The following is a 72,089-nucleotide window of genomic DNA, read 5'->3' as shown; positions in this document are numbered from 1 at the left end:
CCTACATTTTGTCCCGGGTTTTAGTGGACAATTATGGCAACCCTATGCACAGTGTTCTTCTGACAGAGGGACTAGGCAGGCAGCTAATCTTCTCTGTTTTGGACTCTACTGCAGGACTTTTGTTTCAAATAAGCATTTCATGTCTAATGAATGACAGCCTCTGCTTGATATGAGTGTTTATTGACTTCTTTTTGCTTGCTCGGATCAATGTATACCGCTCTGAAATTTCTAGAAGAAAGCAAAAACAAACAAATAAATAAAGTTCCACTCTATATGTACATAGTTTGCTCCATTTGGGCAGACATTCCCTTCATGCACAGCAATTGAATGGGACCCACCAAATGCTTATAAAGAAGAACAGAAGTTATGCATCAACAGCTAAGCATGGTGGGTTTCTTCTCCCTCTGTAGCTTCCTTAATGCTACTGTCTTGCATCATGTTTACATCTCTGGCATTTCCAACTTGGGGGGGGGTCAAAATGTTCATTATAATTATCATTCGAACAGGGAAGGAACAGATAGATATTATAATGGAAGTTATAAACATGCAAAAAAATGGGGGGGGACTACTCTGATTATGACTGATTATTTTTACTAACAAGCTCCAGCATTAATCAGAACAAGCTGACAACTAGGAGAAAAGGAACAGTGGTGGAAATGTAATCTTTTGATCACCAAGAAGTGATCACTTGGGTTTTTCTTAAGGGAGAATCCACTCCCCCCCCCCCCCACATATACACTTTACATTAACAATATTGTGCATAACTACTGTCTCATTCAAATAACCTACTTCATAACAATCCTTAAAATAAATATATAGATTTTTTAAAATTTAATTTTCGGGGGAATCCTTCTCTGTCTTTGAAACATTCTATCCACTAACCTAGTTTTGCCCTCAAGCAAAAGAATTTGCATGCTTTCCCATTCCCATGTTGGAATTTAAATTTAATGATAAATTTTGTAAAACTGATAATGAAATTGAAAACAGTCGTAGTTTAAGTTCTGGAAAAAGAATCCAGTTCAGGACAAACATAGTCAGGGTTAGTTCCAACCTACTCTTTTCTGGCTTTACCTAAAGAGAAGAGGATGTCATGCATTCTGTTCCCGTTTCAACAGAGCATATTCATTGTTATGTACCTTCATCACCTCTGACTTATGGCAGCCTTATCATAGGTTTCCTTGGCCAGACTCATTCAGAAGAGGATTGTCATTACTTTCCTGTGAGGGCAAAGTGTTCTAATTGTAGCATGAAAGATGTAGAGGTCATCACCTCAGTATCACAACAGAAAACAAGACAGAGGCATATGATGCAGCACCCAATGAAATGCTATTCCTTAACCATGTGATAAGCTGAAATAATACTGTCATGTAATGTAGTTTTACCTTTGCTACTGAGAAAAAGAACTAACTGCAAATAACTAGTCATTTGTAACTAGTTACTTCCATGTCCTGAGAGATACTATATTTGATACTGCCAAGACCAGTACTGGCCCAAGGTCTACCTCTCCATGCAGTTCCTGCTGGCAGAAACAAATAGTTCTTATAGTGTTTTCCCCTACTTTCTAACTACTAAGGGGCTGTGCAGACTGGCAGTTTGGGCCAGCTTGGGGGCAAAATCAGGCTGCACACTCTGGCTCTGCCCCCAAGGTGGTGTGATGCTGCGCACTGCACCACATGGCGTGCGGCATCATGACGCTCCTCCAGCGTTGTGTACATACGCTGCAGCCTCAAATGAGTGCTGCCAAAGGAGTCACTCTGCAAAGGCCAGATTGGGGCCGTGGCATGCATTTGCCACAGCCCTGATCTGGCTGTAACAGGGGCAGCTGGAGGCTGTGTGTACAGTCCCTACGTTGAGAGACAAAGCTGTAGGAGAGGCCTATACACACCTATTTAAAATCAATGATGAACTTGTTTAAAGTTTCATCCCAGATATACATATGGGACAGTAACTTTAATTTCAGAGCTAGCATAGTCTAAAGGTTTGAGTGTTGGAATATGACTCTGGAAAACCAAGGTTCAGATTTCCATTTGGCTATAGAAACCCACTGAGTGATCTTGGGCAAGTCATGCTCTCTCAGCTTTAGCGGAAGGCAACAGCAAACTTTCCCTGAATAAATAATGCAAAGAAAGCCCTATGTCACCATAAGTTGATGTTGACTTGAAAGGTATATAACAATAACAAACTTGTATTACATTTGGAGAGATTTGCTTTTGACTAAACACATGCAATGGCTCCCATACAAGGTGGAGGAATAGTCTACTCTTATATACTCAATTTTTTTTATAATTCACTTAAATTTTTCATGTTCTGCGGAAGTGTTTTAGATTTACAAAGCCAGAGCACATACTCCAAATCTCAAAACAGGTATGAGTTATTAAGTTACATTCAATATTTCTGGTCATGTCCTCCAATTTCAAATCTGTAACTTCACCTAAGAAACCAAGTAGCCCCAATGAATTTTACAATGTTCACCAGGAGATGAAGTTGTACCTTCTGTCCTCTGCTAGTCCAAAGGAATCTGAGGACTGGGTTAGATGGAGAAGCTAGAGACCTAAAGCAAAAAATCTCTTAATATCTTCACAAAACTAAGATGTACCAATGGCCATATTGTTTTTCTGACCAGTTCCCTGATGAATCTCATAGCACACACTCTGTCTGCAAATTTGCATGGAATAATGACATGCCATAATGCTGTTGCTTCTCCTGAAAACGGCTTTGTCTTTTATTCCGTTGTGCTGCTTGTCACTGAAGTATAACTTCATTTCCTAAAATATGTTGAGTTTTGTTCTCTTAAAAGCATGGGACAATTTTCACTGTTGTACATTCCGTGCACATGTACCTGCCCATAGCAGTCAGACCAAAGGGAGAGATATTGATTTCTCCTCTTGTTTCTGTACAACTGTTGTGATGGATTACTCAGACTCTTAAACTCCCTGTTGGAAGTTGGGGTTCTCCCTCCCCTCTCTCTCCTTTTCTCTTTCTCTCTCTGTTTTAAATTCTGCTTGGACAGCTTTCTTTATCCTGACATTAGGGAAGAGTTGTGCCAGTCAATTCCTCAAATCAAACTCAGAGTAAGTTTTCAGCATGGATCCTTACTGTGGCACTGCAAAACCGTGAGTGAAGAAAACAGCTGAAACAGACAAGGGTTTGATCTGAAGCTTTCTGTAGAGGCAGCTGCTGCCACCTGCAGGCTCTGGTTTCAGTAACCCTCAATGATTCAGAAAAGTGATTTGCTTTGTTGCTTGTGTGCATGTTGCCTGTTGACTTACGGAGACCTGGTGAATTCCATAGGGTTTTCTTAGGCAAGAAATACTCAGGTGGGTTGTCCATGGCCTTCCTCTGAAATATAGCCTACCACACCTGATATTCATTTATGGTCTCCCATTTAAGTACTAATGAGAGATGAACCTGCTTAGATTCCAAGATCAGACAGGATCTGGTGCCTTTAGGGTACAAACATTTAATCACTAGAATCCATAGGCACAAAATCAGCTTAAACGTGAACACAGAAAGCAACAGAAAATCCAGTGGTGGTACTGGCCTGCATAGCCCAACTTGTGGTTTCTTGTCAAATTGAAGCTGACACATCTGGCAGAGCCCAAGATGTGCTCATTTGTGTGCGCGCCTCCAAGTTGCCTGTCAACTTACGGTGACTTCGTGAATTTCATAGGTTTTTCTTAGACAAGAAATACTCAGTGGGTTTGCCAGCTCTTTCCTCTGAAATATAGCCTACAGGACCTGATATTCCTTGTCTGTCTCCCAGCCAAGCACTATCCAGGGTTAACTCTGTCTAGCTTCCCAGATCAGACAGGATCTGGTACCTTTAGGGTATTTAACCCACTGTTTTTCTTGCCTGCCTGGGACTTTAAAATGGTGATGTGTTGATGTGATTATTGTTGAGATGTATTTTATGTCTTGTGTATCTGTCTGTTTGTCTCTTTTAATCAAATAAACATTTTTAAAAAATGGTGGGAGAGTTAAGCCAAAAGATGGGTTGCCTGGAAAAAGGCAACTGTGGGCTGCTCCACTTTGAAGAACCTCACCAAGAAGTTTACAAACTCCTTTTGTAAATAAAACAAATAATAAATTAAACAGCTAAAGCTTCCAGCCAGGAGTGCCTAGATGTCAATCATTTTTGTGAAAAACCTGCAATGAAAACACACTCTCCACTGTTGTGACATACTACCTTTTTTCTTTCACAGATGACACTTTAGGGAAATCTGTTTTAATGCTTTCAGGAGATGCATTTGCATAGTACTAATTGACCAGTCCTTGACTAATTGGTCCTTTTTTTCAGCAGTTAACTGGCCAGAACCCTGGTGTCTTACTTTGCATAAGTTCATCTACAGAAGCAGCCATACATTTTTCTCCACTGCAGAACATCTCCATTCTGTTCAAATTTAGAAATGTGGAATTGTAGATGCAGTGCCATTGTGTAGCACATAGAGGCAGTTGTACATGTACTTGCAGATGTGTGTGCAGTGTGTTTTGGACCATTATCTACTTCTAAGAAGTAATCTACACAGCTGGTCATGGAGTACAGCTATTTTTCCACACCAGGAGTGGGCAAAATGTGGTCTATGAGCCACATATGACCCTCAAGGCCTTTTGTTGTGGTCTGGAGCCTCTGAAACTGTCCCCTCAAAATTAGAAATGGAGAAGTATAGTGCCAGAGTGCATAGTGGTTTTAGAATTTGACTGGAACTCTAGGAGGTCAAGGTTTGAATTCACAGTTAGCTGGGGAAACTCATGGGATGGCTTTGGACAAGCCACACTCTCTCAGCTGAAGTGGAAGGTAATGGTAAACCTCCTCTCAATAAATCTTGCCAAGAAAACTCTCTAATAAAATCCACTGTATTATATTTATTATATCAGCAACAGTATCAGCAATTCCTCCTCCTCCTCCTCCTCCTCATTTGCTCCTTGAAGTCCCGAAACCAGCAGGTTGCCCATGCCTGCTGTGTATCTACAAGTGCAGTTGCATAGCTGGATGCCTAACCCCATGAGAATTATTTTTTTAAATCTGAAAACCATAATTCGCAAAGAGGGGTTTAGGATATTTTTAATAACAAAAGATTTATTGAACACCTATATATTTATACATAACACCACACTACCAATATACATACAAACACTCACAGACTAACATTAATCCACTAGCAATTTAAACAAAATCCTATCTATGTTCTTATCACATTATATTTATATTTTTAGAACATATATTCGTTTCTCTACTCTTTCAATGTTATCCCCATAGATCTTAAAACAGGCACACTTGTTCTTCTAATTAATTTATTAATTTCTAATTATTTTATTAATTGTTTCAAAGTGTCTATATATTCTTTCCCCTTTCTATCTCCTCTTTATCCTGCCTTCTCCGCTTCCCTCTCTTCCTCTTTTCCTTCTCTCCTTCCACTCTCTCTCTACCTCTCTCTTTAACTCTATTCTTCTTTCTCATCCCTTCCTATCACTCTATTTCCATTTTCTTTCCTCTCAATTCTTTCCCCCCACCCTCCTTGTTTCTACTCTTTTCTATTTTCTTTCATATAATCAAAATAAGGGTTTAGGATATTGATTTGATTTCACATGGAGATGCTTTTTAAACAAAAACAAAAACACAAGTGAATATGGAAATATAACCTCCCCTTATGCAATTTGCAACAGTGGAAGATATTGTATTCCTGCAATGCAGGGAGTTATACTGGATGGTCCTTGCAGTCCCTTCCAACACTATGATTCTAGGACCAATTTTACCAGAAAACCTGTGGTTAGTATATACTGGGCTGGGACTACAGGAGATAATCAGAACTTTTATAATGTAATGTGCTCCAATAAGCTTGAGAGGCACTGTGCGTTGAAGAGAAGAAATTATTTTTTCTTAAGTAACGCACCCAATTATCAGACGGGAGAAAATCAGATGGAAAAAGGCATACTCCCAGCAAAGTTGCATGATTGTGTTGAAGATTTTCAGACAACATTGCACTTATCCAAGACTTAATTCATGAAGATCCAGAAATGCTCCAGCAACAAACCATTCCCAGGACATGAAGTTGAAGGCTTTCATGGCCACTATCCATAGTTTTTTGTGATTTTTTGAGCTATGTGGCCATGTTCTAGAAGAGTTTATTCCTGACGTTTCGCCAGCATCTGTGGCTGGCATCTTCAGAGAATGCTGGCATGGAAGAGAGTGGGATAGACACACACACAGACACACAAACAGTGTGACCCTGGGTAGGGAGGAGTGATTTCCATGTTAATCTGTTTATTGTTCTGTTGTTGAATGGCAAGGCCTCAGGGTGGGAGGATATACAAAGAGGATTAGGCGCGTTACAGACCGCCCCTTTGGGGTGGCCTGTAGGCGCACCTTTCCCTGCCGGATCGGGGCCTCAGTGGCCAGAGCGGCAGCCGCTGAAGCCCCAATCCGCCGCTTTCCGGGCTGCGGGGAAGCGGCAAAAGGCCTCTTCCCCGCAGCCTGGAAAGGGGTGTCCTTGGGGCTTCAAGCCCCAAGGACACCCCGTGGCGGCGGGGAGAAGGAGAAAGGGGCCGTTTGGCCCCTTTCTCCTTTGGTCCGCTGGGCGCAGCCGTCTGAAGGCTGTGCCCAGCGGACCAAACCAAGAAGGAGCTCCGAAACGGAGCTCCTTCCGGGGTCGCAGAAAGGGCGCCCTAGGCGCCCTGCTGCAACCCCAATACGTCACAACTGCACCGCCTCATTTGGAGGCGGCGCGGTCGTCACGTATCGATGGCGGCGGCCGTGTGGAACGGCTGCCACCATTTTGTGCACGCACAGCGCGCACTAGGGTTAGGGCGGTGCAGAAGCACCGCCCCGTCTTAACCCTAGTATGAGCTCTGCACGTACTTTTTAGCCCATATGTAATGGGCCTTAGTGTCCGTTTAATTAGTGATCATTGTCTGCTGGGAAAACCCCTGAACCTGTGTCGGGAATAAACTCTCCTAGAACATGGCCACACAGTCTGAAATATCCACAAAAGACAATCCAGGGACTTCTATGCCTTTTACTCCTCCCCCCCCCCCCAATTTGATAATCTCCACAGAAAGTAACAGAGAAGCTGTGCAACTCAACCTGGTCCCTCATGAATCCACAAAAGCCATAGTCCAGCTGGAAAATTACCTATATGCTAAGAAAAACATCTATTTTAGAAACTACATTATTCTGCAGCAGATGGCATACTGTTTGTTTAATAATGTGATAGCAGCCTCAAGGCATGTTGCATTGTTCTATGTTCTGCATTCATTGTACCCACAATGTAGAAATATGGGTACATAGGGCAATGTACCCAAATCCATAATTAAACTCCTAAATATAACTACATCTCCGCTCAGCTTTAATCACATACATTATAAAATGTTGACCCCTGTATTTGCTCAGAAACACATAAAATACCATATGCTTCTTAAAACAAATAGTTCTCTGGCAGGCATGTTTGGGATGGATGTCCTGACTGTTTGTTACATGCACAACCTGTACTTTCTTGAGAAGACTTTTTACAAAGTCAGCATACATCTCCAGTACTTTGGCCTTACAAGAAAGCTGATCATGTACTGCTTGGAGAAAGTGTGGAAATTAACACAAGCCATATCTGTATCTCCTGAAATAGCCATGAAACAAAAGCATATTACAGTTGGCCCTCCATTTTCATGGGGGATCCATTCCAGACACCACCACCACCACCACCACCCCCTGCAAAAACTGAGGCTCGTGCATATTCAAGCATCATAGGTTTGAATGGGGCACACCCCTGGGTGCACACGCCATTGGAAATAGCAGAGGTCGCCCCCTCTGTGGATATTTGAAGGTGCCGGTTCCAGATCTGCAAGTTAGGAGAGGAGACTGTATATGTTCTTTTCCTGCATGAAGAATTAAAGCTTGTAATCTTACTGAGCTGATTATCACATTAGAACAATAAAAGAAATTGAAACCTGTTAGATCCTGTCTATAAAACTGGTGTGACAATCCTTTTCCAGCATCACTCTGTGGCTTTTGATATCACTGATCATGGTAGCTTGCTGGACTAGTTCTGCTGGATGTGAAGTCAAAGGCTTTCACGGCCGGCATCCATAGTTTTTTGTGGGTTTTTCGGGCTATGTGGCCATGTTGTAGAAGAGTTTATTCCTTACATTTCATCGGAATCTGTGGCTGACATCTTCAGAGGTAACCAGCCACAGATGCCGGCAAAACATCAGGGATAAACTCTTCTAGAACACAGCCTGAACCCCCCCCCACACACACACACACAAAATCTGCTGGATGTGTTTTAATGTAGTACAGTGCTCTGCTCCTGTTTACAAAGCCGATTCCAAAGAGGGGTACTGGCCTTTCGGTTTATCTCCCATGCTGCCCATTATATATATGAAGCCAATGGGTGGATAAGGTCATCAGGAATCTTGGGGTTTGGAGGCCATCAATATATTAATGATACTTTGCTCTACTTAGTTCTGCTTTTCCTTCTCACTGAGTTGTGTTTGCTAAGGTGGACTAGTGCTTCCATTCTCTGATGTGCTGGACAAAAGCCCATAAATTGAAGCTGATAAGACAGAGGCTCTGTGGAGTGGTCGTCCTCAGGTCTGGAAATGGGTAAGCATCCTTTTCTTGGCAAGATTCATTACTACTAGTACTACTACTATTTTATTTTTGGAACAACTTTTTAAGATAAGTGAAACTGAAAAATGGTAGCTTAATGTAAGAACATGGAGATTCATGCCAGAGTATTGATTTGAACACACCATACAGGCAAGGCTAGGGGTAGAAAAATGCTACCCTCCAGCCCCCATTTTTTTGTAGGGGTATTTTTAGAAAACAAATTGCTAAAGGACCCTCTGGAGGGTGAGCCAGCATGGTGTAGTGGTTTGAGTGTTGGACTAGGGCCCTTATCACACGTGAGACTGGAACTCAAATCCAGAGCCAATCTGAAGTGAAGGAGAAACAGAGTCAATTAGAATCCAAGGCAATTCACGTGATGAATTATCAGACGTGAAGAACGAAATTGTGGTCATTACTGAGGCAAAGCAGAGCCAGTGCACATTCAATTATCACACCGGTACATACCATGCAGATTCAACAATTCAAATTAGTATCCTTGCGCATGCTCAGTGGGGGGCTGAATGCATGGAGTGTCAGGGATGATGGGAGTGGTAGCTCTTCACCTCTGGCTCAAACTCACCACCTTGTTACGCACCGGCGCTGACCAGTTTTGGCCAGTGGTTAAAGCTTTGCTCTAAAGCAGCAGAGTTACAGAGAATAGGCTGAAGACCCTGACAAACTCTCCAAGCCTTCTCACTCTTGCTTCCACAGAAGTCTTCCCACTTCTTCAGGATCCAGCTGGCTCTTGTATCTTCACTCAAGACACCAGACAACTCAGTAGTCTTGTATAAAAGATCTACTTTATTCTACTATATACAGCTCCAAAACTATCCAATACAACTCCAATATTCCTCCAGTACTCCTCACTACTATCCACTACTACCCACACAATACATTGGGATTCATAGCCATTATTATAGTCCTTGGATCATACCACCCACTCTTGTCAGTTTCCACCCAGTGGGCGTGTACATCCACTCCCATTGGTTCTCTTGTTTCTTCCCAGAATTAATGATTTCATCATCTCAGCCTTGACCACTTAACAATTCTCAGGTGTGTTCAATTATCCACTTTGCATTTCTGTCCTTGGCATTTAGGACTTTTTAATTCCATTACCTTCTACACCTGTGTGGCTCTTAATTGCTTCTGCTGAGTCACCCTGACTCTCACATACATGTTTTATTTCATTCACTGTATATCCCATGTTGCTTTTTCCTTAACATGGAGAACCTTTGCACTTCCGGGGTGAAGAAGGGGGGTCACTTCCTGGTTCCAATTTCACGTGAATGCAAGCCTCATGTTTTCTCTTCCCTTCTATTTTATTCTCCCTGAAACATCTGAATGTGGCATCCTTGCCAACTCCCAAAAGCCTCCCAGCATTATCCAAACATGCCCTCCTTGACAGTCCTCCATTCCTCCCTGAAACATCCAGCACTCTTTCTATGGGCTTTGGAGTCCGTTTTTCATCCTAACCAGCAGCCTTTTCTATGGGCTTTGAAGTCCATTTTTTGCATTCAAACCAGCTGCCTTTTCTATGGGCTCTGGACTCCATTTTTTCATCCTAACTAGCAGCCTTTTCTGACCATTTTAAAACGTGAATACATTCATTCCCCAGTAGCTCTCTGCCCTTTCCCTAGTGGCATTTCCCCCTCGGCAGCAATGGAAGCAGAGTATGGAGTATGAAAAGCAAATGGAGCAAAATTGCAGTGCAGCATCATGAGAAATGTGGGACCTTGGAGGTTTGTGGGGGGGGGTACCAGGATGGAAGCAAAGTTGCATTCTACACCAGATCAATTTGGAGTGAAATCAAAGTGAGCTTGAAAGCAACCTCTGTGAATTCACTTGTTACCGAATTCACCAAAATGAGGAGTCACTTTGGATTGACTGTGGATCCACCTCGGAACAACCCCCCATAGAAAGCAATCACGTGTGATAATACATCACATTTTAATGTGAATTTGCATGGTTGGACCAGGAGTGACTCCGGATCTGAGCTGCAAAACCCCTCGTGTGATAAGAGTCTAGGTCTCTGGAGACTAGAGTTTGATTCCTCACTTGACCATGAAACCCACTGGGTGACTTTGGGCAAGTCACACTCTCTCGGTCTCAAAGAATGGCAATGGCAAACCCTCTCTGAAGAAACTTGCCAAGAAAACCTTATTATAGTTTCGGCGTAGGGTTGCCATGAGTGAAAAATGACCAGGGGACACACAACAACAACAACCCCCTCTAGAAGTTATGGGAAGGAATCTTACCACATTTTGATCTACGCTTGCCTATTGTAGGACACCTATGGCTTTCTCAGTTTAGATAAAAGTCTTCTCCTGGACATAAACAGGCCATACAGTATGTGTCTGAAAACATGCCAGAACCCCTTTCCCCACTGCCATTTTCACAGGCATTTCCACTTTTGAAGTAAAGTTTCCTTCCAGTTGTTTAGGATGGTGCACTGCAACTCTGTGACTTTTTAAAAGTTTGTCCATGCTTGAGCAACTCATTAATACCTTTTTTTTTCTTCATTTGAACATTCAGATTTCAACAGGGTGACCAGATGTCCTCACCACAAAGGAAGACAAGGCACCGCAAAATGTAGGAAATACAAGAAAAATGTAGGACGCTGCAAAAGAAGAGCCAAAAATGCTCACAGAAATGTAAATGCATGCTTCTTAGTCATGCTCAAAATGGAGGGCATTTTGAAATTCCTCCTGGGGAGAAGGTTGAAATGTAGGGCATGTCCTGGAAAACCTGGTCACCCTGGATTTAAAATACTTTAGTTCTCTGCTCACAGTTAATAATTAATTATTAAATTTACATGCTGTCTTTCTGCCAGAAAGGCATACCTCAGTTAACAAAGCCTCTGATAAGGAAGCTCCTTTTTTATTTATTACAAAGGAGTTTATCACATGGAAGCAAATTTATATCACATTACAAATAAATGTCATCGTTTATATGTTTTCAACCTGAACAACTGGGCTTCAAGAGAGCCGAAACTGATTTTTGATAAGGCTTATTATGCTTACAATTTATCTTATTGGCTAATGTGTGTTACTTTCAAGGGGAAAATGTAGTCTTAACACACGTTTGAAATAAAAATCAATCTTAACAAAGTAACAAAGTCAGTCTTAGCAAAATGACAATAAAATTATCAGTCTAAACAAAGTAAAATAATATTAAAAAAACTTATAGGCCTACCTTAAATTTAAATCACAATTATAACAATAATCACATACAAAAATGATGAGAAATCAAAAATCCCTTTGATTTTGTTGACCAAAGAAAGCTAAACCTATTTCCAAATCCTTGCTTTCAGCATGGCTGGTGAAGGTTCAAATTTCACGCATCCACCTTTATCAGTAATGCCCTCTTCGGTTGTCACCAAACATACTATTATAATGTTACAGTTTTCATGTTATTGAGTACACTGAATATACGCTCAACTGAGCCATTTGAAAAAGGCAGTACCATAAGGAGTCGGATAACTTTTTTTAGTTCCCCAAACAAAGGAGCACCAACAGGATTTTTAAGAGAAAATACTTTCTGCCAGTATTTTTCAGGGGGCAGAGAAGAGTCCAATCTGTGAGTTTCAAATTCTAATAATGCATGCTCTCGCCACTCTTGCTCTGCCTTTAATTTGTTGACATTCTCCTTTAAGCAGCTAAATCTGTTGAACACTTTCCCCAGTGATCTAACTTGAAAGGACTGTGCTATCACTGGATCTACAATCTCTAATACTGAAAAAATTTCATCCTCAAAAACAAATTTCTTCTTTATTTGGCTGACTGCTTCGATGTAGAAATTTTGGCAAGTTTCAAAGAAAAATGTAAATTCTTGTTCTGAAACCTCTGTGTCATCCTTTAGCTTTGATAAAGACTCATGAGCTTGAAGTCCCAAGTAAATATCTTCCTTGGCGATAAAATTATTTGGGTCCTTATGGTCAACGCTGAATATGTCTTTGGTTCTGACAACATGTAGTTTTAAGTAGTTACTAGTCAATGTCTTCAGGAGTCGTTGGATTTCAGGCTTTACTTTGTGTAACAGAGGGCTCTCAGACAGGAACATGGTATTAAAGTCAGTAAATAATCCAAGAACATATGACATAAATTCCAGATAGATCTCAGTAAACTTATTGTTCATGGTGTTCAACATTTCTTCAGTGGTTTTCGACGGATCATCAAAAACTGTTTGTCTTAAATAGGCATTCAGTGCTGTGTACTGTTCCAGTACTTTATCTACACATGCTTTTACAGAAAGCCACCGTGTTGTTGAAGGATTTAATATTTTGCGAACTTCAACCTTGAAAAATTCTTGAAATTCCACTAAATTCTGTTCGCTATGGTAACTTTGGCTAAAGTGCGACCCTAAATTTTGTAGGAGATCTTCCACACTTCTAGGTAGCTTCAAACAAGCTTCTGAAGCTACCAAATGAATAAGGTGACATGAACACTTTGTGAACACAACATCTGGAAGTTCTGTTTTCAAACGTGAGATAAGAGAGTGATGTTCACCAAACATTACGTTCGTCATGTCTGAGGAAAATCCTACAAGATTTCGTAATGGTACATTGTTATCGTTGAGGATATCTTTTAAACACCTTACCAAGTCATCAACAGTAGACAATTTTAACTCTTTCATATCAAACAATTTTGTTTTGATTTCATTCACTTGATCGTCATAATATATTACAACAAACGCACACTGCCTAGTGGAAGATATATAGGTTGTTTCGTCCATCACTATACTAAAATAATTACCTGGTGTGCCCAAGAGTATTTTTAACTCCTTCTTAAACTCAACACCAAGAGAGTTTCTTATCACAGCAGTGTTTTTTGTGCAGTGTTGGGTAAGGCTTTGAGCTATTTCTGAGTCAGGGAAAATCTTTGGAAGGAGTTCAACCAGAGCATCCATTGTTTGCAAAGGTAAATTCTGTTCGGCTATAAAAACAGCTAGGTCTACCTCTGCCCTTTTGTGTTGTGGGCTAATTGATTTGATAACCCTTTCTTCAGGATTGAGGCTTTCTTTCATTTCTTGCAAACGAAGAATATGTCTCTTAGACAAATTATGTCTGTCAATATCATTTTTGTGAGCTGTGATGTCTCTATCACACACTCTGCAATAAGCTAGTTCATGCTCTCCAGATTTCCTAGTGGATTTTTGTAGCCATCCTTGGAATTCTGGAACATTGAACCATTTTGATGAAAATTTATTAAAATACTTTTTACCTGTTTTTTGTGCATAAGTTCTCATAGCCTTTGGTTCTCTGGCAGAATCTTTTTCTTCTTCTGCCCTTTTTTGTTGCTGGCCAATTGATTCGGTAACTATTTCTTCAAGGTTGAGGCTTCCGTTAATTTCTCTCCAACGAAGAACATGTCTCTTATTCAAATTATGTCTGTGGATATAATTTTTGTAAGCTGTGAAGTGTGTATCACACACTCTGCAATAAGCTAGTTCATGCCCTCCTGATTTCTTAGTGGATTTTTCCAGCCATCCTTGGAATTCTGGAATATCGAGCCATTTTGATGAAAACTTATTAAAGAATTTTTTACCTTTTTTTTGTTCACAAGTACTCATAGCCTTTGGTTCTGTGGCAGAATCCTTTTCTTCTTCTGCCCTTTTTTGTTGTTGGCTAATTGATTCGGTAACCATTTCTTCAAGATTGAGGCTTCCTTTAATTTCTTGCAAACGAAGGACATGTCTCTTATTCAAATTATGTCTGTGGATATAATTTTTGTAAGCTGTGAAGTGTGTATCACACACTCTGCAATAAGCTAGTTCATGCCCTCCTGATTTCTTAGTGGATTTTTCCAGCCATCCTTGGAATTCTGGAATATCGAGCCATTTTGATGAAAACTTATTAAAATACTTTTTACCTTTTTTTTGTTCACAAGTACTCATAGCCTTTGATTCAGTGGCAGAATCCTTTTCCTCTTCTACCCCTTTTTGTTGTTGGCCAATTAATTCGGTAACCATTTCTTCAAGACTGAGGCTTCCTTTAATTTCTTGCAAACGAAGAACATGTCTCTTACACAAATTATGTTTGAAGATATCACGTTTGCGAGCTGTGATGTCTGTATCACACACTCTGCAATAAGCTAGTTCATGATCTCCTGATTTCTTAGTGGATTTTTCTAGCCATCCTTGGAATTCTGGAATATCGAGCCATTTTGATGAAAACATATTAAAATACTTTCTACGTTTTTTTTGTTCACAAGTACTAATTTGGTTAATGTCAACCGTGAAAAAATCTTGAAGTTCCACTAAACTCTTTGTGGCAGAATAAGTTTCCTCTGTAGAGATTTGTGGAGGCCAAACAACACTGCTGTCACTTGACTCCTCATTGAGCAATTTTCTTTGCTTTTTTGGAGTAACTCCTGATGGACAAGTTTTCGAAAGGTCTTCCTGTGGGGGGAAAATAATAAATGATCAGGGAGGTACCTACATCATCATAAATGATTTATTTATAGCCCGTCCAATCATTAAGAATCCGGGCGGGTTACAACAGTGAGAAAAATACATAGCGATCACAATAGGATAAAAATAACATAGCATTTCAAAACAACCATAAATAAGAAAAAGACTATATAGCAAACAGCAACAACAATATTAGCAATAAAAGCTACATAACAATTAACATAGCAAAGCAATACAACTTAAAAACTAATCCTCAGAATACATGGCAAAATAACAATAATCATGGCAAAATAACAATAGCAGAAAATAACACAGCAAATCGCAATAGCAGTAAATGGCCAAAAATAAATCCATAGCAGAAACATCAAAAATAACCAAAAAATTGCATAGCAACTAGCATAACAATTCAATAAAGTACAAATTTATCCCCTTCTCAACCTCCCCCATTCCAATCCTAAAATAAAATAAAATAACAAATAATAAATAAATTATATCTACACACACACACAAATAAATAAATAAATAAATAAATAAAACAATGTAAAGAGTATAAACATAGACTATAAGCTAAATCATGTTGAACGTCTTACAAAATTCTGATGATGATGATATTATTTCAGAATCTCACCTCAGGTTTAGATTTCCTTGACATAAAGCGGTCCATTCTTCCATTTTGGAAATAAAACAAGACAAAACAAAACAGCAAGGTTAGGCTAACTGCTAAGAGAACAGAAGTATACAAAACACAGTCGCAGAGTATAGCCAAACCCGCCACGGCCAACAATTGAAAGTGGATTTACCTGAAATTATTGAGCAAATACCCTGGAATTCCCTGTTAAAACTCCGAAGATTATCTCAAAATCCCATGGAAAATGAAAGCAAAATTTTGAATACCTGGAAAAGTAGTGGGAAAAAAAGACTAAATTATTCAAAATCCCTTATCTTGCACTTTGTTGTTGATATGAGAGAAGTGCTACAGAGGAGGAGCCAGAGGCACAGACTTCAAACCAAGCCCCGGACCATCTTCCCCTGAGTGCTGCAGATCAGATGGTGTTTTTTAGGTCAATTTGTCTGCAAATTCTGGGACTAATAAAACAGTCAATCAGATGGATTGCAATGGGGGAGAGTCAGTAGAGGAGGCTCTGGGAGCAGCGATCAAGGTTGTGCAGGGCAGTGGAAGATATGGTGACAACACCACCAACATGTAATTTTGTTACAAAGGAAGGTGGGCTCAATATCTGAAAGCGATCCCACCTTCAGTTCATTCTGTTACCCAAAATAGGCTAGGGAGATTACCAACCATGCCACAGAACCTCACTCTGCTCCTTTGTAATGCCAGGTCGGTTAAGAATAAGACTCATCTAATCCAGAGTCTCCTCATGGATGAGGAAGTCGACCTGGCCTGTTTTACAGAGACCTGGCTGGGAGATGATAGTGCCATCACTTGGAATCAAGCTCTCCCAGCCAGTTACTCTGTTAGTGAGCAGGTAAGGGGAAGTGGGTGAGGGGGCGGAGTGGCTCTAGTCTCACCTTGACCAGGATACCTGTCTGGAAAACAGACCACTTCGAGTGTATGTACCTAAGCCCTAAGCCCAGGGATAGTATAGGGATCCTGTTGGTTTACCGTCCACCCCATTGCCTTACAGACTCTCTGTCTGAGCTGACGCAGTTGGTCTCAGAGTTACTGCTGGAGTCACCCAGACTTCTAATTCTGGATGACTTCAACATCCCACTCGAGACCAGTTTAACAGGTGCAGCTCGGGAGTTCATGGATCCCATGACAGGCATGGGCCTATCTCAATTGTTTTCTGGGCCAACGCACTATGCGGGTCATACCTTCGATGCGGTCTTCAGCACGGAGCAGGAATATCCGTGGGCGGGGGTAATTAATACCACCGCACTGTCACAGACGGATCAGGGTTGGACCGAGAGCCACTTTTTGTCCCAACGGGGGTGGAGGACCCATTAGAATGGTGCACCCTCCAAGACTAATGGAGCCAATAGGATTCCAGAAAGCCTTGGAGGGTTCCTTGGTTGGTGATGCTGGTGATTCTGTCGAAGCCCTGGTCAACACCTGGAACGTCGACCTTACCAGAGCTATTGACATGATTGCTCCAAAGCATCCTTTCCAACCTGCTTGAAACCGCCAACCATGGTATACGGAAGAACTTAGGAAGTTGAAGCGGGTTGGACAATGACTTGAGTGTGCCCTGTGAAAATCTCGACTCTTATCTGACAGGATTCAGTGTAAGAAGTTTCTTTGTTCCTATAAAGAGGCAATAAATGCAGCACGTAATTCTTTCTCCTCTGCACCTATTGCATCTGCAGAGTCATGTCTGGCAGAGCTGTTTAGGGTGGTAAGGGAACTGACACAGACTCCACTTGTACTGAACCCTTTACTTAACCTGACAACGGCCTGCTGTGACACTTTTAACAACTACTTTGCAGATAAAAGCCAACTTGGATGCCGAGATTACAGCAGAATCGACTGATGAGGTGTCCAGTAAACCCGTTTTTGAGATTAAACTGGATCGGTTCGAGTCGGTGACTATTGATGACGTGGACAAGACCCTTGGAAAAGTGAAGAAGACGACGTGCCCCCTCGTTCCCTGCCCATCGTGGCTGTCTGTCTGGGGGTGGGAGTGACGCCTCGGTGGCATTTCTTAGACGTGTCATCAATGCATCCCTTAGGGAAGCTTGTGTACCATCTGCCTTAAAGGAAGTGGTTGTTAGACTGCTTCTGAAAAAAACCCTCCCTGGACACGAATGATTATAAGCCTGTTTCTCATCTGCCATTTCTGAGCAAGGTGATCGAGAGGGCGGTTGCTCTTCAGCTCCAAGCGGTCTTGGATGAAGCCAATTTTATTGATCCATTTCAAACGGGATTCAGGACCGGGGATGGGGTGGAGACTGCCATGGCCGCTTTAACTGAGGACCTTCATCTAGCCATCGGCAGAGGGAGCGTGACCCTGTTGGTGTTGCTTGACCTCTCAGCGGCATTTGATACAGTAGATCATGATATCCTTCTGGAACGCCTGAGAGAGCCAGGAATTGGAGGCACTGGGTTGCAGTGGTTCCGCTCCTTCCTCTCAGGTAGATTCCAGGGTGATGCTTGGGGACAGTCACTCTTCAACAACAGAGCTTCATTGTGGTGTCCCTCAGGGCGCCATACTGTCCCTGATGCTATTCAACATCTATATGAAGCCGCTGGGAGAAATCATCCATGGATATGGGGCCGGGTGATATCAATATGCTGATGGCACCCCAATATATTTCTCCATGTCCTGGTCATCAGTGACAATGAGAGATGGCCTCTCTCCCCTCAACCAGTGTCTTCAGGCAGTAATGGATCGGATGAGGGAAAACAAGCTCAAGTTGAATCCAGACATAATGGAGGTATTTACGGTAGGGGCCCCCAAACCAGGGACTGGGTGCAACCTCCAGTCCTAGAGGGCTATTGCCTGTAAAGCCCTACGTGGCCCAACCTATAGGGACCGCCTGCTTTGTAACAACCCTACTTTATGCAAGCACTGCCCCTGCTAGGAAACTGCCCTCATTTGAACAGGTTTAATCTTTTTAAAAGTGCGTTGTCTTTAATCCTGTTTTAAAGGGATGCATTTATTGAGAGTATGCATTATTCCAGTCGCGTAAGCCGCCTCGGTTGCCGCGGCAGAAAGGCCGGGTATAAGGATAAAGTGTATGTGTTTATTGTTTATTCTATGGTCGGTCGACTGATCTATGAACCTGTCGTTGATATTGGAAATATCCCCAAAGCCCCCGGAAAAGGAACAGAAAGGGATGCAATTCCCCTGATTCTGGGGAATCCCCTGGAAGGACTGCACTACTTCCCCTCCTCCCTATCTCTACTCTCTAAGGAGTCAAAGTGGATTTACCTGGAATGATTGAGCACATTCCCCGGAATTCCCCCGTTAAAACACCGAAGATTGCACCAAAATGCCCTGGAAAGTGGAGGCAAAATGTTGAACACCTGGGAAAGCAACGGAAAGAAAGGACTAAGCTACTCAAAATGCCTGGAAGTTTGGAAAACCCGGAAAAGGAACGGAAAGGGAGGAAATTCCCCTGATTCTGGGGAATTCCCCGGAAGGACCGCGCCGCTCCCGTTCCTTCGATTTCTAACAATCCTCTTCCAGGGCGACAGCCGCCTCACCGCGCATGCGCAGTTCCTCCAACACAGGGCGGATTAATAATAACGATAAAGGGAAGTTAAAAAAAGAAGTTCCGGCGCTTGCCTTTCCCGCGTGCGGACTTTTTTTCCCTCCGCCTTCCTTCCTCTCACCTGAAGGGAGGGGGGGGAAGAGGAGAGCCTCAGCGACGACGACGACGGCGGCGTGGTGTCACGAGACTCGATGTCGTCATCACGGCTGAGGCGGAGCCTGCAGCTATAGACGGTGCTGGTCGAGTCCCAGCGTGGGAAGTTTCAGTTAACGCCTCCTTTTTTTTTTGCCTTTCCCCGCCCCGCCCCCCCGCCTAGCGTAAGCGCCGTGCGCGCACGCGCGCGCGGGCATGGCACGTTCTAACTCCGCCCACCGACGCCTCTCCTCTTTGCCTACTGTGTGTGAGCGTGAGAGAGAACGCGCGCGCGCGCGCGCTCTGTACCTTCTAACCCCGCCCACCAATGCCTCCTTTTGCCTTCCTCTGTGCGCGAGGGCGCGCGTGCGTGTATGGCACGTTCTAACCCCGCCCACCATCTCCACCTCTTCCTCCCTCCCTCCCTCGGAGGAGCCCAGCTAGTAGGCTTGAGAGAGCGGAAGGCGCGCGCACAGGAGGCAGGAAGGGAGGAGGGGAGAGAGAGGGAGAGAAGGAGAGGGGGAAGACCCCAACTGCGGCCCAGCGTCCTCCGCGAGGCCCAAGGCGCCAGCAGCAGCAGCAGCAGGAGGAGGAGAGGGGGGCCTGCCCGAGGCCGAGCAGCCGCCGCCGCCGCCGCCATGCAGATCACGCTGAAGACGCTGCAGCAGCAGACCTTCAAGATAGACATCGACGCCGAGGAGACGGTGCGAACGCCCGAGAGGAAGGAAGGGAAGAAGGAGGGAAGGAGGCGGGTGGGCCTGGAATGGCGGCGGGGGCAGCAGCAGCAGTAGTATAGGAGGAGTAGGAGTAGTAGTGTTACAAGGAGGGGAGCACAGGCCCAGCTTCCCAGAGGCCTCTTCCGCTCCGAGTCTTATTATTACTACTAGTAGTAAAAGTTGGGGGGTGCGGAGGGAGGGAGGGAGAGGGGCGCCGCCGCCGCCCTTGCGTTGAACATTAGGCCTCCCCTGCTCCTCTCTGTCCGGGGGAGAAGCCTGGGCTCCTTGCAAAGGCCTTGGCGCAAGAGCTTCCCCCGGAGTTCATTTCGCGTCTCTCCCTCCCCTTCCGCCCTTTCCTCAGTCAATGCTCCTCCTTTGGCTAGAGTAATAATAATAATAATAAGGGGGGGGACATGTTGTAAGCCGCCCCGATGGCGCTGCGTAGAGGATTAAAAAACCCCACAATATCATTATTATTATTAATATAATAATAGTAATAAATATCGTTAGTATTAATATAACAATAAATTAATTATTATTAATAATAAATTATTATTAATATAATACAATAATAACTTATTATTATTAATATAATAAAATTTATCACTGTAATAATAATAATAATAAAATGTATTATTACCATTATTATTTTCTTTATAAACCGCCTTTCCGAAAGATCAAGGCGGTTTACAAAAAGACAACTGCCATTGGCCATTGAGTTTGCATGGTTTACGGTGTTTATCCCCGCGCCTTCAGCTCTCAGGGCGGCTTGCAGTAATTGTTAATTATTATTATTATTGTTGTTGTTGAGTATTGTTGTTGTGCTTTGCTCTTGACTAGAGCCAGGGGCGTGGGCCTTGCTCCCTCCGCCGAGGGAGAGGCGGGCAAGTGGCCCGAAAGGGGCTCCGGAGGCCGTGACTGTGCAGTATTTCGGGTTGCCTCTCTCTCTCTCTCTCTGTCTTCGTAGGTGTCTGTGTCTCCCAACGCGCATGCGCAGACTCCGACCAGACAACAGCCCCCTCCTTTTCCTTTTTAGCAAAGCGGGAACTCTCTCTCTCTCTCTCTCTCTCAAATCAGCCTCTTTCTTCCCTGCTTCCCGCCATTACTGCTGCTACTGGGAAACCTACGCGAAAGGATAGCAAAGTATGGGGCAGCACTACAAATACACAAAGCAGGGATGCCTTTATTGCACCGAGCAAAAAGTGGCACAAAGTACACCCAGGGTCCCAAACACACAGGAATGATCCAGTTTGAGACTGCTTTAATTTTAACCTTTGGCTCACTGCTATTAGAGAATCCTGGGATGTTTAGTTTAATGTGGCACCAGAGCTCTGATAGAAAAGGCTAAGTGTCTCGCAAAACTACCGTTCCCAGGATTCCCTAGCGTTGAGCCAGGGCAGTGAAAGCGGCCTCAGACTGGACTGTTTCTGGAGTGTGTGTTTTGGGCCTTAGTTGCAGGTTGTGGCTGTTGTGTGCCTTCAAGTCGTTCCCAACTTACGGCGACCCTAAAGGCGAGGCCTATCGTGGGGTTTTCTTGGCAGGTTTTGTTCGGAGAAGGCTTGCCATTGCCATCCTCTGAGGCTGAGAGAGCGTGACTTCTTGCTCCAGGTCACCCAGTGGGTTTCCATGGCCAAAACTGGATTTGAACACTGGTCTCCCAATGTCCTAGCCAAACACTCAAGCCACTAGGTTGGCTCTTAAGACCTTCAAGTTGTTTCGTGGCGACTCTGTTATTGGGGTTTCTTGGTTTTGTTCGGAGGATGTTTGCCATTGCCGTTCTCTTGGTCGGAGAGAGAAGCCTCCAATAGAAAAATAGTAACTCCCCAGTCCACTGGCTGCCTTTCTAGGATTCCCCTGAAGTGGCTATAATATCACACAGTTTGTGCATTATAGGTCCAAAACACACAGCAGGAACAACCCAGTTCAAGACCACTTTAACTGCCCTAGCTCACTGCTAGGGAATCCTGGGAATTGTAGTTTCTTGTGGCACCAGAGCTCCCTGACAGAGCAGGCTCAATGTCTCCCAAAACTACACTTCCCAGAGTTCCCTAGTATTGAGCCAGGGCAGTTAAAGCGGTCTCAAACTGGATTATTTCTGCAGTATGTTTTGTTTGAAGAAAAGGGTATCACTGTGTTGTGGTTTTGGGCTGTTATTGTACTTTGCTATGACTACTACTACTACGTTGTGTGTGTGTGTGTGTGTGTGTGTGTGTGAGATTAGAAGGGCCCTGCTGCCTTGTGAGGGGAGAGCCGGGCGAGGAAGCGGCCCAAAGGAGAGTGGCTGGCTGGCTGTGACTCTGCACTATTTCTGTTCTTGTGAGCAGTGTTGCCAACAAGCCTCAAGATGTTTTACCAAAATCCCCGGAATCCCCCAATATTTATTATTATTACTCAGTCAAAATCCCCGGAAAGAAATTAATTAAATTCTCTGGACTGGCAACACTGTGGGTGAGAAAGAGTGCCTTTCTGCATGTTCAGGAGGGATCAGGAAGCCCACTTTCTAGAATTGGGAGAAATAACCTGGTTTGGCACCGCTTTAACTCTTTCCGGCTCAAGGCTGTGGAATTCTGGAAGTAGAAATAGTTGTTCTCAGACTTTGTATGCTTGTGACTCCTTTTGCATCTACATCCATGGTGCACCCCACCCCCATCTAGTACATGGATAAAAACATTACTGTGATCACTGTGCATACTTTCATTCATACATTCAAGTATGTTCAGAAATGGCTCTCCTCCTCCCCGCTCAGGATTAAGTTCCAAGTGCCTTCTTTATCTTTCTCTTCCCCTCCAAGATAGAAGACGTTTGGGAAGCAGAGGAGGAGGAGGAGGGCGGAAAGGGATCATGGCCTCCCAGGCCTCATGCCCTCCATTGAGCCACTCTCATGTGCCCCTACTCTACTCTCATGAGAACTGCTGCCCTAAAGACACCAGATTCTGGCTGTTCATGGAAGTGAAACAGGGACAGCCCTGGTTAATCCTTGGGTGGGAGACAGCCAAGGAATACCAGGTTCTGTAGGCTCTGTTTCAGAGGAAGGGACTGGCAAAACCACTTCTGAGTATTCCCTTCCTAAGAAAACCCTGTGAATTTCATAGCGTCGCCACAGGTGACTTGAAGGCACATGCACCCAAGGGCATAGGTGTCTGTATGCATGTGTTTTCCTCTCCCTGGACAGAGTTGTATTGATTGTTTATTCAGAAGAAATGCTGGAAAGTAGGGACTTTCCCCAAATATTGGTAACAGTGATTTACTGTACCTGGTGAACTTAGGACCAGAACAGATAGGCCAAAATAAAGCTGTTTCAGGTCACTTTGGAGAAATGCTACTTAAATCACACACACATCTTAAAAGGCCCAAAGCTGTGCCAAAGCTGTGATCCAATCCTTAGGACTGGAGCATGGCTTTGGCGCAGCTTCTGGTCTCTTAGGATGCATGCTTTATTTAAACAGCACACTTCCAAAGTGACCCGAAGCAGTATTATTTTGGCCTGCCTGTTCAGGCCTTCAGTGCAGAATCTTTTTGCTTTTGCTTTATGTTTTAGATACTATTAACTTGTACAGTCATATTCTATATCCCAGTCAGATCAGTGATTGTGTGTTAGGTAAGTGATGCCTCTAGGATGAAAGCAGATTTGATTTGACCTTTCTGAATAGAACAGTGAAACTATCTCATGGTGTTGTGTGTTTTTTCTTCTTGGTGTTGCTTCCTTTACATTAGCATCTAAGAAAGATTGATTTGGTGTTACTGTTTGCCTTCATTTCAAACCTATGGTGACCCTAAGGCTATATCATAGGATTTTCTTGGCAAGATTTGTTTAGAGGGGTTTTTCCCTTTGCCTTCCTCTTGAGGCTGAGAGAGTGTGACCTGCTCAAGTGGGTTTCCATGGCTGAATGGGGATTTGAATGCTGATTTAAAGAGTCATTATACAACATTCAAACCATTGCACCACACTGGCTGTCAGAAAGATACAATGCCCTTAATTTTTGCACCCAGTTTCTGTGTCTTTCTCCTGTCTCACTTTTTCACAGCGTTAGTGTTCTTGACTGGAGGATGAATTTTGTGTACAGACAAGGCTGTATGCTTTCATTTTGCTTCAGAACCAGGTTTTGTTTGGTCTTTGATTTGGACAGGTATGCATTAACATCCTGAAGATGTCAGCAAAGAGTCCGTATGACTGATTATCACTGTTTTATTGTAATACGTTGCAAAATGACTCTTTGCTCACCATCTTAAATGTTTGGTCTTCAGAGACGCAACGGCAAAGAGTCTTTAGCAGCAGTGTTGCCAACAAGATATATCCCCAGCATGTTTTACCAAAATCCCCGGAATCCCCCAATATTACCCGGAATATTCAGCCAAAATCCCCGGAAATTGTTAATATTTGCAAATAAATGTAAACATAACTGAACAAAAAATAATTGTAACTTATTTCAACTCTCAAAATTATCATTGAACCAAACAAAGAATCTTTCAATCCTTCTAATATTATTAAGATGTTTATTTTGATATGAAATAGGTCCAGGAAGCTTTGTGCCAAATAGAAACACGTTAGGCTGCAACCACACTGCAGAAATAATCCAGTGTGACACCCCTTTAACTGCCCTGACTCAGTGCTATGGAATCCTGGGAATTCTAGTTTTGTGAGACATTTAACCTCTGCCAGAAAACTCTGGTGCAACAACAAACTATAATTCCCAGGATTTCATAGCACTGGGCCATGGCAGTTAAAGCAGTGTCAAACTGGTTCATTTTGACATTGAAAATACTGCCAAAGTGGCACCAAACAGCACAATTTCTACAATGCAGATGCACTCTTAGGCTGCATCCACACTGCAGAAATAATCCAGTGTGACACCACTTTAACAGCCATGGTCCCATGCTATGGAATCCTGGGGTTTCTAGTTTCTCGGGGTACCAGAGCTCCCTGACAGAGAAAGCTAAATGCCTCATAAAACTACAATTCCCAGGACACCTTAATCTGTGGCCGAGAAACTAACAAAATAATATTTGGCCCCTTCAAACATTTAAAGCTATTTCTTTTGACACAAAATTTCATGGGCGCTGCTTCGAAATGGCTACAAGCTACATATCCCAGGATCCCATAGCATGGAGCCATGACAGTTAAAACGGTATGAAACTGGATTGTCTCTGGAGTGAAGATGCAGCCTGAGTTGGGTCCAAGACACACTGCAGAAATAATCCAGTTTGAGACTGCTTTAACTGCCCTGGGCCAGTGCTAGGGAACCCTGGAAACTAGTTTTGTGAGACATTGGGCCTTCTCTGTCAGAAAGAGCTCTGGTGCCACAACAAACTACAATTCCCAGGATTCCCTAGCACTGAGCCAGGGCAGTTAAAGTGGTCTCAAAGTGGATTATTTATGCAGTGTGTTTTGGACCTTAGTTACTAAAAATGCTCAAGGTCCAATCCATACTGCAGAAATAATCCAGTTTGAGACTGCTTTAACTGCCTTCGCTCAGTGCTAGGGAATTCTGGGAATTGTAGTTTTGTGAGAAAGAGCTCTGGTGCCAGAATAAACTATAATTCCCATGCATCTAAGCAAGTACGCTTGAGTCTAGGAAAGTTCATTCTGCCAACTCCTTTCTTTCAGGGAGTCTCAAAGGGGCTGCGAGATTACTCTACAAAATTATTATTATTATTATTATATCCAAATGCATCTGAGGAAGCAGACTTAAGTCTAGGGAAGCTCATGCATCCAACTTATTTCTTTCATTGACTCTCAAAGGTGCTACAAGATCTGTCTACATCATCATCACCATTATTATTATTATTATATCCAAATGCACCTGAGGAAGTGGACTTAAGTCTAGGAAAGTTCATGCTGCCAACTTCTTTCTTTCATTGAGTCTCAAAGGTGTTACAAGATCTGTCTACATCATCATCACCATTATTATTATTATATCCAGATGCACCTGAGGAAGTGGACTTAAGTCTAGGAAATCTCATGCAGCCAGCTCCTTTCTTGCAGGGAGTCTCCTCCAAGGGGCTCCAAGGTCTCTCCACATTCAATGCCCAGGGTTCCCTAGAGCACTAAGCAGTGGGAAGCTGGGTTATTTCTGCAGGATGTTAATGTATCAGACAGAAAAAAGCCAACCAGAGTGGAGGTGGGTGGGACTACTGGGTGTGTGAGTGAGGAGTGGGCCTGACCTGGCTGGGGGATGTAGTTCTCTACTAGTAAGTTCTTCTACTGTTCAAATGGACAGACAGACAGGAATACAATTCCCATCAGCCTCTTGGGTGGGAAGGCGTTTTTGGGGCGGTAGCCGGGAAGGTGTGTTTGGGTGGGAACAACAGGTTGAATTCCCCAGAATTCCTCTGAAATATTTCGGAGACCAGAAAATAAACGGAAAGTGATTAAATTCCCCAGAAATTGGCAACACCAGTTAGGATGCAAAGCAGGGGTTCCCAATCTGAGGTGCCCACAGCCCTAGGGGGTGCGAGATTGAATTTTAGGGGGTGCGACAAAGAGTGGATTTTGTCTTTGAGTCACTAGTCTTCAATCATTTTTTTTTCTGAATAAGTTAGAATTTCATTGCTTGAGATTTATATTTTATGCACTGAGTTAAAATCTTATTTTTTAAAGTTCAGTTTGTTCATTGTAGTATTGTATGTTGTTCAATTTCTGGTTCAAAAATTAGAAATTAGACCTCTTCTTCTTCAAATGTGATATTATTCCTGTAGGACTAATAAGCAAACATTTCCTAGGTGGGGTGTAGAAAAGGTTGGGAACCACTGATGTCAAAGGAGCAGTTTGGCAGGCCTGTAACACCATTTGATCATTTCCAGAGTGCATGTGTGACCAAACTCTGTTGACTGGTGAGAAGCTGGAGCCTAGAAAATAAAGAATCTCATGTTGATATTCATGCCTCTTGTTAAAACGGATTGCTAAAAGCTCCAAGGAATTACAGTTGACCTTCCACATTTGCGGCTTTGATTAATATATTCTTTCTAGGAATTTCTAGGTCCTTCAGTGCACCTCTGCTGGAAATTGAGCATAGAGTTGCACTGGAGGACTTGGGGATTAGTAGAGAGAACATTTCTCTAGGCATTTGTAGGCTTCCTAGCATGATTCTGTGTCACCCTCTGGCAGATGCTGACCATAGAGTTGTGCTGGAGGATCTAGAGATTCCTAGAGAGGTGTTCTCTCAGGGGAAAACACAGTGGTTTTTTATTTGCATTTTTTCCCACTTTCACAGGGATCCAGTGCCCCCAACCCCAACGAATGTGGAGGGCCCACTGTATTTACTGGGGTTTGAGTTCTTTAATTGTATGATTTCATTGGGTTTCTACAATAAGAATAATGCAGAACCCATTTTTAATCCAAGTGTAGGGTTGTTATAATGATGAAAAGATAAAATCCCATTCCCTACTAAAGCATCAGGGAATTCTGATTCAGCTTTGTGGTCCTTGAATTGCCTGCTTTTATCATTTCTAATCATTTCATTTCTGCTACTAACAGAGGGCCAGAGCAGTCAGGCACGAAAGAACAGCCCTAGTCCACTCCAGATACAAGTGGGTTGGAAATCTGCTGACTGCATGGCTCACTCCCAAGGCAGACTGTGAACGCAAGGACTGACCAGCATTGACAGGAGTTGGTTTATCCTGCCTCTTTTTTGCTCCAGTGCTAAGGACCAGTGTGTGGCTTCCGGCCACTTTGGAGGTGTGCGCTGTCTAAATGCCATGCCTCCAAAGCAGCCAGAAGCCATTTCGTTTTGACCATCTGTTTCACCCCAAAGTTTACCCTGAAACTGTGTAGTAGAAGCCAGAACTTAAAATCAGAGACATTGAAATTTACATGGCAAATATCGGCCTTCCAGATGTTGGTCTGCACATCATTGTTCCCCATTGGCTAGATCTGCTATAAGATTCAGTCCAACATATGTGGAGCACCACACGTTTTCCATGTACGTTTAGAAGTTCAAATTCAGAGAATAGGCATTTCCATGTCATTTTGAAGAGTTGTAGTTTCAAGACAAACCTTAATAATTTAACAGGCTCGCAGTGTATTGCTTACTTCATCATTTCTCTTGGACTCATGTATTACAGTATTTCTGGTGTAATGGTGAAGAACTAGATGATTTCTCCAATTTGTGTGAGAGCTTGGATGCAGAAGCTAAGCCTTGTTAACAACTGCCTGTCTGGTTGTCTGTGCCAGATAAAATTGGCATTCAACTTACTGCACAAGCCACTATTACAAACTACTCTCTATTCCACACTGTAGCAGGATAAACACAATCTTGTATGTAAAGAAACTGGTGAGAAATCTTAGCTTAGGGTAGAGCTTGTACTTCGAAACAAAAGGTCACAAATTCAGTTTCTGACAACTCCAGATAGGACTGGAATTGTCTCAAAACCTGGAGAGCTGGCAGTCAGTCAAGATAGCGCTTCACTAGATGGGACTAATGCTTGACTTCTGCCAAGGATAAATGAACAAATTTTAATCTCATCAAATTGTTTCGGGTAGTTACTTAAAGAATTTTGTCCTGATTTTTGGTGCTATTTTGTAGCAACGTTACACATTGAGTTTTGCCTGTTTTATAATTTTGTTAAAGTTGTGGTGGAGGCAGTTGAATCTCATCCACATATGGTCAGCAAGAGGAAGAAGGCAACTGTCTTTGATACGATTTAGCCTATAAGGTTTATGGACTTGAAACACTCCTGGATTCATGTGATGTAACTGATTTTAATGTGTTTACACTGCCTTGGAGTATTGATTATGAGTACTGGCTTTTAAGATGCCTGCCTCTTGTCTTCTTTATTTGGACCTCTGACTGTTGCAATCCCTATGCTCTATCACCACTGGCATTTTAATTGTACCTGAAAGGTGTGTGGGGAGGGTGCTTTTAAATTGTTTGAAATTAGCACTCTTTTAATAGGATAATTTATTTAAAGTTTAAGTGGTTAATTATCTTTAAAATCATTTAAGATACAGTCAGAACTTGGCATTTCCAGAGGATCTGTTCTGGACCCCTCCTTCCTCCGAAACCAGGATCTCAATCCTGTTTTTTATGCACAGATTCCAGCATCCACGGCTTGAAAATATTTAAAATATATATCAGTTCCAATAAGCAAACCTCGATTTTGCCATTTTATATAAGGGACACCATTTCACTGTTCCATTGTATTTAATAGGACTTGAGCATCCATGGATTTTGGTATCCATGGCAGGTCCTGGAACCAAACCCCAGCAGATACCAAAGGCCCACTGTAGTTTATGTTAAGCTGTGTTGTGAATTTCTTTAGGTCCCGTATTGAGGGGAAAGTGGCATAGAAATAACAAACAAATAAAATGTTGTGTATTTGGAGTCATTGCCAGGCAGAAATTAGAAGTGGTGCCACTGCAATAAATTATGTGGTGTTTGGATATTAGGTATCAATTTAGAATATGCATGAACCCAAATTTCTAATTTTCCAAAATGTTACTCCAATTTGAGTAAAAATTGTATCAGTCCCAAAGAAGAATGCTTACTTTTGTAAATACATAGTGTGATGTTGTACCATATGTTTTTAACTTTTAACATGTATTTTAAGTTAATGTTTCAGTGGAATTTGTGGATTTTCTTTTAACTTATTATTCCCCACCAGGAGAAGGATAGGACAGAAAATAAACAGCATGCATTTCCTGAATCTTTTAATAACAATTAACATTTTTTGAGGCAGTTTGTACCAGTTAATAGCTCCATTGTATGGATATTTGTTCCAAAATGTATCTCAGCAAATTAACATTCTCATTTCTCATACATAGGATTACAACTTGGTTGTTGTTAGTTGCCCTCAAGTGGATACTGACTCAGGGCGACCCTGTGGATGAGACATCTCCGAGTATCTATCTTCCATGGCTCTGCTCAGATCCTGCATACTCATGCTCATAACCTCTTCCCCCCCCCCCCCCCATTGAGTCCATCCATCTGGTCTGTGGACTTCTCCTTCTTCTCTTTACCTTTCCTAGCATTAATGTTTTTTCTAATGGATCCATGCCTTCTTATTATGTGGTCAAAGTATAGCCTGAAATGGATCATCTTGGCTTCCAAGGAGAGCTCTGGTCTGATGTGTTCAAGGACCCATTTGTTTGTCTTTTTGGCTGTGCGCTATATTCTAAGCACTCTTCTCTAGCAACCAATTTCAGATGAATTGATTTTCTTTCTGTCTGTTTCCTTCACTGTCCAGCTCTCACATCCATACATGGTGATTGGGAATACAGTGACCTGGACTATTCTAACTTTAGTGTTGAGTTGTATGTCTTTGCTCTTCAAGATATTTCCTAGTTCTTTCATAGCTCTTCTTCCCATTCTTAGTCTTCTGATCATTGTTTGATCCTAGGTATAGGAAATCTTTAACTCTTTCAATTTCCTCATTGTCTAGATTGAATTTATGTATGTCTTCTGTGATCATTTTTCTCTCTTCATGTTCAGCATTAAACCTGCATTTACACTTTTATCTTTGACCTTCCTTCTTAACTGTTCCAAGTCTCTGATGTCTTCCACCAATATTATGGTGTCATCTGCATATCCTAGGTTGTTGATGTTCCTTCCTCCTATCTTTACTCCTCCTTCTTCTGATTCCAACTCTGCTTTTCTTATAATGTTTTCAACATATAAGTTGAAGAAATAGGGTGATAGGATGCCTGACCCCTTTACCTATTAGGATCCACTCTGTTTCTCCGAATTCTGTTCTGACAATGGCCTCATGTCCTTGGTACAGAACTTTACTGAATAAAAAGGTTTATTTTACATAGAATGCCCGAATTTGAAACGTTAATTCCTAACAGCTACTTTCATAGCAAAAGTAGCCTTCCCACTTAAGTATTATATGTAGTACAGTGGCCCTTGCTTTATGCGGGGATCCGTTCCGGACCCCCCCCCCCCCCGTGTAAAGCAAAATGCACATATGCTTGAGCCCCATTATATCCAATGGGGCTCGTGCTCACTCCGCGGCCCTGCACACCATTCACAAGCCCAATTGGATATAATGGGGCTCATGCTCGCTACGCGGATATGCACATGCACTGTGCATTCTCTTGTTTCTCAGGTGACTTCAGCATAAGCGAGCTCACTGTACTATTTTTCAGTTGGTTGAATTTAATGGGTCCTAGAACAGACCAAGCCTGTACTCTCACTGGAAGTTAAGATTTCTAAATTGAGGCTGTCATACTTCGGCCACATCATAAGAAGAGATGACTCATTAGAAAAGATAATCCTGTTAGGAAAGGTGGAGGACAGTAGAAAGAGAGGAACATGGTTAGACTCACTCAGGGAGGCTGCAGCCCTAAGCCTGCAGGATCTGAGCAGAGCCATTGAGGACAGAGGATCTTGGAGGTGTCTCATTCAGTGACTCACCCATGAATCAAGATTGACGTGAAGGTTACTAACAACAACTGCAAATCTTGAATTGAAGTTGTCTCCTTGACACTTGCCACATTTTTTACCCAAGGTTTGAGGACGCTTGCCCATGTAGTCAGTCCTCTTGAGAAATGTTTGTTTTCTTTTTTTGACCACAGACTTAAAATATAAATTTATCACTGTTAGAACATGTTAGTGCTTATAATTTACACTCTCTATTCCCTTTATTTGTGTTTTCAGATTTCTTTTATGGGATTTCAGAGTCATTTTCAAGTGTTCAACCTAGGGAAGAATGCTGGCTTTTAAAATGCAAACATTTGGCAGAGATATGCAAAGGGATCTTGTAGCATCTTCAAGACTGAGAGAATGAAGTTGGTAGCATATGCTTTCATAGACTTAAGTCTAATTGATCACCTTTATACATACATGTATGCAGATACTCCATGCATCTGATGACATAGACCTAAACCCACGAAAGCTTATGCTACCAATTTCTTTCTCTGTTAGTCTCAGAGTTGTTACAACATCCCTTTGCATACTGGTCCAGTCTAACACGCCTGTGTCTTTGACATTAGCAATGATATTATATTGCCCTGAGCATGATTTTGAACAAATATAGGAATGAAAAGAAACCTTCATTGGTTCTTCATTGCATAGATTACTGCTTGCTAAAAAAAAAAAAAGCAGATTAATGCAGAAATTGATTGAGGTGAGTAAAACAAACAAACAAAACAAGCCACACGGGTCAGAAATAATTGATTCTGTTCAGTAGTGTTGGACTAAAATGCCAGTTGAGAAACCTTAATCTGGAAATCCAACCCACCCCCCACCCCAAATACCCAAAACTTTTTGTCACCAGCTGCCCTTTTCCACTGTCAAGGCAGTTGCTGCCACTTTCCTGCTCATTCGTCTTTCAGATCCTCAGTCTCTCTCCAGGCTCTTGTGTCTCCCAACTCTGTGGTTCTATGAATGAGATATATTGCTGGAGAGAGACAGCTCCCGTTATAAAAAAAATGGTGAAATCTTTCATCGTGGAGCAAAAATTCTGTGGTACTTATGCATTCATTTGAAAGTGAGGTGCTAACTTGAGTTTTGTTCCTGATACTGAATTTCAAGCTACCTGAAGATTTTGTTGGTCATTGATGGCAAGATAAAGTGCTCACACATACTTGTAAGAAGAGGAAAGTCGCAAGACCTGTTTCACTAGATGGCTTGCAGATACCCTCTCCTCCTGTAACCAGGGTTGGAAGAATTATGTGCACTACAGAAATAATCCAGTTTGTCGCCATTTTAACTGCCATGGCTCAATGCTGTGGAATTCTGGAAATTTTAATTTTGTGGGGCAATTTGTTTTTTCTTATCAGAGAACTTTGGTGCCACAATAAACTACATTTCCTAGAAATCCATAGCATTGAGCCATGGCAGTTAAACTGGTGTCATACTGGATTGTTTCTGCAGTGCAGATGTAGCCTTAGAGTCTTCTTCCTCCTATTGTGGCACTGGCTAAGTGGCCTAAGAAAAATTACCATATATACTCTACCATAAGTCGACCTCATGTATAAGTCGAGAGCAAGATTTAGGGCCAAAATTATGGATTTTGCTATGACCTGTGGATAAGTTGAGGGTAAAACCTAGAGACATATAGCAAAGAATCTAAAGGATGAAACAAAGCAAAACAATGTCAAAAACTTACAAAACTCCAGCAGATATAACTTTTTGTGCTTACTCTTAAGGCTGGATGGATGAGAGAATAGAGGGGGCCAGTGCTTCCAAGACAGATCATACACTTGCTTTTCACCAGGGGATGGTTCCTTCTTTTAAATGTGAGTTAAGATACAGTACTTACATTGACCCATGTATAAGTCAACTCAGGTTTTTTGGGTCATTTTTTTGAAATTTCTAGACTTATACAAGAGTATATACAGTAAGCTCAGCTGGGTGATTTAATTTGCTGTCAGAGTTGTTAGGATAAAATGAGCAATTAAGCATTCCAATAGAAGGATGGAGAAGAAATGTGACATTCTTTGTTCCTGTGTACTGAGGGCTATAGTATTTGGTAAGTTATTAAAATTATGAAGACAGAAATAGTTATGTTTTTGGATGAGAGAGGGATAATGTTGAAAAATTGAGACTAGGTTCAAATAGTTGGTGTGCCTGCATCTGTTCTTGTTTGTCCTTTTAATAAAGTAATACACAGTGTTATTGAGTAAGTTCCTGGGTGACAAATGCATATAATAATAGAAGAGGGTTTGGATTGGATAAATAATCTCTCAGTTCCTACAAAAGTTGAATTTAGCTATAGTGGTGCATGGGTCAGTTACTTTCCAGTGAGACTGCTGTAAGCTATGTTGGGATGGAGGTGTGAGAGAAGAGCACTTGAAGAAGTGCTTGGAAGTGACAGGTATTGTAAAATATGGTACTTGTTTGCCATAGACTTCAGAGTCTGTATCACTGGTTTTGAGATAATTTTTAAAATGTTAATACAGAAAATGTAAAACACTCCTTTTGGTTGAAAAAGCAAAAAATCCCCTTCGTTGTGTGTATTGTGATACCACATGTGTTTTGATATTGTAGATTTTGAAGTATCAAACCTGTTCTAACTGGAGCTGTTTGTTACAGGTAAAGGCTTTGAAAGAGAAGATAGAATCGGAAAAGGGGAAAGATGCGTTTCCAGTAGCAGGCCAAAAATTAATATATGCAGGTAACAAACCTATTATATGTAAAGGTATTTTTGAAATGAGGTTGTGGAGAAATCATGATACTTCCATTCTGTTTATGAAGTACCAAGTGAACGTGAGAAGACCTATTATACAACTTCTTTCTTCAGTTGGTTAAGTAAATATCATAAAACGAGGTATTTTGCTTGAGGAATTGTCACAAAATGTATATTACTTAGACTCTTGGGTGCTTGGCATATATATATATGAGCTTGGAAGAAGGCTTCATTGAACACAGCAAAACTTAGATATGAAGAAACATACTTTGGTGTGTTCTGTTCCTTTCTGTTCTTTGTGCTAGGAACTGCTAAGCTCATAGTAATAAAACAAATTGCATTTAATAGTGTATTGTAAAAAAGGGAATCAACATCAAAGCTGAAATGTCTGTCTTATTTTCTAGGTAAAATTCTTAATGATGACACTGCTCTTAAAGAATACAAGATTGATGAAAAGAACTTTGTTGTGGTTATGGTGACAAAAGTAAGTTACTGTTCATAATTTTTACCTTGAGGTTCTCTGAATATTGTAGAAAAAAATCAAAATAAATCTTCACCCCAGAATGGAAGTATACTGACATTTATGGAAGTACATTGTTATTTATGTCAAAACACAAGTTCAAAAATGTCCTTGCTGTGGAATGCAACAGTGGAATGTTGAGAAACAATAATCTACATTTCGTTAGACTGTTTGACCCAAGAGTTACATTCTCCCTTCTTCACTCCCATCTGGTGTAATTTCTTGGAACTTTTTGTTTTACCATACATGCCTTTGTTTGTTTATATAGCATACATCTTTATCTTAATTGGCCTGGTTTTTCAGTGGGTCTCACAAACTGATGACATTTTCTCTCATTTTTCACTTGATATAATTTGTTCTTTGGTGTACAGTCCTCACAGTAGCTACATAATGAAGCTATAATTGATTTTAAGATTGTCGTGTAATATATTGGAAAAAATTAAAGGGTAAGAAATTATATTACTTTAAAATATAGTAATTACTGCGTAACCAGCACAAATCTTTCATCTTTCCTACTGTCCCACTAATAATGTGGCTTGTCTAAAACCATATAGAAAAGTGAACTGGTTACAGGACTGGACCTCTGTTAACATATTAACGGTGGTTTTGGAATGATTGGATGATCAACAATTGACCTGTGAATAAAGAGAATTGTGACAAATAGCTTTTCACATGTTCTGGTGGTTTGAACCAGAATTCCAAGAGACTATATTCCAAGAGAAAAACTGGAATATAGAGAAAATAACGTTTTAGTAGCTTATTATTTAGATCTCTCCAGGGAAGATAGATGTTGGGTTTCATATTTTTTTGGTTTCACTGTTAGTATCTGTTCACTTGGTGTGTGGTTTGAAACACAGTACAGATTTGTGTTCTCTTATCCCAAACTCATGGGATTAGAAATGTTTTAGATTTCAATTTTTGGTTTTTTTTAAATAGTTGCATATACATAATGAGGTATCTTGAGATGGGACACAACTCTAAATAAGAAATTCATTTATGTTTTATGTATACCTTAAACGTATAATCTGGAGGTACCGTAATTTTATACAAAACATTTTACATAATTTTTGCATGAAACAAAATTTGTGTACGTTGAACCATCAGAAAGCTAAGGTGTCACTATCTCAGCAACCCACGAAGACAATCTGGTAGTTTCGGATTTTGGAATATTTCAGATTCCGGATAAGGGATACTCAGTCTGTATTTGCAAATTGTAGTATGCATGAGCAAGCTACAAGTAAACCTGTTACTACTGATAGTCACATGGTAAGAAAGCTGAGTTTTCTGGAACACAGTATCATTGGTTGTGTTAAGCCTGCTGTTGGTAGGCTGAAATTTTGTTTGAAAGGCTACTTTTAAAACGCTGAAGAGGAGACTGCCAAACTAGCAGAATCACTTGACATATAGGTGATCCCTGAGAGGTGTGTAAAAAGAGATTATCATTAAAACATATCATTTTGAAAGGGAAAGGTAACTAACATTTTGAGAATTTGATTCATTGAGATTTCTTAATCATTATAGCCCAAAGCAGCAGCTGCTCCAGCTCCATCCCCAACTACAACTCAGCAGTCAAATGATGCCACTACTACTGTTAGTTCTTCTACAATACCTTCAGCAGCACCCAAACCAGCACCTGCCCCAACTCCTGCACCTGTACCAGTTTCAACACCTGCAGCAGATCCTCCAACACCAGCTGCAGCAGCTTCTGAAGCAGCACCTGTGAGTGCCCCTGTAGAGGAGAAATCAGCAGAGAAACCAGTAGAGACACCAGCTGCCACCAGCACATCATCTACAGACAGGTATGAACAGTTTGTTTGAAAACAGTCTTCTCATCACAGTCAGGCAGATTTGGCAGAAGGTCTTGATGGAGGACACCAAAGCAATCTGCATGCAAAAATGCTGTCTGCATTCTCTGCTGAGTTGCTTATTAAGTATATGTGTATAATTTTGTTCAAATGCCTAATAAAACTAGTGCCTCATATTGTAAAAATGCATTTCTCTTCTTTACTAGAGTCTTTTCAAATACTTCTGAGTGAATTTCTTAATAAAATACCATACCATTCGATCATCCTAATTATTGAGTTTAAATTGTGTAAGATTGTAGTTGTTCAAGGCTGTCGTTTGTCTTTTGATAGACTTTAATTGTTGAGGGGTGTTTTTGAAACAGTTGTGTATTGTAATACGTCAGTTGGGTTCATGTTTTAGTAAACGTTTAGTTACTTTGCAAGTTAATATGTAGATATGTCTTCTCTTTCTTCTGAAAAGTGACCAAATGGGTAATGATAAGAACTTTTGCTGAATTTTAGCATAGTGAAGAAAACTATGTTTCTGTGCTAAGTAAAGGTTGTGTGTTTTATTTATATTTAACTTGTCCTATGGTATGAAGTCAGTAAATTGGAAACTTGCATATGTAAGCTTTGAATCCTTTTGTATCTACATTTCATGACTCTGCTTGAGTTCTCATTATAAACAAGCCAAAACCTATTATTTTTCATAGTCCAATATATCTCTGGTTCACTGTTCAGGAGGAAGGAATGTTTGTACTGTATAACCTCTGCTAGCAGTATTTTAATTGATATAGCTAAACATTTGCAGACAACGCCTGTTCTTCTTAATTTTGCAAAACAAATTTAGGCCAGAAACACAAAGGCCAAAAGAAGTACCTTCCAGCGGCTTTGGGGATGTGGCATTTACATGATGCACACCCCAAAATGGCTGGAAGTTGCTCTGATGCCACGCTCCAGTCCGAATGACCAGAGCAAAAAGGAACTATCCTCTTTTCCCGAAAATAAGACATACCCATAAGAATAAGCCGTAGCAGGATTTCTAAGCATTTGCGCAATATAAGCCATACTCCGAAAATAAGACATAGTGATAGGCCCGGCGTGGAAGAGAAGGGGCCGGGAAGGGAGCAGAAAGTTTTGCACCAATGGTTCTAAAGGAAAGGGAATCACAAGAAATTGGGGATGGAATTCCGGATTTGGAGAGTTATGACGATGTTCCAGAAGAAGACAACTTAACTATATTTGATTAAATGTAGATTGTTGTGCCATACTTTATAAAAATAAGACATCCCCTGAAAATAAGCCATAGTGTGTCTTGAGGAAAAATAAATATAAGACAATGTCTTGTTTTCGGGGAAACGCAGTATTTAAATCTGGCGCCTGCAGTGCATGGCTAGGGACCACAGGTGGCGGCCTGCTTTGAGAGCATGCCTCTGCAGTCACCACAGTAGCAGCCCAATCACAGCGGAGCAGCCAGAGGCCACTCCTACCTGGCTGTCTGCTTTGCTCCTTAGATGCTGTATGAGCATATCTTTTAGTTAGTAATAGCTCTTCATATTCTGAAAGTACATGAACCTCTAGAGGAGGACATCATGATGCTTTGTTTTTGCTTTGTTACAGTACAACAGGTGATACTTCTCGATCAAATCTCTTTGAGGATGCTACAAGTGCACTTGGTAAGTGTTTTCTAATAGCTGTCTGGGGATGCATCTGCACTGTAGAAATAATCCAGTTTGACACAGCTTTTAACTACCATGGCATGTAGCTTGTTGTGGCACCAGAGCTCTCTGACAGAGAAGACTAAATGTTTCACAAAACAACAATTCCCAGAATTCCATAGCATTGAGCCAGGACAGTTAAAGTGGTGTCAGAGTGAATTATTTCTGCAGTGCTGATGCAGCCTCATTGAGAAGATCTTTGTATCCATCCTACTTCTGCAGTTATGACAGCAGAGTCATAATTGAAAAAATAACACCTTTGAAGTGCCACTGTAATTAATGCTACATATAATACAGCCACTGTTTCAGTTTATCTGCAGATAATTATCAGTTCTTGCACAACAAGCTTTGCTTGTGCACCCCCTTTCCTTTTAGTTTCTTTGGCTTGCCTGTGAACTGTGGTATGGAGGTAAGGATACTATATTACTAGTTTATACAGGCTATATTAAGTGAATTTTTAAAAGAGGGCCGAATGACTACCTTTTCAACACTTCTGTGCTAAATTATTGATCCATTGTATACTCTGGAGCCACAGTGTTCAAAGTAGCAACTGTTCCAACTCACTTGTAAATTTAACAGTCAAAATCTTACCCTCATTAATACTGTCTTGCAATATCTGGTGAAGATCACGTTGTACAACAAAACTTAGTATCCTATACATTTGTAAATATAGAGAGAATTAGTTTGGTATTTTTGTCTTAGAAACCTGCATCAGTACACCTTAAGAACATTACAGTGCACCCTTACTTTATGCAGGGGATCCATTCTGGACTCCCCCGCATAACGCAAATCCCGCCTATGCTCAAACCCCATTTAAATGAATGGAGCTCATGCATGTGCCAGCAAGGAGATAAATTAGTTTTTATATAGCAGATTCCTGAAATGTTAGTGCAACACAGGTCCAAACACACTGCAGAAATAATCGAGTTTGAGACTGCTTTAAGTACCCTGGCTCAATGATAGGGAATCCTGTGATTTGTAGTTTATTGTGGCTCTCTGGCAGAGAAGGCTAAATGTCTGCAAAAATTACAGTTCTCACATTCCCCTAGCCTTGAGCCAGGGCAGTTAAAGCAGCCTCAAACTGGATTACTTCTGCATTGTGTTTTGGACCACAGTAAACTTTGCCTCCAAAGTTTACTTAACTGCATATATTTTTACTATCTTGCTTTCATTCATAAGAGTGGTGGATGTTAAAGGGCTGTAGTACTCTGGAAAAAGAGGGAAAATCTCTTAGGAACAAAAGGCAAGGTAGTAAAATATTTTTTCAAGTTAGAAATGCTGTACTGCTAGAGGAGGTGGGGAATGTCCCCTTTTTGATCTGTCAGGCTGTGTGGGTTCTATGGTAGAAGCACATGAATTTTACTTATTTTTAAAAAATGTATGGAATATTGTTCTGAGAACTTGAAAGTACACTTGTCCCTCCTTATTCATGGAGATTAGGGGCAAAGGACCCTTGTGAATTTGAAAACTTCGCAAATAACTCCTCCCAGTTTCAGAGCGACAGGAAGAGTGTGTGCATGTGCTTGCCTCTCTTCCCTCCTCCAATGCCTCAGAGAGTTTGCCTGGGCTCTCTGAGGCATCATACGGAAGCCTGGGGGCTCGCACATGCTGCTCTGACCTCTCCTCTTCGCCCAGGCAAACTGTCAGAGGAATCGAGGAAGGGAGAGAGAAGTGAGTGTGAGATTTCTCCATCTCCCTTCCAGTGTTTCAGAGTTTGCCAGCTCCCTGAAGCATCAGAAGGAAGGTGTGTGTGTGTGAGGGATGCTCTCCCTTCCTCTGGCCGCTGTTGCCCTGGAAAGCCTTGGGAGAAAGAAAAAGAAAAAAAGAGCTTCTCTCTCTTTCCTCTTGCTGTCGCCCTGTAACTGGCTCAGTTGGGCTAGTTACAGAGCAGCAGGGAGGGGATGGAGCGGAAGGAGAGTGTGTGTGCACATGGAGGCCTTGACCTCGCGAATGATCAAAACTTTGATTTCCAAAGCCGTGAATATGGAGGGAAGACTGTACCTTTATTACATCATTATTTTACTTCCTATCTGTGCAGCACTGAAATGAAACTCTGGTTGTCCATTCACAAAGCTCCTTTGTGGCCTGTGCTGACCAAGCAGACAGTTTTCAGAAAAGACTGGTATCATATATACTTTTTCCCTCAAAAACATAAAGGCTGAAAGGAATTATCTGCTCCTCCTATGGGCTTCACAGTAGTAGTAATTTTATGTGTCACTTCCTTCAGTGTCACTTTCTGGTTTAACTGGTGTTATTCAATAACAGGCAGTAGTATTCAATAACAGGCAGCCTTAGTCATTTACCTACCAATTAGACAGCAGTGTTTTATCCTAGATAAGCCCTTTTTCTAATAACATAAGAGCCTCGTTGGCTCAGACCAAGGATCCATCTAGTCCAGCATTCTATTTTATCAGTGTCTAATCAGACACCTTTTACAAGCAGATATAAAGGGAAAATCTTGCCCATTGTTAATCATTTAGTAACTAGCATTTGGTGGCATTCTGATTCAGGAGATCTCTTCTGTCTGTTGTGAACAGTGGATCTGTGAAGATGCTATAGGAACAGTATTTCAACAGTATTTTCCAGGAATGTTCTAATCCCTAATAAGTATTGCTACATTATGTGGCTGCAGAATGCATAATGTAAAGATGCATATTGTTGCTTTTAAACCCAGCTTGCTTTGGTCATAGAACTCAAACTGTTGTAGGTGATGTAACCGGGCAATATCTTATCCATGCAATATCAGTTTCAGACGTGCTTAATTTTATTATCATTTGTGAAGTCGAAGGCTTTCATGGCCAGCATTCATTTTGTGGGTTTTTCGGGCTATGTGGCCATGTTCTAGAAGATTTTCTTCCTGATGTTTCTCCAGCATCTGTGGGTGGCATCTTCTCTGAATGGATCATTGGGAGGATCTGAAGGAGCTGTGAGGCAGATAAGAGAATGAAATTACACAGTAAAGTGGGTTAGAGTTGAGGATAAATAGTTCTTCTTAATCCACAAACTGTATCATGCAGCAGATCTTTTTACTTTCTCAAAGTGGTATTCTAAAGTTAGTAGACACTCCTTAATGATAGATGATACATATGGCTTTTTTACTAATAAAATGCTTGGATTTTCAAAGCCTGACAGGTTAGCAATCCTTACCCACTGGGCAGCTTTCTTAAGTTGCAAAAGAAGGTTATTATGTTTTATATTCATGAGACATTAATAAAGAAGTAGCAGAATACAACTAGGGAGAGTTGTGAGAGTTAATAATACACAATGTTGCAACTGTTTTGAAGGACTTCCTGTCTCATCATAAATAAATCTGATTATTCAGATCTGCAGTCTGATTATTGATATCATTTCAAGAGGCCTGCATGACTAGACATGTATGAGAGTTGTTCCTCCTGTATTATTCTTAAATTGTGAATACAATCCACAGAGTTAACTGCTGGTCCCTATATTTTCTACTTTTAGAAAAGGCATCAAAACACTTTTGAATTTTGGCCTTCTACATTTTTAGTGGTTCTTCTTTTTAATGAAAGTTTCATGGTGTTAATGTTTTTATAACATTTTTGCTTTCAGTATGTTGTAAACTGTCTTGGTTTTAGCAGAAAATGGTATAGAAATATTACAGAATAAACAACAAATTCCTATAATGGTTAGCAACTAGAAACAGAAAGGAACGTTGCCATGTCACCAAGATCCATGCTATAATGATTAACTCTTAGTAAGACTACTCTCTTGTTTTCTTGTACACTCCCCCTCATTGTCTCCATTTATTCATTTCTCTCTCAACTTATGTTTTTCTGTTCTTCTCAGTGACAGGTCAGTCCTATGAAAATATGGTGACTGAGATCATGTCAATGGGATATGAGAGAGAGCAAGTAATTGCTGCACTGAGAGCGAGTTTCAACAATCCAGACAGAGCAGTGGAGTATCTTCTAATGGTGAGCACATTCTCTTGATTTTCATATGTTCCTTCTGTGGGCTTACTACTAACCTACTGTAAATATGACAGAGAGGTGAAACACACAAGTAAAATAAAGCTGCTTCCAGCCACTTTGAAACCAAGACATTTAGATGATGCATGAGACAAAAGCTGGTGGAAAGTGGAACAAAGTTGCGCTCCAGGGCTAAAAATTAGAGCAAAAAGAAGCGCCTTTGACAATGCAAAAAATGTGCATCTTTGTGATTGCATATAAACAGGCCAGCGCCAATGTGAGGCTGTGTCAAAGCAAAACAGTGAAAGTGTGACAATTCCAATGGATGTAATGACAATATGCACAAACCAGACAGTCCAACAGGAGGGCATGGCATGAAGGAGGCATGTACGAGGGGCCGCCATAGTTGTGCTTTGCCAATGGATTTCTCAGCACAGTGATGCACCTGTGTCCTGTGCCAAGAGTACATGTGGCAATCAGAGGGGTGGCCATCCAATGGAATGGCATCTGGGTGGAACATGGAAGCTAATTCAATGTCGCAGGTGTGTGTTTGTATGATGGCATGCATAAATGGTTGGGAGGCAACAAAAAATGACGAGCACAATTTGACACAGCACTGTGCAAGCTTCTCGTGGATGTTCAGCCTGCCTTGGGAGTGGGCTATGCAGACTGGAGTTTTGACCCTGTTTCAGAAAACGCAGGCTCGAGCATCCTTTCCCTGCTTGTCTTGTTCCAGCCCAAAGTCCTTAAGAGCAGTAAATGCAAGAGTTGAAGGTTTATGGTTGGAAAGTCATGGTTCAGTAACTAATTAAAATTATTTCAATGCTAACTTTAAGGGCAAAATCATCAAAACATGCAAGCCTTCACAATTTTCCTGAAGACCTTCCTCAAAGAAAGTCTGGTCAGACACAGACACAGACACAGACAGACAGACAGACAGACAGACAGACAGACAGACAGACACACACACACACACAGAGGGAAGATGATTCAGTATCACTACTGAAATAGCCTGAGGAAGAGAGCAGGTGAGAAGGATGTCTGTTGATTACTTCAGAAAGTGAACAGGCTGGTGCAGTCTCTTAAGACTGTTAGAATCATATGGGACAGCTGCCAAGCCCCTTCCATTATTAATGCAGCTTGATTTCTTCACCACTTGAACTGTCTGGACCATTTTTAAATCCCCTTGGAAAATTATAGCATCGCAGCTAGGGTGTCATGAGACCATTACAGACGAGGCAAGGACTATCCCTCCCAGATCGAATAGGAGGTTAAAAGGTCTTAGTACTGTAGGCATCTGAGCTAAGTCCAGAAGAATTTCCACACTGGTCGTTCAGGGGAAGTGTGATCTTATTAACACAGGTTGATTTGTCTACTGATTGTGCCTCTGCTTTGTGTTGTTTATGCCTCAGTTTGTTTGTCCTCATTATCCTACCTCCAGGACAGCTGTTCAGCAGAAGGCAGTTCCACTCCAGCAGCTTCTGAGTGCTCATGACAGAATCTTCTCTTTCCCCTTCTCCAACCCTCTGTGCCATTGCTCCGGAGGGCCTCTGAAGCAGATATGAGAGCACATGGGGGATATGAGAGAAAAGGAGAATTACCTTTTCTGTGCCTGTTGGTCCCCTTCTCTACTGATGCTGTCCTCCCCCCGCCCACATAAACTTGAGGATTGTTCAATAAAAATTGTATACATTGGCTTATTTTCATTATCACAATTGTGAAAAATTAAGTTTTCAATCACTGTCCAAAGAACAATCTCTCTTTTTGCTGCTCTTAGAAACATTTATTATTGTTGCATGCCTTCATGTCATTTTTGACTTATGGTGAACCTATCATGGGTTTTTTTAGGGTTGAGAGTGTGTGACTCACTCAAGGTCACACAGTGGATTTCTGTGGCTGAGCGGAAATCTTGAGTCATGCTCAAACCACTACACCACACTGGCTGTCCTTAAAAACAAATGGACTGCAAAACATTTGCAGTTTAGGCTACAAGATACTGAAGACAAGGTTTTAAACTGTTTTATGTAGCCAGTAAGAAAGAGACTTGTATGCTTTAGCTCTTAAGATTTTTGTATTCTGTGACCAGGATTTTTGTTTTGTTTTTGTTTGGGTTTTTTTTATAGCAGCTCCATCACCAGACACACTCGCCTGTGTAACTAGTTTCTTACATGGAGGTAATTTGTTGAAGTGTTGCATCTTCTAGAATCTGAATTATATTGAGGCTACTTTGCTCTGTTCGTTTTTCTTTAGGAAACTCATGTATGAAGTCCCCTTCATTTAACATGCAGTGTGGTTGGTCTACTTGGCACTGTGAAAAATGTGGCTGTTGTTAATTAATTGAAACTGTTGGACAAAGTTCCTCCATCATACATGGCAGAACACTGGTTAAGCAAGCTTGTCTAAAATGTCGAAATCACTAAGATTGCTTGTCTTAAGAGAATTACTTGGGTAATTAATGTCTTCCATTTGAGCCCATTTGTGTCACTGCTAGATAGTAAAATGTTATAACAAGGTTTTTTTTCGCGCGCGTGTGTGTGTAAAACTTGCACTCTTGTTTTCAAGTCAGGCCTAGGACTTAGCAATTACTGGCCTGACTGTTGTCTTGACTGTTTTGATTTCAAGTGATCCTTTCATGTCTCATGCACCAGGGAAAGAATGATTTATGCCATATCACAACCTTATTTGGAACTCCTTATTTAAAAAAAAATCTCTTTCCATGAAATGTTGGGGCTTCTGTTTGACAAGAGCAAGCTGCAAATCCACTTTGATACATGGAATTAATTACACAATTCTTTATAACTTGGCTGCAGCTTTCTTAGGTTAAAATTAAGGTGCCTTGAGTTGCATCTAGGATACTTAGTGTAAGTCAAAGCCTTGACTGGTTTTCAGGCTTTTAAGAATCATAGATGCTGGGATTCATGGTTCACTGAATGTGAATCTTTTTCATCAGTTTAAAATGTGGCCTCTTGTTACAGTGCCTGCAGTTGCAGCAGAAAAGCACAGTCTGGTGGAGTGATGTCCAGTACTTGTTGTAAATTTGTGATCTTGGGATATGTATCTACAGTGAATGCAGACAGTTTCAGCCAACTTTGAAGGACTGGTGAATGCTGAATAGCTAATGTTGTTTAAAATATTTACTTGTGAATGTGCAAGGAGACAGTAGATGTATATCCTAGTTTTCAACATTAATTAATGTAATTAAAGTTACTCAGGATATTCTGTGAAACATATAATTGTTTTCCAGAATCAATTCAAATGTTGGCCCCATACAGACTGCCAAAATAAAGCTGCTTCGGGTCACTTTGGAGGTATGCTGTTTAAATGATGCAAACGTCCTAAGAGTCTGGAAGCCATGCCAAAGCCACATTCCGTTCCTTAGGACTGGAGTGTGGCTTTGGTGCCGCTTCGAGACTCTTAAGACGCATGCAACATTTAAACAGCATACCTCCAAAGTGACCCAAAGCAGCATTATTTTGGCCTGTCTGTATGAGGTCGTTGTATACTTTGAAATTATCAAAGCAAGTTAACCCTGAATTTTTAAAGTGACTGTATCATTTTAGGGTATCCCTGGCGACAGAGAAAGTCAGGGCATGGCTGATCCCCCTCAAGCAGCCAGCACTGGTGCTTCTCCTTCGGCAGTGGCAGCAGCTGCAGCAACTACTACAACTACAACTACTACTACTAGCTCTACAGGAGGAGGTATGATGGCCATATTTCAAAAGGTCTCTCTGAAAAGCTGTATCATACCTAATAATGGTAGTTTTAACAATTGCTGTTGTTAAAAGTATTTTGTAGGCAAAATCTTAGAAATAAGGGGTTTTTATATTTCCAAATCAGTATTCCCACTCTTGTTTTGGGATAGACTAACATAGTTTTCTAGTCCAGACAGATCAACTGATCCCCATTTCCACTTTAATAACTGGGGGAGGAAGAATCAGTCTGATCTACATTGTGTGATTGACAAGGTGTATCATCTTTGTGGGGAAGAAAATACTGATTTATTGGTCTGGAGCAGTGGTCTGCAAAAAGCCCTTTAAGAAATTTTGGACTTCAACTGCCAGAAGCCTCAGCCAATAATCTGGGATTGTGGGAGATGAAGTCCACAATCCCTTAAAGAGCACAGTTTGGGGACTACTAGTCTAGAGATTCACCTGTTAGTTTTTTGCTTTATAAGTTTTCTGCATGCATGGAAAATTAGGTTTACACACACACACACTGTAATTTTTGCTCCAGCAAATGTGTGCTGTGTATTTACTTGGATCATGATTCTTAATAAGAATGTTTTCTACTCTCACTGTAAAACGCACTTTTCTAATTAAAAGATTAATAAGTGGACATATTAGAACTGCCTAAAAATGGGAGCCTTAACACTGGGATGGGTTACTGGGCTGGATGATATCAAAGAGTAGGAACATACAGTCAGCCCTCTCCTTACGTGGGGAATCCGTTCCAGACCCCTCTGCGTAAGGCGAATTCCGCCTATGCTCAAGCCCCATTGGAAACAATGGGGCTCGTGCGCAGTGGCATGCGGGCACCACGGGCATGCACACCCATTTAATTGAATGGGACGCGCCACCCCTTCTGCCCCGCATGCTCCCTGTGGCTTGAGCGCGTAAGCTCAAGTCTGCGTAAAGCGTATGACGCGGGCGCGCTGTACCTGAATTAAAAACCTTTCACCATCTCTCATCACAACCCACCTCACTCTGCAATATTCATTCCCAGTTTTTCTGTGAACAGTGAAAAGGAGTGCTTGAAGGAGCCCCTCAAAAGACTGGCAAGGTCTCTGCATAAGATGCAGAGAATGGTCCTGTTCTTTCTGATCACTGATGAGACATAAGAATGTTTCTTCTTGGTGTCTCTGTGCCTCATACAACTGGGTTTTGCACCTAAGCAGAGACTTGCTTTCAGAAAGTTCTAGAGCTGAATGAATAGCTTGGCAAGGACACCCTGCCTACATCTCACCTACTGCGCATGTCAAGCCCATCTTTCTTTTCGTCTTCCATCAGAGCATGCTTCCCTTCGTAGTTCTCCTGTTGAGTAGCTTCCCTCATTTTGTTTAAAGTTACTGTCTTTAATGCTGGAAAAATAGCTACAGGTTGCTGACGTAGTGGGTCTGAATCACCCTCTCTTTTCAACTTCAACAACCATTGCAAAGCCTAAGAAATCTGCATCAGTGTCAATGGCTGCTTCAGTATCTACAACTGCTTCCTTACCATTGTCTGTCACAGTACTGACGTGCTGAACTTCTGCTATGGATGTCTCATCTGTATCGTCACTATCAAGCTTTTTAATCCGGTAGCCGATTGCTATTGCATCAGCAGGAGGTTCTGCTTTGGTACAAGGGGAGAAGTCAAGCAAGTCATCCTGTTCTAAGTCTGGACAAAAAAAGCCGACATTGGTCAGAGCAAAGCAGAAGGTCAAACCTGGACGTCACGCTGTATCAGATGCCTTTTGGACTCCCACCTTAGGTACAGTATTGATAGCTACCGATGCTGGTGTAGCTGTACCACCACCTCAACTTCCATCAGTAGCAATCTTCACAGTTTCAGTTGACTCATCAGTTGGGTCAAACCACCAAATGGTATGTTCCTTCCTCGGAACCTAGACTGCCAGTACTATCACCCCGACCAGAGAAATCTCTGTTTGAATGTGAGTGCTCCAGTGTGTCTTCTTGGTATGGTATCGGCCTTGAGCTCAATTATCACTTCTTTGCTGACCTCTGTATCTGTCTCTACGAGCGACTGCCACAGAACCTAGACTTCTGACATCTCTGGCTGTTTCAGGACCACTTCTGACAAATGGTTCTTACCTCTGTAGTAATGACTCTTATTTTCAAATATAATTCCATGTTGTCTAGTTGCCATTCTTTTTTCAACTCCCTTGGTACTAATAGCTTTAACATAATCTCAGGTCTACGTGGTCTCTTTCTGTTACTGTAGTTCAGGCCTGCGCCACATGTGGCCCACCAAATGATTTTGGGTGGCCCCCAAGCATGTAGAATGGCTTCAAGGCTCCGCTGCCACTTGGCTCCTACTGAGGAGAGGGCCATGTGGAGGAAGATGTGCAAACACTCATCTTGCAAAGTTCCTCCACTGCTTGTCTTTCTTCTGAGAAGGCCAGGAAGAAGAGAAGCAAATGCCCACCCCATGAAGCTTCTCTGCTACTCATCTTTCTCCTGAGGAGAGAGAAGATGGAATTAATATTAATAATATTTATTATTAATTAAAACCAATTTGTGGCCCAAAGAAGTTCAACCTATTTTAATTTTGGCCCCTACTTACTGTCAAGTTGTGCAAGTCTGCTGTAGTTGCTCCTTCTGAGTCTCAACATCAACTGCCCTTGGAAGATTGATGATTATGACTCTGATACTTCCTCATCAAACTCTCTATTGCCACAAACATCATCACCAACTGAGCTGTGGAAGATACAGGTCCAGCGTCACCTCCAGAAGATGTCAAAATATTTACTAATGGTGTATTAGGAATCACAAAGGCACTTCGTATAGATATCAAGTTACCACTGTTCCAGTTGTCTATTCTGTTTTTCAGCTAGTTGATAACACATATTTCAGCTGCTGCTGTAGCACCCCTCCTGGCTTTGAATGATTGGCTGGAGAGCATACTGGCAATGTAACTGTCCATGGACATTGATCACCTCAAGAGGCCAGACTCCAGTGCTGTAGAATTTCTTGTGATGAAGGCATTCAAGACATTATTTGACCTGTTCTTAACCAACAACCCAGTTAGAAAATTCTCTATATTGCCTTGATGCAAGAAGGGCACTGGCCTTTTAAATCAAACACACTGGTGGGAGGGGGCAGTATGCCCCTGCCAAGCTACTCTTCTATGGATTCCTAATGAAGTTTCTGTACAGGTGCAAACCCCATTTGTGTGAAGGCACAGATATTCATACAAAGAACCACAGGAAGTAACTTGTTTTTTTCTTCTTCTTCTGAGTATAGCTCTTGCTGCCACATTTAGTACAACAAGCAGTGGAAACACGTAGGGTGAGAGATTGATGTGGCAAAAACCATGCTAAGGGGAATCTCCAGCTACCAGGACTTGGGGTGGAGGGGGGAATGGGGCTTCCCTAGCACCCTTTGTGTAATGGGCAGGGATTTCCTGTGGAATTAGTTTCTCTCCCATATGGAAAAGGAGCTTAAAAGTAAACACTATGTGTGAGAGTTAAAATGTTTACATGCCCTTGATCCATCATTTGGTCACTTCCAGCCCCTTTAAAATGAAAATAAGTATTCAACTCTTGAAGTACATAGGTTTTTCTGTTGTTAAATTCCCTTTCTTTCTTTCTCCATCAGAAAAGCAAAGCAAAATATTTACAGTCCTCTCTAGATAACATGGATTTCCCTAGAGTGTTTTGGAGGATGCTAATTTTCAATCAGGAAATAACTATTATTTTGGGAGGTGTCCTGTGTCTTAAATGCTTGGTTGGAAGGGTTTGATGTAGTTGGATAGTACTTGCATTTTGCACTTTTCATTTGGACTTTGTTTATGTTATATAGCTTTTTAAAAAATATTTTGTATACTACACATTGTGCATAGAATTTCTATCAGCAAATAATCTTGTTTTTATGCAAGTTCAACCAGAAACTGAAGAATTATTTTCTTTTCTGAGATGATAATAACTATGAGCTAAAGATGTATCATCTCAGTTGGATTGCAGATCATTTTGATCATAATGTCACCCCAAATGTCTTTAACCTGTCACTTTTTCCTTTTTCAGAAATTTAGTAGACTTTAATTATATCTTTAAAACCATGTTTGTTTGTTTTTTGCTTTCAGGACATCCTCTTGAATTTTTACGAAACCAGCCTCAGTTCCAGCAGATGCGACAAATCATTCAGCAGAATCCATCTCTTTTGCCTGCATTGCTACAGCAAATAGGCCGGGAAAATCCTCAGTTACTACAGGTGACTTTTAAAGCATCCTGGGTTGTCCTCAGTAATTTCAGGGTATTGGCTATTAAAATACATCATAATTGGTAGTGAGGCAGAAAAGTTGGCCCCGCATTTATATAAATAGCTCTGTAAGGCAGTCATAGTTATCATACTTGTGGTGTTTTTTTTTCTTCCTTCTAAATTTTGGAGATTGCCATGTATAGTATAATACTATTAGTTTTTGAGTCTGTCAGTAGAAATGCATATGCTTTATTTCAGTGTATTGTTTGCTTTTGTCCTCCCATGCACCACAGCAAATCAGCCAACATCAAGAACATTTTATTCAGATGTTAAACGAGCCTGTTCAGGAGTCAGGTCAAGGGGGAGGCAGCAGCGGAGGAGGAGGAGGAGGTGGTGGTGGTGGAGGAGGAGGAGGAGGAGGAGGAGGAGTAGCTGAATCTGGAAGTCGTCACATGAACTATATTCAAGTAACGCCTCAGGAAAAAGAAGCTATAGAAAGGGTGAGTGACACATTTTTTTGTTCTGTATTTTAGTAGTTTCCCAATCACTTGCTTTCGTTATTTCCTCCATTATGGAAATTCAGTGATGGATAGGTAGTGACAGCTTAGCAGGCTTGGGAGGAACCCAGGCTTGCAGAAGTATGAAAATAAATTCTGTAAAAGGCCAAAGCAAAGCATTATTTCCTTTCCCCAAAAACCAGTCCAATCAGTAATGAAAACTGAGCATAGTTACAATAGGCCCTCAGTATCCACAGACTTACCATCCGTGGATTTAACCGCCCACGGATGGCAAACCCACATGGAGGAGAAGGCAGCCGAGAAAGCAGAGGCAGCCCCCTGCTGCCCGCCGGTGGTGAGACTGGAGAGGTGAGCTTTGAGTGGCTGGGACAGTGCTGACTCAGGGGTGGCTTTGGCCTACCATTCGGGTCAAGTTCCCTTTTCCCCCAATGGCGGCATGGCCATTTGAGAATAATGGAACTCAAGCATCCCCGGATTTTAGTATCTGCCGGGGGGGGGGGGGGGAGGCAGAACAGATCCCCCTGCGGATACCGAGGGCTGACTGTATGTGCTACAGAAAGCTGGCTGATGGTGGAGAGGGAGACTGGCATGGAGGAGGACATGCCAGACTGACTAGAAACTTCAAGGTGCCAAAGCACATTATGGAGTCTTTGAGGCACTGTCAATACATTACACATCTATCTCTCTTAAACATGGCTATGTATTTGTTTAAATACCTATGCTATGATTAAATATTATTTATTATTTTTATTATTTTTTAAGAATATTTATAACCTGCTTTTCAGCCACAAAGGCTCTCAGAGCAGCTTTAAAATTTAGCCTCAGACTAGGAAGTGAAACTTGAAATGGGTGTGCAGGCTCTGTTTTTCATTAAGCATGGTTTCTTCAGAGCAGTCACTGTCTCTTTGCAAGATGGGAGTGTCTGTAACTGTGTCCTTTTACATGGCTTGCAGGCCCAGTGCTTTAGCTCAGTACCCTACTACACACTTCCAATTTACATTTGAGGTCATAAGTTTAATTGAGACCTAAGGATTTCAGTATTGTTTTGATAAGGATTTAGTTGTAATTTCATTTTATCTGAAAATTTCTCCATTTTCAGAAGAACAGTTCTGTACAGTGTTTGATAGCCCATTTTCTTTATTAATTTTGTTGTGTATCTTCAAGTTGTTTCCACCCTATCATGGGGTGGGTGGTTTGTTTTTGTTTTTTTGGTAGAATTTTTCAGAGGGGGGTCTGTCCTTGCTTCCTCTGAGACTGAGAGAGTGTGACTTGCCCAAGGTCCCCCAGTGGGCTTCCATGGCTGAGCAGGGATTTAAACCCTAGTCTCCAGAGTTATAGTTTAACACGCTGTGTTAATCACACCCATCTAATGTGAAAGCCAGCATAGTGCCATGGTTTGAGTGTTGGACTATGATTTTGGAGACTAGAGTTTGAATTGCTGCTTGGCCATGGATGACCTTGGACAAGGCATACACTTTCAGTCCTAGACCGAAAGGCAGAAGAAAATCTTGCCAAGAAAACCCCATGATAGGTTCACCTTAGGAATACCATAAGTTGTACGCAACTTGAAGGCACACGGCAACAACTAGAATAAATTTTTTACCAAATGTTAAGATTCTTTTATTTGTAAAACTTCATGTTTGTTAGGATTATTTCTGATGGTGTTATCTTCCCATAGCATCAGAAATGTTGGGTCTCCTTATCCTGATAAGGAGGCTACTTTGTACTTGAAATGTGAATTCTAATAGACTTCTCCTTTTTACAGTTAAAGGCACTAGGATTCCCTGAAGGACTTGTGATACAAGCATATTTTGCATGTGAGAAGAATGAAAACTTGGCAGCCAACTTCCTTCTACAACAGAATTTTGATGAAGATTGAAAGGGAGAGACTTTAAAAAAAAAATCTCACACTTCACACCAGTGCATTACACTAGCTGTTCACTGGATTGTTTGGGATCCTTGGGCTCATATCCATGATACTTGGCATAAAGGGGGCGGGGGGGAGAAAAATATAGAAAGGATACATGGAAAGATAAGCACGTCTGTACTAAATTGGCAGGTGCAGGAGATCAAAGTGTAAAAAAATATACAACCAAAAATCAGCTCTTTTTTTTTTTTTTTTTTGGCAAATATTTAGTTCCTTTCTTCTTTCAACTAAGTTCAACCCCTTCCCCCATTTCCACTCTTTTATTAGTGTACTAGATTCCAAAATTAGTGCAGTGCCCTGCTTTTGTTTCTTTTTAATTAACCTTGGTCTTGGAGAGAGCAGAGGCTACCTAGAATCAACAGTCTGTATTTCATGGTAACACTGGATAATGGCTTCCTGAATTTAAGAGAGAATATATTTGAGTAACTATAACATATGCCAAAAATGGAGGTGATGGTTTTTTTGCAGTTTCTACAAGAGAGCCATTACTTCACATGAAGTGCTAGATTAAAATTTCAAATTAAAACCACTCATTGTTTTAAGATAATTGATCATTGATTTTGAGAGATCTACTCCCTACCCCTTTCTTCATTTCATAGTAAACGGAGAGGCTATATACGCAGGTAAAATCGTTATTTTGGGCAAATAATGCAAGATGACCTAATTACTGCTTACTTCAATGTTGGGTTACAGTATAGCTTTTAAAACAATAAACAACAACCATTGCATGTTTTGGGTTTGATGTATCCTTTTTTGTGAATTGAGCACTTTTTTATTGCCAATGAAGAAAATGTAAACTCTCCATCCTAGTGAAAGTATTTATGAAGAAATCAGATTCCATCCTACCTATATTTTGTTTAGAGTGAAAATGATCTGATGAATACGGCTGCAAGTATTTCAAAACTAGGTGTCTTAAATGCTTGTAATCTTATAGTTTCAATCTCTGGGACTCTAAAGGCTATTGTCATTTGTATTGCTTTAAAAAGGACTGTAATGTTCCAGTAACTTGGCTTCTCTTCTGTTTAAAAGCATTGTGAAAATATTTTGCTCTTGAAGAGATGTTCAGGACATGGGAAACTAGATGAACAATCAAGTATTGGATCCTTAAAGATTATGCACATCCCCCCCTTTTACTTCCTATTAAAAGTAACATCTAATTGTAAAGTTTTGAGTCTTGTTTCTTACTGTCATAGGGGAACTTAAATGTGCCTAGTGTGCTTTGAGGTATCGTTATAAGTAGTAGTATCATTGTTTGAAGATACTGTTTTGCTTATTGCAATTTCTTCAGTAGAGGCCAGGTCCTGCCCTATATCTGGGGTTTTGAAGAGATAACTGTTTCCCCGATTGACAGATGAGCAGTGTGGTGAGAGTGAGAGACATTGCACTATGTAAGTCCATATGTGCACATAATTTAAAGACAGCTTTTAACGTGAAGCCAGCTTGGAATGCCATGTGTGTTTTTTTCTTGCATGCCTCTTCCCAGTTTAATAGGTTGTAATAGGCAGAATGATGCCAGAAAACTGGACTACGATTTCGAGCTCTAGACTGATGATTGCCTTTTTCAAGGCTTACCTACAAAAATCCATCTACCTTTATTTTGAAAACTAGCCATATCAGAAACAGCACTGATTGATTTCAGTGCACTTATATACTACTATTTTTTTTTTTTTTTGCTAAAGCAACCAGGATTTAAATATTAAAGCAAATGTTTTTTGTGGGGGAATGAGAACTTGATATGTTTTGCTGAGTAACATTTTTGTACTCTTGAGAGAACTCTGAAATAACTGTAAAGCAAACCCTCTACTGGCTAGTTTCAGATGTTCTCAGTATGCTGTACAAGACCATGCAGTTTTGGTTAAATGTTAAATGTTTTAATTTGGGTTCTTCACCTGTGCAGAGGAGACATTAGTATAGCATTAGGAAATGAACATCTGTAACCAATTATGGCAGAAAAGTATTTTCTAGTTTTATTTAAGGTAGCTTATTTCTGGAAAGGTGGTGGTGATTATATTCTGATTCATAATGTGATCCCAGATACATATGTTTTCAGGTGTTTTTTTTTTTTTTAAAGGGGCAGTTTTGCCAAAGCAATGTCCTGTACCTGTCCTTTAGAGATCAATCACACTTGGAGGCCTCCCCAACAAGAGGCGGCCTGCTGGTTCACTACAGGTTGTCAGCCTCTGCTGAAAAGAGGCCTCTGATAGTGTTGTTGCCACATTCAGGCACCGCTTTCTGCAATCACAACTGCAGTTTATTCATCACCAATATTGGGATAGGTGCTGACTCCCATGTTCATACTAGCTGTTCTCCATGCAGGTGTATTCTTATGTGACATATGCTTCTAAAATAGAATACGTCTGGCCTATTGTACTAAATTTACAGGCTATATTTAGATTAACAGTTAAGACATAGCCAATCCTTTAGAATGCATTATGAGGCTTCTATAAATGACTTGTCACTTCCAGGCAATCTAGCATTCTTTACGAAACCACTACAGTTCTAGTCCTCTGAATTACGGGACCCTCTTAATATTTTCTCACAAGAAACCTGCTGGCACAAGTCAGCTCTGTAGTTTTTCAGCTTTGCTTTTTCTACTGCCCCCTTAATATGGATGTCACCAAGGTACTGGTGTTGGTGGGCAGTCAACCTGTTGTCAGAGGTCTTACATGGTACAGTCCAGTAATGCCAGCTCAGTTTGCTTTCTTGGTCTATGAGATGTGCTTCTTGCCCACAACCTGATTCTAGTGAGGGCAAGACCACCCTTCTGAAGAGAAAGACAACAGGCTTTTTTCACCATTCTTCTGCTTCATAATTGCTGTTGAGTTCTCCCAGGGGTGTAGCTGGGGTGTGTATGTGTGCAAAACGAAAGCATTGTTCTCAGAAGAATTCTGCCCCTCTCTCCAATTTTCTTTCAGTCCCAAATTACTAGATTTGCAGCAACTTGAAACTTCAGCATTTGGAAATGCAGTTCAGGCTTCCAAAGAAATGGTGCTAGCAAAGTTCTGTAAACAGCAAATGTAAGAGTTCTAAGTACAGTCTGCCCTCCCCATATGTGGGGGATCTGTTCTGGACCCCCCTCCCCCATGTGTGGAAAAAAGCGTATGTTCAAGTCCCATAGAAAATAATGTGTATGCTCGCGGGCAAGCACCCCATTCGTTACTTTTGCCGGGACTTGCCTTCCTGTAAGTTCAAAGCTGCAGAAGGCAAGACCGCCTATAGGGAGGGCCAACTGTATAAGTTATTTTCAATGTTTCACTCTGCAGTGCTAGAAATTTGAGACTGATGGAAAGTTTCATTGGGGAGGCATAATTCTTACTTGGAGGCAATGCCCATGTTTGGCCTCCACCATAGCTACATGCCTCAGTTCTCCCTGATCCCTGTCAAACCAGTGAGGTTGGTCTTACACTGAGGTTGAAGTATTGCACCATACAAATACTCTGCCTGAATCTCTAACTTAAAGTAAATACTTTGTGTTACCTGAGTACTCTTCCCTGCATTTGCATGGATGTATGTAACAGGAGTTGTTATTAATGAAGCAGTGCTTGGTGCTCTATTCATTGTATAAGGGGAAGTAGTGATAAGAATTATCAGCTGTATTTCATATTTTACATGGGAAAATCGGTCTTTGTGCGCAGCAGGGAATCCAGGCATTTGGGTTGTTTATCACAATAGCTTTGACATGTGCAAGCCAGGCCTGCAGTTATCTGTTCCTTCTGGGATGATCAGTTCCATATTCCAAGAGTCAGACTGTATGTGCCCTGTGCCCTTCCCAGCATTTCTTTTGGTCTGTATTTTTTTTTTTCAATTGTGAAGTTACAGCAATTGATTAAGTAAAAAAAAGAAAAGAAATTGGGAAAAATGCCTTGGGAATAGCAGAGGGGAGAGGGTTATCATGTCCACTTGCAGCATGACTGCCCTCATATCAGAACTGCAGCAGGAGGAACTTATCCCAGGTGAAGCAGTAGTGGAAAAATGGCACAATTGGGAGGTTTTGCCCATCATTGAAAAGGAGCACTGCAGGAACAGATGGAAGATAAAGCAGCTACAGGACAGACACAGTGTTGTGTGATAAGGTACGGCCATGGAAACTACTATATTTCCGCTTTGGCAATCTCGTGTAATAAAGTCTCAAGTTAAGGATAAGGTAATCATGGTTTAAACCCAAGTTCTAGAAAATCTCGAGGTGCTGGATTTTGTCCTAGAAATTGAAATGGGAGGAGAAGACTTCCTCATGCCTGATACACTAGTGCTATCTACAGCCCCCCCCCCCAATTATCTCCTATGATAAACATCCTTTTTATAAAGCACCCAACAATACCCGATAAACCTGAAAAACAAATGTGTGTGTATATACCAAGAACAACCATCTCTTCATTGCACAACCAACCTGGTCTTGAGCACATTTAATTTTTAAGACTTTTCAAGTAGTTGCTTGTGATGGTAATAATAATAATTTAATAATAATTTGTTTTATTTATATACCGCTATTCCAAAGATCATAGCGGTGAACAGCAAGTAAGCTAATTAGCAAGTAAGCTAATTTGCCCCCAACAGTCTGGGTACTCATTTTAGCGACCTCGGAAGGATGCAAGCCTGAGTCGAGCTTGGGCCCTTTTGCTGGTCTTGAACTCGCAACCTTGTGGTTTTGAGTGAATGACTGCAGTACAGGCATTTAACCACTGCGCCACCAGGGCTCCTTTTTTGGTAGCTGTAATCTTAATTTTTTCACAAAAAATCAGTAATGCAATTGTTCTCCCCCCCCCCCCCCCATGAGTTGCCTTTAGAGCAGGGGTGGACAGTTGTGACATTCAGACATTATTTGTGTTGCTTGTCCATTCAAAGCTTTCATTCTTTTATTCCTTCTGCCATGGAAAGGGATGAACTGTGCTCAAATGAAAGGCCTATTTGGGCCTTATTTCAATGTGTTATATAAGGTAGCCCAGTGGAGTTGGCTACTAGCCCTGCCACTTCTGCCTTTACTTAATTTCCCTCCTACAGCAACCATTGATTTTGGGAGTGGAGTGGAGGAAGAATCCCTGGATTCCTACTGGGCCCCACTCAGAGATTGGATGGGTGCTTTTCAGGAGTGTTATAGTTGTATCTATTCCATGGCAGAAGGAGATTGTACTGAGTAAGCTTTAGGGAACCCTTCCAAGTCTAAGATTCTCAGATTCATCCATCCATCCATCCATCCATCCATCCATCCATCCATTCATCCTTGGAGGTCTTTAAGCAGTGGTTAGATGGACATCTTTCATAGAATCAGAGAGCTGGAAGAGACCTCAAGGGCCCTTCAGTCCAACCCCCTTCCATACAGGAAGGCACAATCAAAGCACTCTTGACAGGTAGCTAGCCAGCCACTGTACAGAAGCCTTCAAAGAAGGAGACCACTACACTCCGAGAGAGTGTGTTCTACTGTTGAACAAGCTTTTATTGTCAGCTAATTTTTCCTAATATTTAGGGGGATCTCTTTTCCTGGAGCTTGCATCCATTGTTCCGGGTCCTGTTCTCTGGAGCGCCAGAAAACAAGCTAGCTCCCTCCTAAATGTGACATCCCTTCAAATATTTAAACAGAGCTATCATATGACCTCTTTACCTTCTCTTCAGCCGCCCACGGACTGAAGGAGCACCGCAGCGGGACTCTTTGTTTTTGGCTGCTTTGGCCTTCGGCGGCAGCCGGGGAGCGGGCCCTTTAAGACTCCTGGGGGGAAGGCAGGGAGTGAGAGCTCGCCAGGTGAGAGCGGCGAGCTCAAAAGCCGGACGCCGGACCTCCCCGCCACGCCCCCTTTGCCTCCTCGCCGGACTCCGCAGCCAAGCCGCGCTTCTGCCGGGCGGCTTCCTCCCGGGGTGTCGGAGGTGCGCATCTGCGCACCGCCCCGGGAGAGCCGCCCACGGACTGAAGGAGCACCGCAGCGGGACTCCGCAACTGCGCAGCTGCGCAGTCTTTGCTGGGCCTGGGAGGTTGTGAGTTAGCTTGGAGCAGAGGATGCCTGTGGTGGCTAACCTCTGCTCCTTAAATTGCTGGTGTAGGGTGGGGGGAGGGCATGGACGCGGGGGATGCATGGGCTGGGGAGGAAGGGGATAACATCACCTTGAGCGGAGCTCCCATTGAGGTTGTGTGGGGCAGGGGGAGGTATGGCGGTGGGAGGAGGGACTTGCGTTCCAGGGGAAGGCGAGATCGATGCATCATATCTATCTCCCCTTCCTGTCCCTCTCCCAACCCAAGGGACCTGAGGGTCACTCCAACCGTGCCACAAACCCTGTCGCTGCTCCTGTGCAACGCCAGATCGATTAATAACAAGACCCACATCCTCCATGACCTGTTGGAGGACCGAAGTTGCGATCTGGCTTGCATTACCGAGACCTGGCTTGGGCCTGAAGGGGATGCTGTGTGGGCTCAGGCCTTGCCTGCCGGGTTCTCGGTGAAGGACCAGCCCAGGTTAGGTGGGCGGGGGGGGTGTGTGGCCTTGATACATAGGAACACCGTGCCCCTCACCAGGAACCACATCCGACAGACGTCCTATATCGAGTGTATTTACCTGACCCTAAAAGCGAGGGACAGTCTAGGGATTCTGTTTTTGTACCGGCCACCCCGTGCGCTAACGGACTCCCTTAACAAGCTGACACAGCTGGTCGCTGAACTGATGCTGGAGACGCCCAGGCTACTTGTCCTAGGTGACTTCAACATCTCCCTCACGGCCAGCTATGTTCCACCCGGTGCGGCTCGTGAATTCATGGATACCATGGCGGCCATGGGCCTGTCCCAGCTGATATTGGGTCCTACGCATTGTGCGGGTAATACTCTCGATTTGGTCTTTTGTTCTGATGCGGAAAATCCGTGGGCAGAAATAACTAATATTTCCCCCCTGCCATGGACGGATCATTTCCTGGTTGAGGCGGACATCAAGGTCTCTACCCAGATCCCTCCCGGGGGCGGTGGACCTATTAGAATGGTCCACCCTCGAAGGCTGATGGAACCCAAAAGGCTCCAGGAAGCCCTAGAGGGATACATGGTTGGAAGTGACGGCGATTCTGTTGACGCCCTGACTGGTATCTGGAATACCGGTCTCTCGAGGGCTATACACAGTATCGCTCCCAAGTGCCCTCTCAGACCCGCTTCCAAACGTAAGCCCTGGTACACGGAAGATCTCCGGGCAAGGAAGCGGGAGCTGCGACGGCTAGAGTACCGTTGGCGAAAACACCTTCGCTTAGACGACAAGACTCTCCTAGCCCAACGGTTAGAGGACTACGGAGAGGCGATACGAGCAGCAAAGAACTCGTTCTATGGAGCTTGTATCGCGTCCGCGGAGTCGCGGCCAGCAGAGTTGTTCAGGGTAGTCAGAGAGCTAACTCAGCTCCCTCCTGCCCTGAACCAGATCCTTGAACCTTCTAAGGCCTGCTGCGACCAATTTAACAACTTCTTCACGGATAAAACTTCTCGGATAAGCGAAGGTCTTAACGCTGACATTCAGGCAGAACCTAGGGTAGAGGCATCCAGAGCCTCCGTGGACTTTGTTAAACTGGATCAGTTTGAGTTGGTAAGTACCGATGATGTGGACAAGATCCTCGGAAGCATTCGAAAGACAACCTGCTCTCTTGATCCCTGCCCCTCGTGGCTAGCAGCCCAGGGGGGACCGGCAGTAACTCTGTTGCTGCAACGGATTATTAATACATCTTTGAGGGAAGGGCAATTTCCATCTCTTCTTAAATTGGCCATTGTAAAACCTCTATTAAAAAAGCCCTCCCTCGACCCCCTGGTGTATAATAATTATCGGCCAGTTTCACTGCTGCCATTCTTGGGGAAGGTGATCGAGAGGGCGGTTGCACTCCAGCTTCAGGTGGTCTTGGATGAAACGGATTATCTGGACCCATTTCAAACTGGCTTTCGGGCGGGTTACGGGGTTGAGACGGCCATGGTCGCCTTGGTCGATGATCTCCGTCTGGGCATCGACAGGGGAAGCGTGTCCCTGCTGGTGCTCTTGGACATCTCAGCGGCTTTCGATACCATAGACCATGGTATCCTTCTGGGGCGCCTGGCAGAGGTGGGTATCGGGGGCACTGCGCTCCAGTGGTTCCAGTCCTACCTCTCCGGGAGGTCCCAGATGGTGCAGCTGGGAGACGTGTGCTCCGACGAGAGGGCCCTTAAAACTGGGGTCCCTCAAGGAGCCATTCTGTCTCCCATGCTATTTAACATTTACATGAAACCGCTGGGAGAGATCATCCGGAGACATGGGGCGCGGGGTTATCAGTACGCTGATGACACCCAAATAATCTTCTCTATGTCTCCGACTGATGCAGTGACTGAGGATGGCGTCTCTCCTCTCGTGGCCTGCCTGGAGTCAGTAATGGGCTGGATGAGGGAAAACCGACTCAAGCTGAATCCAGAGAAAACGGAGGTACTCGTGATAGGTTCCCCTGGTCCAGGAATGGCGGTGGTTCCACCTGTCCTGAACGGGGTCACGCTCCCTGTGAAGGACTCCGTGCGCAGTCTGGGGGTGCTTCTTGACTCGTCCCTCCACCTGACTGCTCAGGTGAATGCGACGGTCAAGAGCACCTGTCATCAGCTTCGGCTTATTCGCCAGCTGCGCCCATACCTGGCCCAGAGGGACCTTGAAACTGTGGTACATGCTCTGGTAACCTCGAGACTGGATTTCTGCAATGCACTCTACATGGGGCAACCCTTATACCAAACCCGGAAGCTACAAATGGTACAAAATATGGCAGCCAGGCTGGTCACTGGCACCTCCAGGGCCAGCCACATTACACCGGTGCTAAAAGATCTGCACTGGCTGCCCATCCGCTTCCGGGCGCAATATAAGGTGTTGGTAATGACCTATAAAGCCCTAAATGGCTTGGGCCCAGGATACCTGAAGGACCGCCTCTCCCCATATATTCCGTCCCGCACCCTCAGAACATCTGGGCAGCAACTACTTAGGGTCCCCGGGGCTAGGCTTGTCTCCACGACTAGGAAGACTTTTTCCATCGCCGCCCCGGCCCTTTGGAACACGCTGCCCATAGAGCTCCGCTCGGCCACCTCCCTGGCCCAATTCAAAAAGGATTTGAAGACCTTCCTTTTTGGCAACGCATTCCCCGATTAAGTTGTCCTACGGACCTCCTTCCGCCGCACCGGCAAGAGGACCGGCTAACTCGGGGCTTTTTGTTTTTATTGTAATGTTTTTATTGTTGTATGTATGATGTTTTAAATGATGTAAACCGCCCTGATCTGAGGAAGGGCGGTATATAAATAAAATTTTTATTATTTATTTATTATTATTCTCCAGGCTAAACATCCCCAGCTCCCTAAGTCATTCCTCAGGGCATGGTTTCCAGACCCTTCACCATTTTGGTCACCCTCCTCTGGCCATGCTCCAGCATCTCAACATCCTTATTGAATTGTGGTGCCCCAACCTGGACACAGTATTCCAGGTGAGGCCTGACCAAAGCAGTGGCACTATTCTCTTGATCTAGATACTGTACCTCTATTGATGCAGCCTAGAACCACACTGGCTTTTTTTAGCTGCCACATCACACTGTTGACTCATGTTCAACTTGTGGCATACTAGGACACCTAGATGCCTTTCACATGTTGCCTTGTTAAGCCAGGTTTTCCCCATCCTATATCTATGCATTTCATTTTTTTCCTGCCTAAGTGCAGTGCCTTACCTTTCTCTCTGTTAGCCATATCTTCCTGCAAGGGGTTGGACCAGGTGGCCCTTGGGGGTCCCTCCCAACTTTTAAGCTTCTCCCTGATATACAGGAAGGTGAAATTCTGAATTGGAGAACCTCTGTTATTTGTGGATGCCTCTCTCACAATTTGAAGCATTGTGGTGTGCCTCCAAACATGGTGGATAATAGAAATGACAGCAGAGGGGTAGGGTTAGCATTTGCTTCCCCATGTGTGCTTATCCAACACATTTCAATAATGCCAGAACAAGGGTGGAACCACTGTAGCAGCTAGAGCACTGGAGGGAACTTTAGAGAGAAGTGGCATAGGTTTGAATAGCCGGTTAGCCATAAAGCTCAATGGGCTGGTATTATTTAGCTGGGCTGGGCAGGACAGAAACATTTGGTTCCTTGAGGCAAAGAAGATGTTTTTGATACTCCATGCACAAAAGCTGACTGAGCTGATAGCCGAATCTTTTCTGTAAGCCTCATGATGATATCTTCGATTCACCAGATTGCTGAGTGTGCCTAAAATTACCAAGATGGGTAGTAACTGATAAGAAGTTTTAGTATGTTAGTATATTATTTTAGCATTTAGCATTTTTATTATCTGTTTTATCACCTGTTTTGATTATATATGTTTGATGTTCTGCCCTTTGGTGGAAAAGGCGTTGTAAATATATTATTATTATTATTATTATTATTATTATTATTATTATTACCCCCACTGTACCTAGAGACATCAAGCTCACTTAGGGGGCCATGTGGAAGATCATCTTCCGGCCTGAGAGGGAGTGATCAGGCAGACCCAGCTCCATCAGGGCAAGCCTGAAGAAAGAGGCTCCTCCCTCCTTAACTGCCATCTTCCGGCCTGAGAGGGAGTGATCAGGCAGACCCAGCTCCATCAGGGCTAGCCTGAAGGAAGAGGCTCCTCCCTCCTTAACTGTCATCTTCTGGCCTCCTATTCCCCTCCAGCTATGCTCTGACTGTGTGGGGGAGAGGCTTGCGTACCCTAATGAAGTTGTGAGCTATGCTGGCGGTGGTATAATAGCCACTGGCAGGGCCTCCCATACCAGAGAGGTCACAACCGAAGGGTCTGACCAAGAGCGCCAAAGGGCAGGATGGACTCTCTAGCCTTATGGCAACCATCCTAGGAGAAGGAAAACTAATCCCAAACCCAGGCAGATGGTGCTCGTCTAACCTGTAAGGTCAACCATCTGAGAGAAGGAAACTCTAATCAAACCTACAACCCGAGGACCTCGCTGCCACCATCCATGCTTGTCAAGGTCTCAGCAGTCGAACCTCAGGTTTAAAGGGTGAGGCCAGTTCTGTGCACGCTGTGCTCCACCAGAAAAATCCATTGCACAGGCTCGAAGGATACATCCAACGACATCAATGCGCTTGTAGAAAGCACGGATGAGTCCTTCCTGAATCTTCGTTCGTGAAGTAAAGCCAAGAAGAAGAAGGAAGATCTTGTGGCATACAACTCTCTCTCCTGAATATCTTAATTCCACTACCGTGTAACTTGTTGCTTGGGACAACTCACTCTCATTTCTTAATAGGAGGAAGAAACCTGGTGAATTACACTCTGAACAGAGAGTAACATAGAGACAACCTTTGTGTGAGCCCTGTGATGGTACAAGTGGCAACTCTTCATGATGCCATCAGCAGGATAACTTAAGTGTAAAATACAATTACACAGAGTATTCTATTAAAATAAAAAGTCTAATAATTGAGGAAAACACATGCATGCTCTCCTTCCAAGGCAGCACTCTTGCACTGTGCTTGCTCTCCCTGACCTTAAGGATGAGAATAGAGGTCGGATCATTGGACTCAGCGCCAAGCCTGGGAACCCTAGGAAAAGGATGGGCAAGCAGGCACCATCACCATCTTGCCCTCTCCTGGTTCCCCCAGGTGACCAGATATCCTCACCGCTAAGGAGAACAAGGTCCCGCAAAATGTACGACATTCAAGGAAAAATGGAGGACATGGCCAAATAACAGCTACAAGGCAGTCACAGAAATGTAAATGTATACTTCTCGGTCATGCTCCAAATGGAGAACATTTTGGAAAGCTGAAATGTAGGACATGTCAGGAAAGGAGGATATCAGGTCACCCCTACCACCCTCCACATCCATTGTTCATGCACTGGGGTTGTGATGTCTCTGGCCTCTGACAAACAGACAGACCCTACTGTGTCTTTGTAACAAGAGCAACACTTATTCAGCTTTCTGGTGTTTTCGTTACGACAATGTGCCATGGATGCCACTGCTTCCTCTGAAGCCAGGCAGTGAATGCCTTCTAAATATTCAGGATGGTGGTGGTGGTGGTGGGGGGGGGGGGACATACTAAATGTACACAAACTCACTCTGCATATTCTGGGTTACTCCCCTAGAATCAGTAACATACAACCCAGGGTCTATCCAGATAATAGGAAGCCTCTGCTTATCTGACAGGTTAGGGACTGGAAAACTGTCAGAGAGTGAAATTGATTGAAAAGTGAGCTGATGTTGTCTTTTTAGCTTGCAAATGCATTTTGGTCACTGAAAACAAATAACATGCTACTCACCACTTTTGAATGGATGTAAAAGCTAAACTGCAACACTACATAATGCACACACATACACACACACATAAAAAAAGTGTGTGCTGAATGAGGAGAACCCCTGTGGAATCAATGAAACTACTGCAAGTACTGAAAGAATGAGTTGTCAGAAAATGAGTTGTCAAAAGGCAGTGGAAGCTTGTATTTGTTTTATATGCTCTTAACTGATGCTATGTGTTATGTTATATATTGTTGTTCCCCACACTGATCCACAGGTAGAGGCAGATAAGAAATAATAATAATAATAATAATAATAATAATGATGATGCAACTGTATGAAATTGGTTACCCTTAAAATTATTAGTATTAATATTAATATTTCTAAGGGTAACCAATTTTATAAAGTTGCACTCTAAAAAAGGGAAAATCCTTGGATGAAGAACCTCTTGCAAGTGCAATAAATCATAACTCTTGAAGAAACAGTTGCAGCGATGCGTTGTAACAGCAAAGCCTTGCATTGTTAGTCAACCAGGGGACAGGGATGGAAGCTGCTTACACACTCTCCAAAAGAGGCTAAAAGAGGCTACCAATTTGCATACTATGCTAATTTAAACCTACACATCCAACATTTGGAAAGAATTTTTAAAATCATTTAAACAGAATTAAAATACATCCCACCCAAGTATGGAACGCTATGATGGTGAACTGCAGGGGTGCCGATAGCTGGGGAAAGAAGAACGAAAGAATTCTGTCTCCCTCCCATTAAACTTTCCTTTAGCTTCCAAATTTCTAGTACTTAACTTAAAACTTCAACTTAGCATTTAGAAATACAATTTAGGCATCCAAATATAGGGAGCAGGCCATCCCTGGTGACAACTTTGGATTTCAGAATTCCAGGTAAGGGAGACCCAACCTGTACTATTCTCTGCAAACAGAGACATGTGGCCATCTAAAAGTGCTAAGAAGAACCCTACTGACTCAGACCAGTTTCAACCATGATAGAGTGAATATTTTTCCATATCTCCCAAGCAATAGCTAGCGGAAGGCAGTGGCTCACTTCAGTGTGTTTTTCTCCTTGGCCCTAGGGGTACAATGAATCCATAATTTTACAATAGAATCTGAGATCCATGCAACCTCCTCACTCCCCTGTTAGAAGAGGAGACCTCCTAAACTAATCACTTTCTTAAAATGGAGCACAGCTGTGCTCCATTCATCCCTTCCAAGGCTCCCTTCATGAGTTTAACTGTTATTTAATACCAAAGCATTTGTCTCTACACCAGAAGACATATGGTGAAACAATGGCCCATTAAACTTGCACATTGGTTCGCTTTCATCAGCCTGCCAGTGCAGCTTCAGCATCTTTGTTTTCATCTTGGGTTTTCTATGAGTGAACAAAGGTTTTTGGGTTTTTCTTTGCGAGGCGAGTGGGTGTGGGTTTTGCAGTGCAGAAGTCTGTTGTATAGGGAGACCAAAAAGCCACAAAATACAAGTATTAATTGTGTCTGTGTGTAGTGGGCAGAGACTAATTAAGAGGCGGTTGAAGTTGTTGTAGAACTACAAACCCCAGGATTCAATAAGATGGAACTGCAACACTTAAAGCAGTGTCAATCTGTATTATTTCTACAGTGTAGATGCACCCCTGGAGAGATCTCATTCACAGGGTCGCCATAGGTCAAGATAGACTTGAAGGCAGCTAGCAACAAATGTTGCTAATAGAATTCCAGTCAGCTAGTCTTTCTAAGAGGGAATTAGGTGGGGCTCATTAATTGAGGCTGTTCTGGTTATGTATGATGTGCATGTATTAGAAAGACCAATGGATCACAGAATCATAGAGTTGGAAGAGACTACAAGGACCATCCAGCCCAATCCTCTGCCATGCAGGGAACTCACAATCAAAGCATCCCCAACAGATGGCTATCCAGCCTCTGTTTAAAGACCTCCAAGGAAGGAGACTCTACCACACTCCAAAGCAATGTATTCCATTGGCGGCCATATACTTCCTTATCTGCAGATGGGAATTGTGTGACCATCACAATGTTCATATCCAGGGGTAGCCATGTTGGCTGTATTGCAAAGTACAATATCATCCAAAATTCACAAAATAACGATACCTTTATTGGGATAACCAAAATGCACTACATACGTGTTGCAAGTTTTCAAAGCTCTACTGGCTTCATCATTAGGCAAAGGTGTTAAAAATCATACAGGATAAAGGAAATAGGATGATGACGTTAGTCATAGAATCGCATTTTGTCAAGATGTTGTGGTGGTTGTCTTCACTTCAGATGGTATGGAGGGTTATTCATGCAGGCAGGCCCCTTGTCCTTCTGACCATGTGGATACTGGGAGATGCTTAAAGTCCTGGAAATATACTTTAAATTCTATTAGCAAGACAAAAAACTGATGTCTTCAAGATCCAGTTTGTCTCAAATCCTCCCACTGTTGTTGAACTGCAACTCCCAGCAGCCCTAGTCAGCATAGCGAATGGTGAGAAATACTGTGAGTTCCAGTTCAGCAACAACTGGAGCTCCATACAGTCCTTACCCCACCAAAGAGAGGACAACAGTCCTCTCCTTGAAGGGCTGCCAACGTCAAGTCTAGATTGAAGACAAAGGACCATGCAAAGGGAGATCAGAGAGCTCAAAGCTGCCCATCAACAATCAAGCAAATGAACCATAGACTGAGCAGGTAGACTGCTGTTGTGGCAAGAGGCCTTGCATTTCTATTTGAATGACAGCAGTTTCTCAGTTTCAATCTGCATATGCACGCCAGCATATGCAATTTAGTAGTAATGAGCAACCTCCAGATTCTGAGACACATGGCTGCTTTACAGATCTTTTCAGTGTTTTTTTTCTCCCAGTAGGGAATTGCTGTCTCACAATGAAACACAGAGTGCCATGCGAGGCAGTCTAGTTTTACAAATTTTGTTTTATGGCTGGGGGCTCAGAGCTGCTGGAGAAGGTGCAGGGAGATTGTTCTAGCAGTTTTGGAGACCTCTTCATACCTTCCATGCTTAAAAGACTGTATCATGTCTTTTTAGATTGTAAGCCCGAGGGCAGGGAATCGTCTAACTAAAAGATTGTATGTACAGCGCTGTGTAAATTTACAGCGCTTCATAAATAAAGGTTAATAATAATAATAATGGGAATTTCAGTTTTTTAATAATGTCCATCAAAACCCATGGAGCTCAGGAGAAAACTGCCCTATAAATGTGAAGTCAAAGGATTTCATGGCCAGCATCCACAGATTTTTGTGGGTTTTTCGGGGTATGTGGCCATGTTCTAGAAGAGATCATTCCTGACGTTTTGCCAGCATCTGTGGCTGGCATCTTCAGAGAACGCTGACATTCTCTGAAGATGCCAGCCACAGATGCTGGCGAAACGTCAGGAATGATCTCTTCTAGAACATGGCCACATAGGCCAAAAACACCACAAAAAACTATAGTCCTATAAATATTCTTACAGTATGTGGCTCTTTGTTTTGTTGTTTATCTTGGAATGGGGAGGACTTGGCCCTTTTCTTATTTTTTTCCCCTCTTGTAAATACAGTGATCTGTGTTAGATTTGATCTCTTAGTCTTTGTGATGCTTCAGTCTGAGATGACATATGTAGCAGCATGTTTTTGCCTTTGGGGGGCACTACAGCACAGCTTTTAAAGGCTGGAAGAACCTATATTTGCTTAAAAAGCATTATGAACCTTGGATGCTTTCTTTTAAACCTTGTAATTATATTTAGGACCCAACCCCCCCCCCCCCCTTTTTTTTTCTGGAGAGATTTGGCAAGCATATGGGTATCCTCTCCTTCCCACCCCATTACAGATGCTATTTATGGAAAGGTCAAAAGAGGTAAAATTTTGGAATGACAAGGAATTAAAGCAGGACTCAGTGGACAGATGCTAGGGATGGAAACCATATGCCACCTGTTCCAAGCTGTATGCTAATACAGGTTTGTTTACGTAGGCTTCCTTTTGTAGTCTTAACAGTTGTCACCATCGATGCAAGTCCCTCCACACAACCTTAGGGTTTGTAACAGGGCAATCAGGTGATACCTGTCAAAGGGGCCAAAACTTCCAGTTGCTCACCCATAACTGATACAGTCTTTCTTTTCAGCGTAGGTTAGGTCTGCTTCACTGGCTACCTGTTCATTTTAAAATGCTTAGGTCCAGACCATCTGAAAGACTGTATCTTCCTATAAAAACCTGCCAGAGTCTTAAGATCCACAAGAGAGGACTTTCTCTTGGTCCTGCCAACACCACAGGTACAGGTTTGTGTGGTGATGACATGGGAGAGGGTCTTCTTGGTAGCTGCTCCCAACATCTGGAATGCCCTTCCATGAGAAGCTAGGCTGGTCCCCTCCTGCTCTCCTTTTGGCCAGCAAGCAAACATTTTACTGTTGAATCAGCTTTTTAAAGTGTAATTACAGTACTTGTAGGGGGACTCCTTATGGGTGTTTGTGCTTTATGTTTTAACTTCTGTATACTTTTGAAATGATTTTATATACAGTGGACCTTTGTTATACGCTGGGGTTTGGTTCCAAGATCCCCTGTGGATAACAAAATCCATGGATGCTCAAGTCCCATTAAATATAATGACATAGCAAAATGGTGTCCCGTATACAAAATGGAAAATCAAGGTTTGATATTTGAATTTTATACTTTTTTTGAACATTTTCAAACCGTGGATGCTTGAATCTGTGTATAAAAAATCTGTGTATAAGAAGGGCTGACTGTACTGTTTTCCATCAATAATACTAATACTAATATTTATTTCTGACTTGCCTCTCCCCATGGATCGAGGCGGGGAACAACAATAATTAACAAACAACATCCATTAAAAAAGCATTCTTTAAATTTATTTTATTTTATTTATCTGCTGCCTTTCTCCCAGGAGGGATCCAAGGGGGCTCATAGGTAAAAACATTTTAAAAAATACAATAAAATTTAAAACACACATCAATTTAAAAGGACAAATAAGATGTACACATATTAAAACAATCCAAATTTCAAATTGCTCATTTAAAATCCACAATCTGCAAATCATCTGGATCGCTTTGATGTGATGATTTTAATTTTTAAAGGGTTTTTTTAAAGCTGATTCCTTTTATGAGCCCCTTGGGTGCCACGCCAGGAGAAAGGCAGCATATAAATGAAATGAAATGAAAAAAGAAAGAAAGAAAGAAAGAAAGAAAGAAAGAAAAGATGCCTGAAACACAACATTGGTACGTCATGCTGTTAATTCTTGCCCATTCTCCTTTGTCTTTGGTGACAGGTAGAGAATTTGCTCTGTGCAGAATTTTATCTTTGTGTTGAAATGCAAATGGCTTGATAGCACCAAAAATATGCTTCTCGCCCATCAAACAACCTAAATATATAAATAAAACAGATGGAGCAGCATGAAAAGAGCTATTAAGCCAATTTGCTGAGTGAACGTAATACCGAAGCGCAATGGCACAGCTACCATGACCTCAAGCCACTGATGCGATGTGGATCATAAAACAAAACAAAACCCTGTGTTGTTAATGGGAAGCATGCATGCAAGAAGACTGAGACAAAGCTGACTGTTGAGATGAACCCACTCATATTTCAGTGCAAGGGATTAAAAATTACATAATTGTCAGAGATGTTTAAATGATCTCCTGGGCAATCTAAGTATGTTTAATTAGAGATGGATAAACTTGCTGGGAAAATTCATGAAAGCACCACACCCAAACATGTCATTCTCTAGACGTCAACTCTTGAACTTTTTTTTTAAAGAAATGGATTTTTAAAAATGGAAAATAAATAAATAAATAAATAAATAAATAAATAAATAAATAAATGGATAATGTGATTTATCCAGAAGTCCACACAGACATGGACAAATGGGCTTAGAGTCAAATGAAACATTTTAAGGGAAGTGAGATTACGTTGGAGGAGTCATTGCAGAAACATAGGAACGACGAATAAAGCTTCCAAATACTGAGTCCAGCCATTGGTCTCTTGGTCTATGCCACCCAGTGATTGAAAATAGTTATCCAGGGTCTCAGGAAGATGTCTTTTCCATACCTCTGTTAACAAAGCCTCTGAGAAAGAAGCTCCTTTCTTTTTATGCCTGCTCAGACTCCCCTTTCTTCCTCATCCTCTTCTCAGCTGGAAGCTTTTTTGGTGGCAACAGCACTAGGAGGATAGTGAAGGAAGGATGGGGAAACACAGACTTTCAGCATCAGGTTGCAGCTGTGTTTCTGTAGAAAACAATTCAATAAACAAATCTTGAGTTGGGAAAGAACAGGATTCTACTTTAGCCGAACCTTTTATGGCTGTTTGTGCCTACCTAGGGTAAATAGCAGCTGCCTCCAGGATCCCTTGCTGAATGTATGTGAACAGAAAAAAAAGAGAGAAAAGGGGACCACAGGTTAGTCTGGCTCACCAGCTATCCTTAGCGTGTTCAAAAACATAGATGTGTAAGACACAAAGTGGAAATCATAAGAAAAGAAGAGGCTTGTGCGGGAAAATGTCATACCTGGATGCATTTTGGAGGAAGCCCACAAATGGTCCCTAAAAAGTTCAAAATGTTTTTGTCTATTTATGAAAGTCTCATATAACTTGATTGGTTTTTTTCGCATGTGCATATCTGTTAGTTTTTAATATTTTTTGTTGTTGTTGAAAAGTGTAGGAACTGCTTTCTCTCTCTTTTGTTTTGGTGGTATAGGTACCTACCCCTGTTCTTCCCAACTAAACATCAGGAAGAACTTCCTGATGGTAAGAGTTGCTTAACAGGGGAACATGGTGCCTTGGGAAGTGGTAGAGTCCATTACGTTGGAAGTTTTCAAACTGAGGCTGGATGAACATCTGTTGTGGGTGCTTTGAGCATTGGACTATGACTCTGGATATCAGGGTTCAAATTCCCACTTGGCCATGTAAAACCATTGGGTGACCTCAGGCAAGTCACTCTCTCAGCCTCAGAGGATGGCAATGGCAAACCCCCTCCGAAGAAAATTGCCAAGTAAACCCCATAATAGGGTTGCCTTAGGGTCACTATAAGACTTAAAAGTTTTGAAGGCACACAACAATAACAAAATCATGCTTGATCTTCCTTAATACCTTTACTGGAACATATATCTTTATTAAGATCAACAACCCAGTTTCAATTGCCCCTGCAGATCAGACGTTGTAGGGCTAGCTCAGATATCTTTCTTTTTCTTTTAAAAAATATATTGTTATACACATAACAATAATAGTTATTCTCCTCAAAAGACAAAAAAGCCATTCAAACAAAACATAACGTAGAAGAACATATAACCAGACAATAAAACATACAATTTAACAATACAAATACAGATATGACAAAAACAAGATGCACATTGACTTCCTACCTAACAGTTCTTAATCTTAGTGTGTAAAATCTGCCTAATCTCATTATGATTTTTAATCATTTGATTCTATTACTAGTGATAATTATACCCATGCTCATATACAGTTGGCCTTCTTTATCCATG

General features: G+C 42.2%; 2 protein-coding genes across 3 annotated transcripts; one reads left to right on the top strand and one right to left on the bottom strand.

Annotated features, from left to right (window-relative positions):
- Positions 1-11,460: 11,460 nt before the first annotated feature.
- On the bottom strand, positions 11,461-19,043 carry LOC149323238 (uncharacterized). The gene is made up of 4 exons (XM_089510443.1): positions 18,901-19,043; positions 15,808-15,901; positions 15,636-15,672; positions 11,461-14,995 (listed from the first exon to the last, which is right to left on the bottom strand). The coding sequence occupies exons 3-4, from the start codon at positions 15,669-15,671 to the stop codon at positions 11,987-11,989; spliced, it is 3,045 nt and encodes a 1,014-aa protein (XP_089366569.1). The 5' UTR covers position 15,672; positions 15,808-15,901; positions 18,901-19,043; the 3' UTR covers positions 11,461-11,986.
- Positions 19,044-19,752: 709 nt separating this feature from the next.
- On the top strand, positions 19,753-53,573 carry RAD23B (RAD23 nucleotide excision repair protein B). 2 transcript variants are annotated; one of them, XM_089488617.1, is made up of 10 exons: positions 19,753-20,019; positions 34,005-34,086; positions 34,503-34,582; positions 36,140-36,417; positions 38,023-38,078; positions 41,928-42,055; positions 45,610-45,748; positions 49,849-49,976; positions 50,240-50,464; positions 52,248-53,573. In XM_089488617.1, exons 1-10 carry the CDS (start codon positions 19,954-19,956, stop codon positions 52,359-52,361), a joined length of 1,296 nt encoding a protein of 431 aa, XP_089344743.1. In that variant the 5' UTR covers positions 19,753-19,953; the 3' UTR covers positions 52,362-53,573. The 2 variants fall into 2 exon arrangements, with proteins under 2 accessions (XP_089344743.1, XP_089344744.1); XM_089488618.1 differs by having other exon boundaries at positions 19,755-20,019; positions 50,258-50,464.
- The last annotated feature ends 18,516 nt before the right edge of the window (positions 53,574-72,089 follow it).

The sequence above is a fragment of the Sceloporus occidentalis genome, unplaced genomic scaffold (assembly GCF_023333645.1).
Source record: "Sceloporus occidentalis isolate IW3139 unplaced genomic scaffold, rSceOcc1.0.p SCAF_1, whole genome shotgun sequence".
NCBI classification, from domain to species: Eukaryota; Metazoa; Chordata; class Lepidosauria; order Squamata; family Phrynosomatidae; genus Sceloporus; species Sceloporus occidentalis.
Note: the sequence above shows the minus strand (reverse complement) of the source record. Positions and strands in the feature narration are given on the sequence as shown.

Excerpts from the sequence above, each read along its gene's own strand:
- LOC149323238 (XM_089510443.1), bottom strand. The coding sequence starts at position 15,671 with ATGGACCGCTTTATGTCAAGGAAATCTAAACCTGAG. Across the intron at positions 14,996-15,635 it reads CAAGGAAATCTAAACCTGAG|GAAGACCTTTCGAAAACTTG; the intron begins GTGAGATTCTGA and ends TTCCCCCCACAG.
- RAD23B (XM_089488617.1), top strand. The coding sequence starts at position 19,954 with ATGCAGATCACGCTGAAGACGCTGCAGCAGCAGACCTTCAAGATAGAC. Across the intron at positions 34,583-36,139 it reads TTGTGGTTATGGTGACAAAA|CCCAAAGCAGCAGCTGCTCC; the intron begins GTAAGTTACTGT and ends TAATCATTATAG. Across the intron at positions 38,079-41,927 it reads GGATGCTACAAGTGCACTTG|TGACAGGTCAGTCCTATGAA; the intron begins GTAAGTGTTTTC and ends TGTTCTTCTCAG.